Source organism: Orycteropus afer, unplaced genomic scaffold, assembly GCF_000298275.1.
Source record: "Orycteropus afer afer isolate SDZICR_OR568_19922 unplaced genomic scaffold, OryAfe1.0 scaffold00006, whole genome shotgun sequence".
In the NCBI taxonomy this organism is placed as follows: domain Eukaryota; kingdom Metazoa; phylum Chordata; class Mammalia; order Tubulidentata; family Orycteropodidae; genus Orycteropus; species Orycteropus afer.
Window position 1 is genome coordinate 12,115,156 of NW_006921593.1, and position 71,309 is coordinate 12,186,464.

General features: G+C 44.6%; 3 protein-coding genes across 3 annotated transcripts; all 3 read left to right on the forward strand.

Moving 5' to 3' along the window:
• The first annotated feature begins 6,474 nt into the window (after positions 1 to 6,474).
• Positions 6,475 to 10,521, forward strand: LOC103198609 (RB-associated KRAB zinc finger protein). Its single transcript, XM_042781127.1, has 4 exons — positions 6,475 to 6,489; positions 9,601 to 9,727; positions 9,997 to 10,092; positions 10,493 to 10,521. Exons 1-4 carry the CDS (start codon positions 6,475 to 6,477, stop codon positions 10,519 to 10,521), a joined length of 267 nt encoding a protein of 88 aa, XP_042637061.1.
• A 6,685-nt stretch (positions 10,522 to 17,206) lies between these two features.
• RBAK (RB associated KRAB zinc finger) lies at positions 17,207 to 18,589 on the forward strand. The gene is made up of 2 exons (XM_042781128.1): positions 17,207 to 17,862; positions 18,193 to 18,589. The coding sequence occupies exons 1-2, from the start codon at positions 17,207 to 17,209 to the stop codon at positions 18,587 to 18,589; spliced, it is 1,053 nt and encodes a 350-aa protein (XP_042637062.1).
• Positions 18,590 to 21,655: 3,066 nt separating this feature from the next.
• On the forward strand, positions 21,656 to 36,932 carry LOC103198615 (olfactory receptor 10AC1-like). The gene is made up of 3 exons (XM_007942796.1): positions 21,656 to 21,874; positions 22,223 to 22,346; positions 35,947 to 36,932. Exons 1-3 carry the CDS (start codon positions 21,656 to 21,658, stop codon positions 36,930 to 36,932), a joined length of 1,329 nt encoding a protein of 442 aa, XP_007940987.1.
• Positions 36,933 to 71,309: the final 34,377 nt, after the last annotated feature.

Consider the following 71,309-nt stretch of genomic DNA (forward strand, 5'->3'; position numbering starts at 1 on the left):
ATTGAATTTGTAAGTGACCCAAAAGGTCCTGGGGTAGCATGAACGGTCTGTGCTCATCCACTAAACTAAAAGTTGATGGTTCTCTGTGGGCTCGGGACCATAGTGGCAGGGAACATCAAGCTCAATTGGCATAACATACTACACAAAGCATTGTTCCACCTCCTACTTTGGCAAGTAACGACTGGGGTCTTAAAAGCTTGCAAGCAGCCATCTAGATGCAACGATGGGTCTCTCTTCGTGCAGAGCAAAGAAGAATGAAGAAAACCAAAGATTCATGGAAACAATTAGTCCTAACGACTGGTACACCATGTTATCCTCAGCCTATACAACTATGAGACCAGAAGAACTAGATGGTGCCCGGCTACCACTGTCAGCCACTTGGAGAGGGATCTATGTAGGAGATCCTGGATAGAGAGGGAGAACAATGTGGAACAAAACTCAAAATCATTTGGGAAAAAAAAAAGGGGGGGAGGGACCAGGTTTGCTGGTCTGATAGAGCCTGGTGGAACCACTGAGACTATGGCCCCTAGCTGCGCTTCAGGTCTGGAGTTGAACCCACTCCTGTGGCTTCCAGCCAAACAAAAGACAGGCATAGGAGGTGAACATTTACATTAGGTAGTGAGATACACTCCTTGGAAAGAACAATCATGGGAGAAAGAAGGGGTGTGTATGCACATGGAGACAGCTCAGGGGGCAGGGGTGCATGGAGGGATGGACACAGGGAAGAGGTAACTATCGGGAGGAAGTGGGAGGGGAGCTGTTGCATTGTGGGAAATTGTAGTCAATGTCATGAGACAAAACGTATGTGAACTGCTGTATGGAAAGTGAATTTGTTCTGTACACTTTCACCCAAATCTAAATAAAGAAAAAAAAAAAAGAATTATACAATTAAAAAAAAAAAACAACTTGATGTTTCTCACCCACCGACTGGCACCACGGAAGAAATGTCTTGCAATCTGTTTGTGAAGGTGACGGCCAAGAAAACCCCAGGGAGCAGTTCTCTGGGACACACGGGGTCGCCACGAGTCAGATTTGACTCACCAGCACAAGACGACAATGACAAACTCTGCTTAGGGCTGACCTAGGATGTGAATCGTCGCCATGTCTCTGAAGTCCCACATTCTCTCTCCTTCTCTTCCTTGCAGATCGCAGGCCTCAGGGGAGATGCGGATTTTCAGCAGCACGTCAACTCTGCTGACTGACAGACCTGAGGAAGGGAGAGAGAGTTACCTAGAAAAGCCCAAGCTCTTCTCCAAGGACTGGCTGGAGTGATCATGTCACACTCCTAGAAGCTGGAGGCCTTCTAGGACTCTTTGGAGGGGCAACGACAAACCAGGGTCTTTTCATTCTCCATTCCTTCCTAAGGCATCTCCGACATTTTCCAGTTGCTCAGTTCAAACCTCTGCCCTGAGGTGGAAGGAGGGTCTCCTTTTCTGATATATTTCATTACCACTGAAGGTGGCGCACAGGGCCTCAGGTGAGGAGGAAATGATGTTTAAAACAGAAAATTAGAGCCACTGGATTTTGATAGATAGCTTAATATATGCCATACTTTCTGTTGGCTTATTTTTAATTCTACTTTGACTATAGAATTATTAGTATATTTGTTATACTATATTTTAAATATATTTTAAACCATTTTTGTACTTTTGAAAACATAGTCTTTCTATAAAGTTTCATGATAAGTGTTATAGCTGTTACATATGTGTAAATACAACTTTTTTTCTATTTAAGATATTTTTCTTTTTATTAATCTACTGAAGTTATTTGGCTAGGTGGTAGTCCCCCAAGTCCTTGTAAACATAAATGTTTTATTTGATATTTGGTCTTCATGATTGATTTTGGGGGATTCAGTTTTAATTTTTTAACTTCCTTTGACATGTTTGGATGTTAATATTAAAGAGGATAGTGCAACACTTCTGTTGGGGAACATAACAAAGATGAAGGGTCTTTCATCTTCCAATCCTGTGAAACGCATCTTCTCATTGGTTCCGGTCGATTTTCAACTTCCTCCCAGGAACCTCAATGCATCCGCTAGTTAGCTGGGAATTCCCACTGGCTGTGTGGTCATTCAGAGTGCAAGTTTGTATCTGAGGCTCTGATTTGTTCTGCTGATAAACCTGAAAAATAGACAGCTGGCCAGGGGCTGTTCTTATCAAGGACTCCAGTGTCCAGACCACTGCTGTGGGCCATGGGTGAAGTACAGGTCTGCTATAACAGAAAGAATTTAGGGGAGGAGGTGCTCAAGAATGTATGTATGGTATGTGTACATACAGAGCCCATTGTACAAGTCAGGACTATTTCCTTGTATTAACATGGTGGGGTGCTGATGCTATTACACTGAATTTTAACTTTTGATCATGCATGTTGTTTATATATGGCTACCACCAACTGATGAAATGTGATAACATGTTTAAAATTTTATATCAGAAAGTGTACACTGGTAATTAATTTATATCTATCTATATATATAGATATATAGATATATACACACACACTCATCTTATTCCATGATATCTTAGTTACATGGAAGATGGTTCTAAGTCTATTACAAACGGCATCCTTGAAAAAAATGCAGCACTTTGTACTAACAATATTTGTTACCTGTGCAGCTTCTGAAAACCATTTTATACAGAGAGTTGGCAAACTGTCAGTTTCCAATAGACAAAATGTTTCCCACCACCTGATAAATGAACAAATGATAGTATGTATTATGTTCCCTTGCCCTAAATAAAAATCTTTAAAGACTAGACAATAACTGAGGTTTTTTTGTTATCATCTGCATTTTTCTATTAAAAAAAAAAAGTCTTCTCACCTTCAAGTTGTGGTGACAGGTCTGTGTTGCTTGCTTGTGTCACAGAATAAAAGATCTGGAAGTCTACAAAAGCATCAACAGTGAGATTTAGCTAGGAATAGCCAGCCTGGGCAGCACACTTGTGAAAATACGATGCACTCTGAATTGCTGGAGCAAGACAGTAGCCTTTACACATGAAAATTCACTGGGTCTACATGACTGGGGTCACATGAGTAAGCTTACAGTATGGTCAGCATAACTTCAAATTTGACAAAAATAGCTTGTTTTTCTAATCTGCAGACACCTCAAGGCAGGCATGGATCAGTGTTTTACAAGATTAGTTTTGAACAGGGCCTGGAGTAAGCAAAAAACGGTAGTGCAAAAAAGGGAGTAGGCAGCAGGCTCTCTGAAACTGATTGCTACCTTAACCATATTCCTGACTCCCCACCCTTGTTTATTATGGGCAGCTAAAATTTTACAGAAGTCCAGCTTCAGTAAGAAGCAGAAGCATAAAGTAAAATGGAGTCTACTCTGGATCCAGGTCGGCCAGTTTGGTTATGTCAAACACCTCAGGTTCTGGGATTCTTTTACACATTCCCCCCTTTTGATAAATGCTTAACTAGGAGGCACTGATAACATTCACTCACACAGGAGTAACTTTTCTTCCAAAAGTATTTTGTTGTTATTTGTTGTTGTTATGTGCCGTCGAGTCGGACCCGACTCATAGCGACCCCTCCTTGGGTTTCCGAGGCAGTATCACTATGGAAGTAGATTGCCCCATCTTCCTCCCGAGGAGTGGCTGGTGGGTTTGAACCAGTTGAGCTAAATGCCTCGGGTTTCGTAGTTTGCATACACACTTGCCATCAATTGATACAGTTACTGAATGGAATTACTGTTGTTTGACAATGTTTCTTAACTCTAAAAAAAAAAAAATCTGATTTTTCTAATCTAATTATTAATTGGTTTAATATTAATCTATTTTTCATGTAGAAAAAAAAGAATAAGATAGGAGACTGAAACAACCTTTTTGGTAAAGGGCCAATTAGTGCCTATTTTAGGCTTTGCCACTTCAACTCTGCAGTTGTAGAGTGAAAGCAGCCATAGCTAGTACATAAACAACTGAACGTGGACAGTGTCCCAATAAAATCTTATTTAAAGATACTGAAATTTGAATTTCATGTCTCATGAATAGTATTCTTGCCTTTACTTTTTCCGCTACTTAACAATTAAAAAAATAAAAAAATAAAAGCTCACAGACCATACAAAAACAGGCAGTGAGCAGATTTGGCCCAGGACTCACAATTTGGTGACCCCTGTATTAGAAGCTTCTCACTGAAGCCAGGAATTAGTTTAACTGTTCCCACTAATGGCACTACTATTTAACATCTTGTCAGGGAGATTGGTTAAGGCAACCAAAAAAGACAGAACTGAGAGGAATACGAATTCAAAGGAAAGATACTAAACTATCTCTGTTTCCAGACGGCATGACTGTATATCTAACAAATCCAAGAGAATCAATGGAAACACTCTACAAGCAAAAGGAGAACTTAGTGAATTATTAGGATAAAAGTTAGCACTCAGAAATCATTAGCCATATATACAGATATGTAGTAACCAGTTAAGAAATGTAGTGGAAGAGAAGACTTCATTACAATAACAACAAAAAGTAAAACAGCAGGAAACAAACTTAGAGTGCAAAATCTATACAATAAGGAAAACGTAAAACTTAAACCGATACAATAAGGAAAACTTAAAGAAGTATATAAAATTACGTTGAATCAAATGGGAACATATTATTGGATAAGAAGTATCAGTATAATAATTTTTTAAAAAATGCTTATTTTCTCTAAATTAACTTATAATTTTAACACGCTCCTATTACAAACCCTTGTAGATTTAATTATTTCCTGGATCTAGGCAAGTCACAACAACAGGCAAGTTAATTATAAAATTCCTATGGAAAAAAAGAATATTCAGCAAAACTCTGAAATAGTAGAGCAATTTGGATTTGCTAGCCCTATCAGATACTTCGTAACTAAAATAAAAGGGAAAAAAAATATAGAGATAGTCCCAACGCTCCTCGCAAGCAACGCCTCCTAACAGCCGCTTAAGGTAGAGACGTTTAAGACGGTCCCTAAAAATTGGCGCATTGACTGGAGGGAAACGGAGTCCAACTAGTAGTCGTGCGAGAGGCACGGAAGGCGGCCTTCCAGTATTCTCCTACGCATGTGCACTCAGGCCTGCGTGCGTGTTCGCGCATGCGCACTTCCGCCGCACTGCTCTCGCTTCCGGTCCCTCGGCAGGTCATCCCTCGCCCTCGTTTCCAGGCTTTGGCCTCCGGTGGGCGAGAGTTACGGTGCCTGCTGCTGTGTGGACTGTTCGGCGAGAGGGCAGCCAGGCGAGCGCAGTGCTGTGCGGGCAGGGCTTCGCGTGGGCCGAGCGGAGGCTCCAGGGGGACTCCCGAGCGCGAGCCCCAGAGCCGGCGGCGCTGTGGCCGGAGGGACCGAGCTGGGCAGTGGTGGCGGCGGCAGGGAAGGTGCTCGGCGGCTGTGTGCGCCTCCCTTGGCCCGGACCGAGCGCGCAGGCTCCGCGGACTCCCCAGGACCGGGCGGTCTGCATCTCTGGCGGCCCGGCCGAGGTCCCGGGGCGCTGAGTTCCGTGGGAGGCCAGTCTGGGCCCGCGAGAAACGTTCCGGCTGAAGTGAGCTTGTCCTGTACGCCCCGATCGGCTTCTCGGGAACAGGCTGTCCGCTGGGAGGGAGAAGGCAGGATCTCAGGAGTCCCGGATCCGAACCACTCACCCGAGGCGTGGGGCAGAGGCCGAGCAGCCCCCGAAGGGGTAGGTCGTGTGTCTGCGGGCCCCGAGCGAGCAGGCCTTTGGGGTGCATACCCCACGCGAGGGCATTACAGAGGGCGTGATAGCGGGGGGCGTCGGCCGCTTCCAGGTGCGAGGAGCGCGTTGCATTTGAGGGCGTGAGGCTGGCTGCACCGCAAAGGGCCTGCATGGGAAGGTTGTGAGGACGGGGTTTAGTGGGGGTGAAGGGGGCACCAGCCACAGCCAGGACATTGCATCCCCGCCCCTCCTCCCCGCAGCCTCTGCAGGTTCCCCACGGGTCTCAACGCCTGTCATCAGCTTTGGGGTTGCGAAGGTCACAGGGTTTGTAGGTGGGATTGCTAAGCCGATGTTCCATTCACTTTATCCCAGTTCTTAATAACATTCTCTCACGTGCACCAGCAACCTAGTCACATGACTGTGAAAAAAAAAATAGTCTCTTTATGCACATTTACCGCGTTTTTGAGAACGCATGTTCTCAATTCTCGTGGATTCTTTGGCTTTAAGAAATTCAAAGAGACAGTAAGAAAATAGGTGAGCTGTATGATCAGAGAAATCCTTTGCGCCTTGTGTTTACAGGAAGTGTTACTGTTCCCCAGTAGCATCTAACCCATCTGATTAGCACATGGTCAGGTTGAAGTTACACTGGTAGGGAGGTATTTGTCCTCGTCACCCTTTCAGCTCCTTGTCTGTTGTCAAACTTGTTACCTTACTGAGCGTTCTGGGGTGGTTCTTTTGCAAGGGATTCCTCCCTAGGCAGGCCGGCTCACTCCTGACTGCCTTTCCTGGCTTTTTCACTCCTAGAGCCATCGCTACAGTTCTCTACGCTTTTCCAACTGCAGCAAAAAATGAACAGCTCCCAGGTGAGTTTTCCCAGTGGTTCGTTTCCCACTTTGTTTTGTGGTGCATTTTCGGGGCTGATAAGGTTCCATACTTTAAAATGGGAAAGCAGAAATAGATTAAAAAAAAAACACGATTGTCTAAAATACGGTAAGAGTCGTAGATCAGCACTAAGAACATTCCAAGTTCACATGTGCCGGCATCGTGATACTTTTAGGCCTACTGAAGCTGAGCTCGAAATGAGAGTCCCGGTTTTGGTCGTGGTGGTGGTGGTGTTGTTAAGGTGCTGACAAGTCCATTCCGATTCATACTAACTGCACAAAGAACAAAACACCACCTGGTCCTGCGTCATCCTCCCAGTTGCTGTGCTGAGCCTGTCATTGTAGCCCTGTGTTAGTCCATCTCCCTGAGGGCCTTCCCCTTTTCGATGACCCTCTACTTTACCCACATGATGCTCTTTTCAAGGGAATGGTCCCTTCTGATAACATGACTGAAATATGTGACACAAATTCTGACCATTCTTACTCCTAAGGAACATTCTGGCTGTACATCTTCCAGAACAGATTTCTTTGTTTATCTGGCAGTCCGTGGTATTTTCAGTGTTCTTCGCCAACACCACAATTCAGATATGTCGGTTCTTCTTACCTCTTCCTTATTGATTGTATCAGCTTTCACATGCACGTGAGGCGATTGAAAATACTATGGGTTGGGTCAGGCGCGCCTTAGTCTTCAAAGTGACATCTTTGCTCTTAAACTCTTTCAAGAGGTCCTTTGCAGCAGGTTTACCCAGTGCAACACGTCTTCCGATGTCTCCACTACTGCTTCCATATCCATGGGATTGTGGATCGACCCAAGTGAAAAGAAATCGCTGACAACTTCAGTCTTTGTCAGACCACTTGTGAGGATTTTTGTCTTCTTTATGTTGAAATGTAATCTGTATTGAAGGCTGTGGTCTGTGATAGTCATCAGTAAGTGCTTCAAGTCTTCATTTTTGTTAAGCAAGGTTGTGTCATCTGTGCATCGTACCTTGTTAATGAGTCTTCCTCCAATCCTGCTGCCACAGTCTTCATATAATCTGGCTTCTCTAATTATCTGCTCGGCATACAGACTGAGTAAGTGTGATGAAAGGATACAATTCTAATGCACATCTTTCCTGATTTTAAACCATTTAGTATCCCCTTGTCGTGTTCGAACAACTGCCTCTTGGTTTATGTACAGGTTCCTTGTGAGCACAATGAAATGTTCTGGAATTCCCATTCTTGGCATGTTACCCATAATTTGTAATGATCCACACAGAACGCCTTTGCATAGTCAACAGAACAGACAGAAATCTTTCTGGTAGTTTTTGCTTTCACCCAAGATGCATCTGACGTCAGCAATAATATTCCTCACTCCACACCCTCTTCGTAATCTAGCTTAAGTTTCTGGCCACTCCCTATGAGTGTACTGCTGCAGCCATTTGTAATTATCTTTAGCAAAATTTTCCTTGCATGTCATAGTGTTCAATGATTTCTGCATTCTGTTGGATCACCTTTCTTTAGGATGAGAACAAACATGTGTCTTTTCCAGTCAGATGGCCAGGTAGCTGTCTTCCAAATTTCTGGGCATAAACAAGTAAGTGCCTCTAGTGCTGCATCCGTTTGTTGAAGCATCTCTGTGAGTGTTCCATCATTTCCTGGAGCCTCGTTTTTCACCAGTTCCTTCTGTGCAGCCTGGACTTCTTCCTTCGATACCATAGGCTCTTGACCGCTCCCTCCTGAAACAGGTGAATGTCAAGCAGTTCTTGGTGCAGTGACTCTGTGTGTCCCTTCCGTCATCTTTCGGTGCTTCCTGTATCAGTCAGTGTTTTGCCAATAGAATCCTTCAGTGTTGGAACTGGAGGCTTGAACTTTTCTTCAGCTCTTTCAGCTTGAGAAATGCCAAGCGTGTTCTTCCCTTTTGATTTTCTAACTCCAGGTCTTTACACATTTTGTTATGATTGTCTTCTTCAGCTGCTCTTTGAAGTCTTCTGCTCAGCTCTTTTATCTTGCCATTTCTTCAGTTTGCTTTAGCTACTCTCTATTCAAGGGTAAGTTTCAGAGTCTCTTCGGACATCCATTTTCTTTTTTTCCTTTCCTGTCTTTTTCATGCCTTTTGCTTTCTTCGTGTGTGATGTTCTTGATGTCATCCCACAGCCCATCTGATCTTCAGTCCCTGGTGTTCAGTGTATCAAATCTGTTCTTCAGATGGTCTCTAAATTCAGATAGAACATAATCAAGATTACCTTTTGGCTCTTGTGGACTTGTTTAATTTTCTTTGTCTGCATCTTAAATTTGTATATGAGCAGGTGATGGTCTGTTCCACAGTCGGCCCTGGGGCTTGTTGTGACTGATGATACTGAGCTTCTCCATCACCTCTTTCCACAGCTGTAGTTGACTTGATTCCTGTGTGTTCCATCTGGTGAGGTCCGTGTATGTATTGTTTAAAAAAGGTATTTGCAATGAGTAAGTCATTGGTCATGCAAAATTCCATCATGAGATCTCTGGTGTTTGTTTCTTTAGTGGTTAGGGGTTGTTCAGGTTAGGATTTTCTTCTTGAGTGAACTCTGGCAGGTGGTGTCTTTCAAAGACATGTAAGTTGTCAGATTTACTGACCTAAGGTTAGTTGTAATATTATCTGTTGTTTTGACATCAGTAGACTCTGTAGTGATGTCATCTTTTTCATTCCTGGTGTTGGTGATTTGTGTTTTTTTTCCTTGATCAGTTTGGCTTGAGGTTTTTCTTTAATTGGCTTTCTGAAAGAACAGGCTTTTGGCTTCATTTAGTTACTCCTTTTGTTTTCTGTTTAATTGTTTTCTACTTTTATCTTTACAATTTTTATGCTGTTTACCTTGGGTTTAATTTTTTCTGGTTTCTTATGGTGAAAACTGATGTCATTTATTTGAGACCATTTGAGGTTATTTTTTGGGGGGAGGTTGGTTTTTTGGATATATTACTTAAGAACTCTAAGGCAGTGTTTTTTCAGTATTGTGTGTTTTTCTCTCACAGTCTGTAACATAGACTAAGGCATACAGTGTTGATGGCTAACTTGACCAGTGAGTGTGGTAATGCATCTGTTTTCTGTGGCACTGAGTTCCAGTCACGGTGCTATTCCAGGAGCCAGTATCCTTCAAGGATGTGGCTGTGAACTTCACCCAGGAGGAGTGGCAGCACCTGGACTGTGATGAGAAGACAATGTACCGGGATGTGATGCTGGAGAACTACAGCCATCTCGTCACACTGGGTGAGCAGAGCTTTTGCTCTTGGTTCTGTGTGACACCTGTAATTCAGTGATTTGTCCTTGAATTTGAAGAAGTAGGTGATAAGACCATTTGGCTCCATGGGCCCAGTAGGTACAGTGTTTGTGTCTTTGTTTCCCCATTGAAAGGTTCTAATTTGTGATAAGGTGAAAATGGGCGCTTTTGTTTTGTAGGCTATGAAGCAGCATCTTCTTACGCTTCAGAGCCTGAAGCCTAGCCCTGGTCCATGTCCTTCTCTGTTTCTCGTTTACAGGGTTTGATGTTACCAAACCAGACGTGATCATCAAGTTGGAGCAGGGGGAGGAGCCATGGATAGCAGAAGGCGAATGTCCATGTCAGAGTTGTCCAGGTAAGTTACCAGACTTTGAAGGTTTTTTAATGATCATCTGAGACCTTTGGGAGTGAGTGAAAACATCCGCCTTAGATACCCTAAATCACAGCAGCGAACATTCAGATACCACTTTCCTCCAACACCCATACACAGGTTTGTCACCTCGTTCACATCTGGTTTCTGTTTAGCAGAATTTTCCGGGGTTTACGGTAGAAAGCACTCAGTCACTTCCTCTCTCTTGGGCATTGTCAGTAACTTCTGGCCCTGCTATCACAGCTTTGGTTTCTTCAGACATTAACACATGGGACATAAAAACTAGCTTCAGACTTTCATTTTGTGCTTTCTGTCTTCCATCTTCTTTCCTTCCTGGTTGTGGAACCCCTCGGACTTGTTTTCTGTTCCTCCGCTCTCTGCGCAGTCAATGGGGGAGCCCAGTCCTCTGCCTGAGCTCTTGTCCTCAGTCACAGCCTCATTGCAGGGTCCCCTTGTGTGTCATCGGGGAGTGCTAGTCACGATTCCTGAGATCCAGCCTTGTTGATTTGCGATCCAGCACTAAGAGGGCCTCCTCTTTTTCCCAAGTGCTCGTTCATATTCCAGGGAAGAGGAGGTGGGAAGGTGCCTGACCCCTAGTGGAGGTGCAATACGCTTATTTCATGAGTGGGTTTTGCTTCATTCTCTTACCTTCCTCAGGAATGTCCTTTAAGGACATAGTCTCCATTGTTTTTTTCTTTGTGTTTAATCCTTAAAAGGGCTCATCTAGTCTCAAATTTTAAGGATATTTTGGCGATTGTATTTGTGCTTTGACATCGAGAGTGGTATCTTAGCCCCTTCACTTGTCGTCTGATTAAGAATTCTTCCTCATGAAAAGGCAGGACCAGAGCAATAGTCTGCTTTCTTCTTTCTCACAATATTTGGTGACAAACTATGAACTTTCCCCAGCTGTGAATTCTACACATCATTCCTGTTGTTGTTGTTATGTGCTGTCGAGTCGGACCCGACTCATAGCGACCCTTCCTTGGGTTTCCGAGGCAGTATCACTACGGAAGTAGATTGCCCAACCTTCCTTCCAGGGAGTGGCTGGTGGATTTGAACCTCCAGCCTTCTGATTAGCAGTCAAGTGCCTTAGGCACTATGCTACCAGAGCTCCTACCTCGCTTTAATTGTTAGATTATACTGTTCTTCCCTCAATGGTTTCTGTTTTTGTCTTTAGTGAAATGCCTTCATAGTTTTCTGTATATTCCCAGTTCCTTCACACATTAATATAAATGACATTCTCTCCTGCCTCGGTTACAATGAATCCTCCCTGGAAATTGTAAAATCTTTTCATCTGAAGAGCCAACTGCTACCATTGCTCGCCTGGCGAGGTGAGCCTGTAGCTGTTGCCAGAAGAGCGGAGGGCAGCATCTTGCTGTGACCCCCTAACTTCACGAGCGGAGGCAGAATCGGATCAGCAGCCCACAGCCGGTCCCTGTGAAGTGGAAGCCAACAGCCAGGCACACCACCACCCTCTAAGCCTCTCACCGTTTCTGACACCAACTCCCCCTCCCACAGCACTTAGAACGTCTCTGCTGGGTTTGCTAATTCGTTGCAAATGCCACACATAACTCACAGTGACAACTCCCGTTTATGGGGTTTATTAGAGAAGTCACAGGTTACAGGTCAGGTTCAGGAAGGCTCATGATAAGATTCTTCCAACAGGACAGCTTCCCCTCAGTCATTCCATCAGGCCCTTGGCCTCTCAGCCTGGCCTCTTCCCTGCTTGAGCAAGTGTTACAAAGCTCTTTTAGCTGTGCTGATAGGCGCACCGCACTCTGCCAGCACCTTCTACCCCTAGGCACTCAGCTTTCTCGCTCTGTGGCCTGGCAAGCCTGCCACTCTGTCATGCTTCTTGGTCCCATTGCTGTCATCTCTCTGCCAAGGAGGTCCAGCACAGGGATCTTGGGTCCAAGGACATGCTTCATTCCACCTCCAGCTCTTCACTTTCGATGGCAGTGAGATCCCCCTTCTGCCTCTGGGAGAGCTCATTTTAAGCCTAGCAGGGAATGACAGAACTGACCAATCCCCACATTAGGGTTCTGTATATCTTATTCACATGGTTCCATCTCCACAAGGGAGCCATGTGCCTTATTTGCATTACTAACAAGCTATCTGATCCCCTTGGTAGACCACAAGCACCTCACATTTGCATAGTGTCACCCAGTCATCTGGTGAGAGTCACAGAAACCATGGCTAGAAGAGCCAGCCTAAGTCATTCCCTGCCCCGCAGCGTGTTCCCTGTGACATCTGAAAAGGAGTTTAAATTCTTCTCAAGTCCCAAACATGTCCCGTGTTGCTGTTATGGGTGAATTGTGTGACCCAGAACACGTGTGCTGGAGTCCTGACTTCTCTCCCCGGAAAGGTGATTGTGTGTGGGAGTAAAGTTCCCTTCATTAGGTTAATGAGGCTATCTGCATGCAGGGTAGGACCTGAACCTAATCACTGCTGGATTATAGGAAGCAGGATAGACACAGTGATAACACCAGTAGGGGAATGACAGGTGGCCACATGTAGGTTGTCAGAGAACAGCAGAGCTGGGGAAGCTGAGACAAGGCCTTCTCCCCAAGAGCAAGCAGAGAGTCTTCTGTGAGAGGCAGTACCCTGAATTTCGACTTCTAGCCTCCTGCGATGCTCTTTGGAGGTGAGAATGGCCAGACTTCGTCTCACCTACTTTGGTCATGTCAGAAGGGACCAGTCCCTGGAGAAGGATAGCATGCTTGGCAGAGTGGAGGGTCAGTAAAGAAGGGGAAGACCTTCAGCAAGGTGATTGCCACAGTGGCTGCAACAATGGGCTCGGGTATAGCCAGGACCGTGAGGCTGTCACAGGACCGGGCGGTGTTTCGTTCTGTTGTACCTACGGTCTCTTACGAGTTGGAGTCAACTTGACAGCACCTAACAACAACAACAAAATGTGAGGAAATAAATTGTATTCGCTAAAGCCGCCTCTTGTGGTATTTCTGTTACAGCTGCACTGGGAACAACTCAATTGCCTACCAAAATGAATTCCTTCTGTTCATTAAACTCCCTCTGGTTTAGGTTTCTAAACCTCTTCCATGCAAATGGTGGTTGTCCGTGTCTTTCCTGTGCCCTTCACTTGCCCAGATGATGCGTAGTTTGTAAATCTGAGCTGAGAGCCCAGCTCTTCCTTAACGTTTCCTTCATGACATTTTCACCACTCCAAGCTGTCCCTTCTCTTAATGCCCTTTCCTTTCTACTTAGTGATCGTTACCACAGAAGGCTGGCTGTGATTAGATAACCTTGTCTGCAGAGGCATTAACTAGTCACTTGAGCTTCTTTCTCTGTCTGAGTTACAGTCATCCAAATAGGGTGGGCCTTTGTTCTCTGTTTTGTTTTGCATGTAATAGGCATTCAGTAAGTTTTTCAGTGACTAACTGTGGAGCTGGGCAAAGGAGAGACCTTTGTCATTCATCCACAGGTTCTGATAAAATTAGCGACTGAGTGGAACCTGATAGTACCCTTGTGAGAAGGAAGTGGGGGCAGCGCCCGCTGTCGATTGCCATCTCTTGCCGTCTCAGCAAAGTATTACAGCTCTGTCTATCTCCTGGGTCAGGGAGGTTTAGTGCTGTGATCTTTGCGTTCTACTCACGGCTCTTCTTTCTTAATGGTAGTGGCATCCCCGTTTCTGCCTCTGGGAGGGCTCATCGTAAGCCTCGCAGACAGTAAAGCTGACTGGTCCCCACATGAGGGTTCCAAACACCTTGTTTATGCAGTCCCACCCCACAAGGGTGCCATGCACCTTAGTTACTAAGCTATCCAGTCCCCTTGGTGGGCCACAAGCACCTCACATTTGCATAATTCCACCCAGTCATCTGGTGGGTATCACAAAGACCAAGTCTAGAAGAGCCATATGAAATAATGCACTGCACCACAACCCCATTTGATTAAGATAAAGAACTACTACTTAATTTCTATTCAGAGAGACAAAGAAAATAAGGAAATAAAGGCACATTTTCCCGGAGTATAGGTTCGTTAGTATAGTGGTGAGTATCCCCGCCTGTCACGCGGGAGACCGGGGTTCGACTCCCTGACGGAGAGGCAGACCCCCTTAGGAGCTCTGGTAGCATAGTGCCTAAGGCACTTGACTGCTAACCAGAAGGCTGGCAGTTCAAACCCACCAGCCAGTCCTCAGAAGGAAGATGGGGCAATCTACTTCTGTAGTGATACTGCCTCGGAAACCCAAGGAGGGGTTGCTGAGTCGGGGCCGACTTGACGGTACATAACAACAACAACAACATAGGTTTTGGTGGGAAAGGAGAACATAGCTGCATGTACTAGTTTTAAACTTGCTTTAACATGTAATATTTATATTTCAGTGCATGTTGGGCAGCTTTTTGGTAAAGCTGTTTTGAAATTCAATGGAAAGATAGCATCAGAGAGCTGGAAAAAGATTTGATGAATATTTTTAAACTTCTGCCTGAAATCTAGATAAGTTTGGAGTAGAGCCAAGGCTGGAAATCAAATTGACTGAAACAACATGAGCACAGACATTGGTTGGGGGTGAGCAAGGCATTCACAGAGTTATCAGTACCCCAGTTTTCCTAGAACAGAAGGTATTTTTGGAAGATTAGTGCAGTGGGCGTTTGAGTACGTATTATGAATCAAACTACACAAAAACTAAATTCGCTGCCGTCGAGTCAGATCTGACTCATAAGGATCTCTCCTTGGGTTTCTGAGGTGGTATCACTACGGAAGTAGATTGCCCAATCTTCTTCCAAGGAGTGACTGGTGGGTTTGAACCACGAGCCTACTGGTTAGCAGTCAAAAGCTTTAGGCACTATACCACCAGAGTTCCTTGCATTATGAATATAGTTAACCAAAAATGTTCATGAATGGTAACTTTTTTGTTTTCCTTTTGGTATTTGGCTTAGCTAGGTTATAGATCTTTGAGCATAGGACCGCTACTGTTACATTGAGTGTGGATGACAACAGCTAACAATGGTTAGGAACATCCAAACAACTGTTAGGTAACTGAAAGTTACTATTCTAGGAGCAGGTGTTGGATTCTAATGGTTCTATGCCAGATGAAACCCAGGAATATAGGAATTAATTATATTCAGAATTAAATATCAGTATCAGGCCTGGAACATACTGGTTTTAGGGCACTTAAGTTGGCACAATGTATGAAAACTAATGGCCAAATTAATGAGCCCGTGATATGTCATTAATTGTTCTAATTTGTTTGCATGTTTAATTAATTTAATCCTTTCACAGCCCTAGTTAGGCACCACTATCCTCATTTCAGATGAACGAAATTGCATCACAGGTAAGTAACTTGCCCATAGTCCTCCAGGCAGTAAGAGGTCGGAATTAGGATTCATTTGAGGTAGCTATGCTCTCTCATTTATGCCCTTAACCACCATTCTCTGTTGTACGAATAGAAAAAGTAGAATTTGATGGTTACAAGTTTAGGTACTGTTAAGTGATAAGAGTATCAGAACAAGAGATCTGGTCTTTTTGTAAAGATACCTTGTATTTCCTTTAGATACTCATATACTAAGGAGCTCTGGGGGAGCTCTAGTAGCACAGTGGCTAAGGCACTTGACTGCTAATCAGAAGGCTGGTAGTTCAAACCCACCAGCCACTCCTTGGAAGGAAGATGGGGCAATTTACTTCTGTAGTGATACTGCCTCGGAAACCAAAGGAGGGGTCGCTATGAGTCAGGTCTGACTCGACGGCACATAACAAAAACAACAATAAGGTGCTCTGGTGGTGTAGTGCTTGAGACATTTTTTGACTGCTAGCAAGAAGGCTGGCATTTTAAACCCACCAGCCACTCTGGTAGGAACACTGAGCTAGACTTTTTTCTATCTTATATTTCCTTTAGATACTCATATACTTAGATCTCTTCTCCCAGGTGAATGTGAATCAGGGCTAGAAACTTTGACCCATGGTTACAGGACTATTTCTCTAAACATGTAGAAGCTGGAGCTTTCAGAGTGTTTGTTTAGATTTATGTGCAGAATGGAAAAGAAGTAAAGCTTTTGGAAGGATCTAAACTGGTGATGATGTTACTCTAGTAACCTTGGTATGTGGTGATAATCTTGCAAGTTCCTATAAAGAAATTGTAATCTACTTGTTCAGATTTAACTTATACTGGAGTATTTCCTTTGAACATCCATCCAATAATTGTTCTCGCTCTCCCACTGACCACGTTTACTATGAATCCCCCCATCTGCCTGAATCTGGCACTCTTTCATTGACTTTGTCCTCTGCTCATTTCGTGGATTTATTTTATGTTTTCTATCTAAGTTTTGAATAAAGTATTTGTAAAGTAACAGAGGTACTTGTGTTCATTGTGAATTTACTCTCCCTTTCTACCACTGAGTCCTAGCCCACCCTCATCCCTTTTCCCCACCTCTGCATGTGTGTGTGTGTATGTTATATTACAAATCAAGGAAAGGAAACGTGATGATTTTTACTTGTGGGGATTGACCCTAATACTAGAATGAGCCCTACAAACAGGGCATGTTGAGTACTACTCCCATTCTGTATTTTGTGTGTTCACAAAGATTCACTAGGTTTGTTTAATTTTATTCCTTTTCTAGAAGAAGTTTGGAAAGTTGATGACGTGATAGAAAAAATCCAAGGAAATGAAGACAGACAATCAAGGCAAACGGTATCCTTGGATAATAGATCCTTGATTGAAGAGCGTGAGAATACATTTCATAAAACTTATAATGTGGAAACAAATCTTCTTCCTTCAAGCATAGCATCTCATAGTTGTGTTTCATGTGGAAAGAGTTTAGAATCTCTATCAGAATTAATTATTAGTGATGGAAGCTATGCAAGAAAGAAACCTGAGGAGTGTAATGAATGTGGGAAAACACATGGAGAGAAACCCTATGAATTTAGTAAAAGTGGAGAAGCCTATTCTCAAAATACAGAAAGTATTCTTCAGAAAATTAATATTTTGGAGAAACCCTTTGAATATAATGAATGTATGGAAGCCTTAAAAAATGAAGCTGTTTTCATTACTCATAAGAGCACATATATAGGGGAGAAGCCCTATGATTGGAATGATTCTGGTCCAGACTTCATCCAGATGTCAAATTTCAATGTATATCATAGATCACGAATGGAAATGAAGCCCTATGAATGCAGTGAATGTGGAAAATCCTTCTGTAAAAAGTCAAAATTCATTATACATCAGAGAGCTCACACAGGAGAGAAACCTTATGCATGTAATGTATGTGGGAAATCCTTTAGCCAAAAGGGAACCCTTACTGTACATCGGAGATCACACTTAGAGGAGAAGCCCTATAAATGTAATGAATGTGGGAAAACTTTTTGTCAGAAGTTACACCTCACTCAACATCAGAGAACTCATTCAGGGGAGAAGCCCTATGAATGTAATGAATGTGGGAAAACCTTTTGCCAAAAGACACATCTCACTCTACACCAGAGAAATCATTCTGGAGAAAGACCCTATCCATGTAACGAGTGTGGGAAATCCTTCTCACGCAAGTCAGCGCTCAGTGATCATCAGAGAACTCACACAGGAGAGAAACTTTATAAATGTAATGAGTGTGGAAAGTCATACTACCGGAAATCCACCCTTATTACACACCAGAGGACACACACAGGGGAGAAGCCCTATCAGTGTAGTGAATGTGGAAAATTCTTTTCTCGGGTGTCATACCTAACTATACATTATAGAAGTCATTTGGAAGAGAAGCCCTATGAATGTAATGAATGTGGCAAAACCTTCAACTTAAATTCAGCCTTTATTAGGCATCGGAAAGTACACACAGAAGACAAATTCCACGAATGTCATGAATGTGGGAAGTTGGCTCAGTTCTCAAACCTCAGTAATCACACAACTCACTTAGGAGAGAAACTCTATGAATGTAATGAATGTGGGAAAACCTTCCTTGAAAACTCAGCCTTTAATGGACATCAGTTACTCCCAAAAGGGGAGAAATCCTATGCATGTAATATATGTGGAAAGTTATTCTCTGATTTGTCATACTACACTGAACATTATAGAAGTCATTCGGAGGAAAAACCCTATGGTTGTAGGGAATGCGGGAAAACTTTCTCCCATAATTCATCTCTCTTTAGACATCAAAGAGTACACACAGGGGAGAAACCTTATGAGTGTTACGAATGTGGAAAATTCTTCTCTCAGAAGTCATATCTCACTATCCATCATAGAATTCATTCAGGAGAGAAACCTTATGAATGTAGTAAGTGTGGGAAAGTCTTCTCTCGAATGTCAAACCTCACTGTGCACTATAGAAGCCATTCAGGGGAGAAACCTTATGAGTGCAATGAATGTGGGAAAGTCTTTTCTCAGAAATCGTACCTCACTGTACATTACAGAACTCATTCAGGAGAGAAACCCTATGAATGTAGTGAGTGTGGGAAAAAATTCCACCACAGGTCAGCCTTCAACAGCCATCAGAGAATCCATAACAGAGGGAAGAGGAACGGACTTGATGTGGAGAACCTCCTCTGAAGCCCGGATCTCATGACAGCAAATTCTTAGAATGTAATGAACATGGGAAATCAACTAGGAAGTCCAGTGTCAGTGTCCATCTGAGAAGTTCTGCAGGCAAGAGACTCCTGCCAGTCTCGTGAATGAGGAAAAACGTTTAGGCATCAGATTCATTTTAACCTGAATTTTTACAGAGAAATATCCCCAATAAAACAAGAAAAGCATTCAGCATTTCTGTAACTCATTGCACACTAGACCATTTATATAAGTATTAAATTTTATAAATGTTTATTTTGGATTCTAATTGTACTACATATCAGGGAATCATGCCAAGACAACATCTGTCATGTAATGAATGTGGAGAAATATATTCTCTTGGAAATTGTTACACTAAAAGCCATATTTTACAGGTAAAATCAAATGCTTATAGGAAAAACAGAAATGAGTTGATTCTGATTGATAGTGCCCTATAGGACAGAGTAGAATTGCCTACAGGGTTTCCAAGGCTGTCAGTCTTTATGGAAGCAGACTGCCATCTCTTTCTCCCATGGAGCAACTTGGTGGGTTTGAACCATCAATCTTTTGGTTAGCAGCCAAATGCTTAAAACACTGCATCACCAGAGCTCCTTGCATATAGGAAAGATATTAGAAAATAGCAACTGTGAATAAACATTATATAAAAAGTTTTAAAAGTCAGGAGTTGAGAACAGTAGCTACCATTAAATACATACATGGCAATTCTTGACATTTTCCAAATACAATCAAAATTCTATGCAAGTTTGGATTTTAATAATTTGTTTTTTAAAAAACAATACGTTATTTGAGTATTCAGAATGCATAATGCATACTTTTCTACTCTTTAGAGGCATATAAAATGGGTTTTTAGTGAATGCCTCCTCATAGAGAAGCCAGTGATTTTTGTAAAATTACAGCTGTACCTGAGTAAAAATGTTTAAAAGTACTATTTTCATAAACTGCATAGGTAATTTGGAATTGTTAAGTCTATTTGAATAAGAGAGAACAATTGTACTACTCTTCAATAAAAGTGACCTATATAAAATATCCCAACTCTCATACGACTTGTTTTTTAATCCCTAAGTCTGTGCAGCATGTCAGTACTGTGAAATTTGGAATTTGTACCGGTACTTCTTTGTGATGTGAGAGTGTGTCATTGTGCACTGCGTTTTATTTCCAGCATTTTGGAAGAAAGTAAAACTTTCTTACAGACATTTCGGGTTAATTACTTAATTGTCCTTTCTCATTCCTTGCTGGAAGAATTTGTGTATCTACCATTTCCTCGGGAAATTTCCGTGGGTGGTGCTAATTTTTACGTGTTCAACTACTAGTTGGAATGTTGGTGGTTCAGACCCACTCAGATGTCCCAGGCCTGTTTTTTAAATTTGCGTTTAAAAGGTCACAGCCTTGAAAACATATGGAGGAGCCGAACTCTGCACACTTGGAGTTGCCATGAGTTGGATTTAACAGGAGGACAACGGACAACGTCAGTGGCCAAGGATGTTGAGCATGTTTTCATGACCTTTTGGCCATTTGAATGGCCTCCGATGAACCGTCCAAATTCTTAGCCTACTTTTTCATTGTGGTGTTTTGTCTTTTTGTTAAGGTTTTGGACATTTAGTCCATATATATGGCTCCAAAAATTTTCTTCCAATCTGTGGGTTGTCTTTGCACTTTGTTGATAAAGTCCTTTGAGAAACAAAAGCTATTTACTTTTTATGAAGTCTCATTTACCTATTTTGTCTTTGCTTGAGTTTTTGTTGTCATATATGATCATCTTTTGTTGAACACTAGGTCCCACTGCCTCTTTCCTTAACTTTTGGGTTTTACTTCCACATATGTTCTTGATTTAAGTGGATTCTTGGTTCAGACCCAGGTCTCTTGATTCCACAGCCTAAGTCATCAACCATTACATTATTCCACCTTGCTGCCTATGGTACTGTGTATCACGGTTTGCTTGCTTTCAGTTAACTATCTGAGATTCAGTATTTCTGCGTCCACCAAACACCTCCATAGCATTTCATGGTGCCATTGTTTCTGGATTTTCTAATAGGTGTATGATTTCCAGTAGCTCTATTTTGCAGCAGAATTCTCCCAGACACTTGTTCCGGGCTGAGGGTTTGAGGGTTCCAGTGTAGGGCAGCAAAGGTTTGGCCCAGGTGCTGGCTCAATGCTGGGGGCTTCGATGCAAGGACCAAGATCAAAGAAGCAAGACCATGTTGGGTCTCCAAGACTTGCTCAACAAGTTGTTCTGTGCGCCCGAGTCTGACTCAATTGATAGCGACCCCTCCTTGGGTTTCCGAGGCAGTATCACTGCTGAAGTAGATTGCCCCATATTCCGAGGAGTGGCTGATGGGTTTGAACTGCCAGCCTTCTGGTTAGCAGTCAAGTGCCTTAGGCACTAGCTACCAGAGCTCCACGTAGAGGAATGGTTGTTGCTGTGGGGGAGTGGTTACCGATTTGGGCTCTTATAAAAACAGCTCACTGCCATGCACTCGGTTCAGACTCATAGCGACTCCCACTGGGTTTCCGAGGCGGTACAGTGCCCCATCTTCCTTCTGGGGAGTGGCTGTGGAGTCAGTCTTTTGGTTAGTTAGCATTTGGGCTCTAGGGAAGCGCTAAACGAAGACAAGGTGTGGCTCTGACTCAGGGGGCGTGGTCTTTCAGTGGGGCTGCAACTGGTGGGCTAAAGGATGGGGGCGTGGCTGTGTCTCTAGGGGCGTGGTCATCGACGCGAGGGGTGGGCGTGGCTGTGGCTGGAGAAGCCGGCGGTTTCGATTTACCGGTATATTGGGAGGCGGAAGCCGAAGACCAGGCTGTGGGCTGACTCGAGAGGCACCCGGAAGACAAGGTGAAGATGCGCCTAGGCCTGGGCATGAAGCACGGCTGGGGCCTGGCCCCAAGACTGGGCGGAGCAGAAAGGGATAAGGGCGTGCAGGTGGTCTGGGGGCATCGGCTGGTCTCGGGGGTGGAGGCGGGGAATGAGTGCACCGGGTTCAGGGAGATGGGGGCCCAGCGGAGGTGTGGTCTGACCCCCGGCCCCTGCCAGCCCGCTGCCCTGCTTGCCTGGCCATGTGGCCGTCGCTGCTGCTGCTGCTGCTGCTGCTGCCTGTCACCCGGGTACCCACCGCCAGCGCTGCGCCCGGCCCGGACGCTAGGACCCAGGAAGACCTCCAGAGCCTGCTCCAAGGTCTCAACCGCCATCTTCTAAGGCGGCGGGGCTGGGGGGGGGGTGGAGGTGGACGAGGGTCAGACGGAGGCCTGGGGAACAAACAGGAGCCAAAGGGACAGGTAGGAAGAGGGAGACAGGTGGGGGCAGAGAGGAGGGCAGAAAGGCGCGGGGGAGCCGCGGGGCGGACACTGGGTGGGCCGGGGTCGGCGTAAGGGGAGGTGGAACGGAACAGGGACAGCGACCTAGATGAGGACCGGGACAGAGTGGGAGGCAGGGTGGGTGGGTTGGGCCCCGAGGGTCAGATGATGGAGGGGGGAGGCCAGGGACAGCCTACTCTCTGGCCCTGGACTTCAGGGCCTGCCCCGGAACACCACAGTGGAGGTCAGGGCTCCTGGCTGGGTACCAGCACCCACCCTAGCTGGAAGTCCCCCTCCCGGAATCTAACCTGTGCCTGTACCTCTCGCCAGATGCCCAAACTGGAGGAGACCGAGGAGGGCCGTGGGCGGCCTCAAACCAGAGGCCCCGCTCTGGCTGTGCCCTCGGGTCGTGACGTGGCTGCCACCGCGGTGCAGCCCTGGGTCCCAGGAGGACGCCCGTGGCCCAGACGGAAGCGTCAACGGCTGCAGGCCGCCAGCAGGGGGCACTGGTGTTTTCTCCACCCCACTCCCAAACTCTCCAGGCTCCTCGCCAGCCCCCGAGGCTGCAGGTTGGAGATGAGGCTGGGGACAGGCCTGTACCCAGAGCAGTCCCAACCTAGCCCAGTTTAGAAATAAAGGTCTTTATTACATAGAGCAGGGTTGTTTCCTTTCGGCACCAGTCCCAGATTTCTGATTTAGAGCCACCCTCAAATACTGTTAGCAAACACGAGATGGGTTTGGAAATGAGCTTTTGCTGCCAATTTGATATTGCTTAAATTCGATTTAAAACTGCAAGGCAAACGTGATTATACATGAAGCTCGTTCTGCAGTAAAGTCACTTCTGTGACAGCTACCCTTGTTTGAATCACAAGAAGTGTCCGACTTCCTTCTACACGTGCTTTGCCCGTCAAAGCTCAAACAAGAAACGGATGTCTATTTCCAAGTAAATAGGCAGCAAATACACTTTTCCAGTGCAAAGTACATTTTTAGCACTGTTTTCCAGAACTTGATGCAAGTGCAAAATGAATTTTCATCTTTCAAAATCCACTTAACCATGCAGTTGGGAAGCTCTCATATAACCTTTGATTGAAGGTGATTAATCTGCAATTTAATGACATACTTAATGGCAAGTATTGAGAGAAGAATCTAACAGAATTCTTTAAATGTCTTCCAAAGTGGAAAATGCTCAAGATACTATGCTGTTAGTTTATGTTAAAGGTGGTGGAATAATTTAGAAAAGGATATTGCTAATGGGAGCTCTGGTAGCATAGTGGCTAAGACACTTGCCTGCTAACCAGACGGCTGGTGGTTCAAACCCACCAGCCACTCCTCGGAAGGAAGGTTGGGCAATCCTACTTCCATAGTGATACTGCCTCGGAAACCCAAGGAGGGGTCGCTATGAGTCGGGGCCGACTCGACGGCACATAACAACAACGACAACATTGATAATGGTTACACAGTATGAAGAATTAATGTTACTGAATTTTATAAGTGGAAAGTGTTGGATTGGAGGATGTTTTGGTGTGTATATTTTCAATACTAGGAGCTCTGGTAGCATAGTGGCTAAGACACTTGCCTGCTAACCAGACGGCTGGCAGTTCAAACCCACCAGCCACTCCTCGGAAGGAAGGTTGGGCAATCCTACTTCTGTAGTGATACTGCCTCGGAAACCCAAGGAGGGGTCGCTATGAGTTGGGTTTGACTCGACGGCACACAACAACAGCAACAATTTTCAATACAGTTTTCAAAAGACAAAGTCATATGTTCATTGATAACCAATATCACACAATACCGAGTTGTGTGAAAAGATATTTTCAGAGATGAAATAGTAAAATCTCATTACAGAGTAGCCTTAAAAGATGAACATTCACAATAAATTTTGATAATAAGGGAGCACTATCTTTGAATTCCAGTTGAGTGTAATGTTACCCTCTCCACAATGGGATGCCAGTTTTCTCATTAGTTGACATGTATTACCAAAAAATTGTGATTTTTGTAATTATTATACTTATAATTTCAATAAAATGTCTGTGAGTTTTCTCTTTCGTTATGTAAATATCTACATAATGTCCTCCATTTTGCCTCCCAGATTGCAAAGTGTGACATGTTACCTACCTGGTCCTTTAAAAAAAAATCATTCCTGATCTCGGCTCTAAACACTGCTTTGCAGCACCACACAGATTTTTTAATATGTTGTGTTTTTGTTTTCATTGAGTTCAAAATACTTCCTGATTTCCCTTTTAATTTCTTCTTATTGTTTTTTTAATTGTGATTTGGGTGAAAATTTACAGAGTAAATTCACTTTCCTTACAGCAGCTCACATACACTTTCTTTCATGACATTGACCACAATTTACCACAATGCAACAGCTCCCCTCCCACTTCCTCCCCATAGTTACCTCTTCCCTGTGTCCTTCCCTCCATACCCTCCTGCCCCCTGAGCTGTCTCCCTGTGCCAGACACAGCCCTTCTTTCTCCCATGATTGTTCTCTCCAAGGAATATATCTACCTCAGGTAAATGTTCAATGCATATGCCTTTCTTTTGTTTGGTTGGAAGCCACAGGTGCGTCCCTTTTAATTTCTTTTTGACCCATGGTTTATTTAAATGTATTACTTAATTTGGCTATTTTTCAAAACATCTGTTATTGATTTACAAATTCAATTATACTCAGAGTACATACCTTGTATAATTTGAATACCTTTAAATTTATCGAGATTTTTTTTTTCATGATTAATTGAGTGATTTATCTTGGTAAATTTTCTGTGTGCACTTAAAAAGAATATTTTCAGTAAACATCAGGTCAAGCTTTTGATAGTGTTTTTCAAATCTTCAATATCTTTGCTGATTTTCTGTCTGCTTGTTCTGCCAAATATTTTATTGAAAGGCACTGAAGTCTCCAACCATGATTGTGAACTTCTCTATTTTTCCTTAAAGATCAGTTTTTGCTTTATGTATTCTGAAACTCTGTTATTAGGCACATACATGTTTAGGGTTGTCATGTCTTTGTGATTAATTGAACCCATTATTATTAAGAAATTATCCTCTCAAACTTGCTTTTGAATGTAGAGTAGCTAAAGCAAATGGAAGAAATTATGAAGTAAAAGAGCTAAACAAAATATTTCAAAGGGCAGCTTGAGAACACAAAGTAGTAATGAAATGTACAGAGACCTGGAGATGGAAAATCAAAGGGGAAGAACATGCTCAGCATTTCTCAAGCTGAAAGAACTGAAGAAGGAAATTCAAGCCTCAAGTTGCAGTATTGAAGCATTCTATGGGCAAAATATTGAATAATGCAGGAAGCATCAAAAGAAGATGGAAGGAGTACACAGAGTCTCTGTACCAAAAAGAATTGGTCAGTGTTCAACCATTTAATGAGGTAGCATATGATCAAGAACCAATGGTATTAAAGGAAGAGATCCAAGCTGCACTGAGGGCATTGGAGAAAAACAAGTTTCCAGGATTACCAGATACCAGTTAAGATGTTTCAGCAAACAGCTGCTACACTGAAAGTGCTCACTCATCTGTGCCAGAAATTTGAAAGACATCTTCTTAGCAAACTGACTGGAAAAATCTGTATTTGTGCTCATTCCAAAGAACAGTAGTCCAGCAAAATGTGGAAATTATCAAACAGTATCATTAATATCACACGTAAATAAAATTTTGCTGAAGAGAATTAAAAAACAATCGTAGCAGTACGTTGACAGGGAACTGCCAGATATTCAAGCCAAATTCAGCAGAGGAAGTGGAACAAAGGATATCATTGCTGATGTCAGAATAATCTTGGCTGAAAGCAAAGAATACCATGAAGATGCTTTCCTGTGTTTTAATGAGTGTGCAAAGGCATTAGACTGTGTGGATCATAACAAATATGGAATACATGACAAAGAATGAGAATTCCAGAACACTTAACTGTGCTCATGAGGAATAAGTATATAGATTAAGAGGCAGTCATTCAAACAGAACAAGGGGATACTATGTGGTTTAAAATCAGGAAAGATGTTGTGTCAGATTTGTATCCTTTCACTATACTTAATCAGTCTGTATGCTGAGTGAATAATCCAAGAAGCTGGTCTAGATGAAAAAGAACATGACATCAGGATTAGAAGAACACTCATTAACAACCTGTGATATGCAGGTGACAGCATATTGCTTGCTGAAGCTCAATTGGCACAACATACTACACAAAAACATTGTTCTGTGTCCTACGTTGGTGAGTAGTGACTGAGGTCTTAAAAGTTTGCAAGTGGCCATCTAGATGCAACAATTGTTCTCTTCTTGTCAGGAGGAAAGAAGAGTGGAGAAATCAAAGATGCATGGAAACAATTAGTCCAAGGGACTAGTGGACCATGGGAACTTCAGCCTACGTGATCCTGAGACCAGAAGAACCAGATGGTGTCTTGGCTACCACTGCCAACCACCCAGAAAGGGATCAAAATTGGAGATCCTGAATAGAGTGGGAGAAAAAATGTGGAACAAAACTCAAAATCATTAAAAGGAGCATGTTTACTGATCTGATAAGAGACTGGTGAAACCCCCAAGGCTGTGGCCCCTGGTTCCCCTTCAGCCCTAGAATTGCACTCACTCGCATAGCTTCACATCCAGCCAAACAATAGACAGACCTATGAGGTGAGCAATTACACCAGGTAGGTACACTCCTTAGAGCAATCAACCATGGGCGATCAGAAGGCCAGCATTTGCACAGGGAGACAGCTCAAGGAACATGAATGACAGGAAAGAAGGACACAGGAGAAAGGTAACCACAGAGAGGAATTGGGAAAAAAGCTGTTACATTGTGGAGATTGAAACAAAATGTGCATGAACTGTTGAATGAAAAATAACTGTGCTCTGTCAACTTTCATCCACATCACACACACACACACACACACACACAAAATGTTGCCTGCTGGAAGCAAAGAGGACTTAAAGCACTTACTGATGAAGAGCAAAGACTACATACAGCCTTCAGTATGGGTCACACTACTAAATGAAGAAAACAAAATCCTCACAACTGGACCAATAAGCACCATCCTGAGGAATGGAGAAAATTCAAAATTGTCAAGGACTTCATTTTACTTGGATCCACAATCAATGCCCATGGATGCAGCAGTCAAGAAATCAAACCGTATGAGGCATTGGGCACATCTGGTGCAAAAGACTTCTTTAAACATTAAAAAGCAAAAACGTCACTTTGAGGACTAAGACGTGCCTGACCCAAGCCATGGTATTTTCAGTCACTTCATATGCATGAAAAAAAAATGGACAATAACCAAGGAAGACCAAAGCACAATGGATGCATTTGAACTGTGGCACTGGTGTAGATTATTGAACATACCGAGGACTGCCAGAAGGATGAACAAATCTATCCTGGAAGAAGTACAGCCCGAATGCTCCTTAGAGGTGAGGATGGTACTTTGTCTCATGTACTTTGGACATTTTATCATGGACCAGTCCCTGGAGAAGGACACAATGCTTGGGAAAGTAGAGAGTCATCAAAAAATAGGAAGACCCGCAGTGAGATGTATTGACACAGTGCTTACAGCAATATGATCGTGCATAGCAACAGTTGTGAGGCTGGCACAGGCCGTGGGCAGTGTTTTGTCCTGTTGGACACAGGGTTGCTGTAAGTTGGAGCCAACTGCATGGTATCTAACAACATTCTTTACTCTGAAATACACTTTTTTCTGATAAAATAGCCACTCTTGCTTTCTTTTTATTTGTGCTAGCATGATGTATCTTTTTTATTCTTTCTCTTTCCACTTACTTGTGTCTGCTTGAGGTGCATGGCCTTTTCATGGGGGTATTTAGGTCATTCACATTTAATGTGATTTTTGATGTTGTTGGGCTTAAATCTATCACTTTTTGAGCTGTCTTCTATTTTCCCCATCTATTCTTTTCCCCCTTTTTTATACTTTTTGCCTTCTTTTGAGGTAATTGAGTATTTTTATAATACTATTTGTTCAGTTGTTACCTTATTAGCTATAATTATTCTGTTTTTACCGTTTACTTTAAGGTTTATAGTATAAATATTTCATTTATCACAAACTCCCTTCATATGATATTATACAAATTCACATATAGTATAATGACCTTACAGTCGGTTCACTTGTCTTTCTCTCCCCTAGGCACGTTATTGAACATCTTTGTGCCTTAGTGGTGATAATAGCACCTATACAATAGGATTATTGTGAGGAGTGAATGGGCTAATATTTCCCTATTGTTTAGAACAATGTCTGGTAGATAGTAAACACTATGTAAGTGTTTGTTAAATAAACTAAAGAATGTTGATATGATTTCCAAGATAATTTCCAAGATAAATGAAAGAAGAATTACTGATATTTTGTAAATTGAAACTAGCAACACATACATATGTAATATCTCTAAAGAAAAATAAGGACTTGATAAAATTTGTTGCCTCTGGGTGAGTTTGGAGACAGTTCTTGGGAGATACAACATTTTGTCCTTTTTGAATTCTGAATCATGTATTTCATATTTTTAAAAATAAATGAAATTACACTGGGAATAGATAAGAACAAAGCAGCATGAAATGTATATAATATTACATGGAAACAGCAGGATACAAAAATCACATATTTCACAATGATATAATTTTCCCTGCAAATGGACAATGAGAACACAAAACGTCTGTGTTGGTGAGTTTTGTTGTTTAGCACTTTTGAGTGGTTTCCAATGATGATGATGATTGGTGATTATGATGAAGGAAGACGAAGACAAAGGTGAAGAACCCTGCTCCCCGTCAATCCATCTGAAATTGTTCGTTTCCACCAAATCCTTGGTTCAAACTTCAGGGAAATGTGGAGACAGCAGTAACTTTCTCTAGAGAGTTGGCTATCAACTGCTTTGGGCTGCACCCTCCCCCTGGGCTCAAGTTTGCCCCAGCTCTTACAGCAGACTATTTGTTTCCCACCTCAGGGAGGTGGCCACCTATCCCCTTGGCCCAGAAGTTTCCGACTCTCCCAGGATATCCCAATCCAGATCTCCCAGCCTGTGCTCTTCTGAGACCACCAAGTTCCTTTGGAACCACCACAGGGAGAGAAGATCACTAACAAGGCTCTGGGGCTTCAGATCAAGCCTTATCTTTTAAGTGGGTCCTGGGAAACCTATTAAGTAACTCTTCTTTTGTTGAGAGTCCCTGGGAGCAGAAGTTGGGGAATCAGGGGAAGGAAGGAGGAAAGGCGTGGCAGAGCCCTTCCACTCCTCCTTTTCCTACAAAATCCTCTATAATCTGCCTGCTACCTCATTTTTCTTTACAGAGGAGTTGACCTTTGCTCTCAGTCTTGAAGAATGAGTATATTTCCAGGTAGGGAAAAGACAGTCTGATTTTGGAGACATGTGTAAGGTCAGGGAGAAATGAGTGGTCATGGCATATCATGTTGTGTGAGCTGTGAGTGACTAGTGAGGCAGAGGATGTTGAAGGGGAGAACAGAAGGCATGGTGTGTCCATATAGGAATCCAAGTCAGCTTATCCTCAACGGAGACTTGATCTCTCCCTGTTTCCAAAGTCATTGCCGGGACTTAAATTCCATGATAGCAAGGTGGGAAGTGGGCTTTGCCAACCGGGGAGCTCAGCGGTAGAGAGGGCTCGTGTTCAGAGTCTGGTGGCCCTGAGCTTGGATCTTGCCAACGGGTGAATTTTAAGTATGCTGGCCTTTCAACAGGGAGGCCATGGAGGAGGCCATGGAAGATGGCTTCTTGTGAGGTGAGTGCCAGGGACTGATTTCAAAGCCCTTGCTGGAATCCACCAACCGAAATTCCTGTCAGAAGTAGAGAAGAAACCCTGGGAGGAGGGAGTCCGGCGTCCAGGAGGCTGGTGGGACGCTTGAGTTTGATGGAATGAGCATGGCTTTCTCAAATCATGTGTATGGGGGGTTCATCTGTCCTCTCTTTCCTCTTGCCGCTGCTGCTACGGCTGCTTCTCCTCCAGCCCCTCTTCCATTCCCTCTCTCTGTCTCTCTCTCTCGCCTCCCAGAGTCTGGTCACTCACTTGAGCTGGAGTTGCTCTCCCAGAGGTGCACGGCTTTAGTCTTGCTCTGTCTGCTTCTGTCTCGAGCGGGCTCACCTCTGCCTGTTTCTGGTTCTGTGCTTCATCTTGGCTCTGCACGCCTTAACACGTGTGCCTCCGAGTCAGCTTCTTCTCGTCCCTTTACTCTCTTTCCCTTGTTTGTGTGGGGAAAACAAACAGATAAGAGACACGGAGAAGAGAGTGCCCCCTACAAAAGAGGAGAGACTTTAAGAGCAGTCAGAGGTGGGACAAATCCTAGCTCAGGGGGAGCTCTGTGGCCTGTAACAAACCCATCTCTCCAAGCTTCCATTTCCTCATCAGTAAATTGCTAACAGTGTCCACTTCATAGTGGTCTTGCAAAGATTAACAGACACTGCCTGAGAGTGCTTAGATGTCTGTCTGCACATTGTAAGGGCTCAGGAGATGGCAGGCCTAGGAATAGCCACAGTGGCAGTTGTTCCGATTCTGTTCTCTCCGTCGGTGTTTAGAGGGATTATGGGGAGCTCTGGTGGCAGAGTGCCTAATGCATTTGACTGCTAACCAGAAGGTTGGCGGTTCAAACCCGCCAGCCGTGCCGCGGAAGGAAAATGGGGCAACCTTTTTCCGTAAAGTACTGCCTCAGAAACTCAATGCGGGTTGCTGTGAGTTGGAATCAATTCAATGGCGGTGAGTTTGAGTTTATGGGGATATTGGCAGCGAAGGTGTTATGGATTGAACCGTGTCCCCCAAAATTTGTGTGTTGTAAATCCTATCTATGTGGTTATAACCCCGTTTGGGAATGAGTTGTCTTTGTTTTGTTAACAAGGCAGGAATAGTGTAGGGTGTGTCTTGAGTCCATTTCTTATGAAATAAAAAAGGAGGAGATTAAGGAACCGGAGTTGGGGGAAGAGAGATGCTGAACCACACAGAGATTTCAGGAGCAGACGCTCAAAGAGACAGGGACCTTCCTCCAGAGCCGACAGAGAGAGAGAGCTCAGAGCCTGCTCCTTGAATCCGGACTTCTGGCCTCCTAGAGAGGAGATAAGCCTCTTTGTTAAAGCCGTCCATTTATGGAATTTCTGTTACAGCAACATTAGGTGACCAAGACAAAGGGTGGTTTAGAGGAAGCATCAGTCTCTCTGGGCATTTGTCCGTTTGTCCGGGAGTGCCTTGAGGAAGAGCTGGAAGTGGGGAATGAGGCTGGCATCTCACAGGCATGCTGGTCCTTTAGCGTCCTGGCTAATAAAGGAAATACAGGTGTCCACATGCTCTGACCCCGAGCCGTGCGTTCCTTCCCGCCTCCTGTACCCCTGATTATGGAATCTCTGCAGATACATCTGCCGCTCTGCACTCCCAGCTGTGGTACACTGGCATGAGTTCGTGGGGAGCGGGAAGCAAGGTGCAAGACGAAGCCTACGTTGACATTTGATAGTTTTTGTTCAATCATGCTTCCTGTATGCACGGACCGCTATGCCTGATGGGTTCTGTGCATTGTTTCTGTTAATGTTAAAACAATCCTGTGGGGTGGAGCCTGCCACTGATGCTTGAAAAGGGTTAAACACACACACCCCAGCTTTCACGGCTAGTAAGTGAAAGAGCTGAGATGTAAACCCAGGTGTGTGGGAACCCCAAACCCCTGTTTGTTCCCCTGCACCTTATGGGCTCCAAGAGTAACAAAGGAATATGGGGAGTTCTGGTGGCGTAGTGCCTAATGCATTTGACTGCTACCCAGAAGGTTGGTGGTTCAAACCCACCAGCCACCCTCAGAGGAAAATTCTATCTTGGTGTGCCCTCAGGGGCTACCGATCCGGATCCCTCACCACGGGGATAGCTGAGGAACCAGAGACCCAGACAGGGGATGTCACATGGTGACTTCATGCAGCATATCAGAGGCCCAGACAATACTGGAGACAGAACCTAATGCCAGCCCCCAGAGCGTCCCTGATGCCAGAGGCTATGCTGCAGTTGAATGATGAGGTGGAATGTGTTGTAACCGGAGCACACATGTGAAGGTGAACGCTCACACAAACCCATTGGTCTAGCCAGAAGGACTCACCTGGAGAGAGCTGTTTTGATATGTACTTTGGCCCTTGGAAGATCAACTATATTATGCCCAGGGGCAGTCCTGGTTCAGCCGGAGAATCCCACCCAGAAACCCAGCAGGTGTCCTCAGCCAAAGCGCCTCAGGGGCAGCCACGTGTCATGGAGGCTTTGATGTAGCTCAAAGGCTCAACAGGTTTCAGTGGAGTTTTCCAGACTAAGATGGACTAGGAAGAGAGGCCTGGCAATCTAGTTCTGAAAATCAGCCTGTGAGAACTCTGTGGGTCACGGCGGTCCAATTCACTATGCCTCACGGGGCTGGGGCAGGACCGGGCAGCGTTCTGCCCTACTATGCGTGTTGTCACCGTAAGTCGAGGCTGACTCAATGACCAGTGACATAACAACAATGTTATGCCTCACCTAACATCTCCCTTGCTACATTATTTTAATTCTGTTTATTCTAAATTAAACCAATGACTTCAAACTTCTCTACGGGCTTTTGAAACACCACTATATCTATATCTATATATCTATCTCTCTATATATATATAGATATGTCTATATCTATATCTACCTATCTATCTATCTATCTATCATCTATCTATCTATATATATATATATTTAACACAACTTTACCTGGGAATAAAAGCATAAACACAAACACAATTTGGGTTAGAAACATAAAATATCAAAAGTGGAAGAAACCTTAAAGGGCACTTAGTCCAACGTTCTCATTTTACAGGTGAGCAAACTTAGACCCTGATGTCTTGTGAGCAGCTCACCACCATACAGCAGATGCTTGAAGAGGGCTTTCCTGATTTACAAGGCAGTGCTTGGTGGTCTGTGCTCTACAGAAATGACCTCAATGCATTCCCAGCCTCCAGTGAGGAAAAGAACCATTGGCTAAATATCACGAAACCATGTAGTGAGGATGGAAGATGAGCATCCTCCTATCATGTAGTTTGATGGCATCGATGGACATCAGCCATGGTAGGGATGTAAGTGCCTTGAACCAGTGACTCGACCTAGGCGAGGAAGGCTCTTAGGGAAAGTGAGCTGGAGTTAGGTTTCAAAGGAGGAATGTCTTAAGGATTAGAATACATGAAGAGGTGGAGAAGGAGATGAATGTATCTGTTAGGTGGATGAGTTAAGGAAAAGGGGAGGGCAATTGCGCTTTGCTGGTTGGTTGGGGAGATGAATCTGATTCTTGGTAGTTTTGAGGAAGACCACTGACCCCAAAGATGATTGATGGCATGTACCCCATACAAGATCAATGGAAGCATTGACGGTAAATACAAAGAGTCACTTTAAAGCAGAAACCAACAGAAGTTAGGACAACTGGTTGTAGTTCAGAAAGAAAAGGAGTGAGGTCTCTGGCTGTCTAAGGTGACAGAGATACTGAGAAGAGGCACAAATTTGGGAGAAATCAGGATTAATTAACCATTCTTTTACATACAAAAATTTCACAAACAACAGAGACAAATCTGACTCCAATCTTAGATTCCAGGAAACTGAGTTTAGTGGAGTTGCCATAACAACTGTGGAAGTAGAGGCCGACAACTGAACACAACTGGAGGACAAGAGCCTTCCCCCAGGATGCCGCATTTGAGTTCAGCCTGGGAGGATGTAGTAGAACTTTCCCAGGTAGATAATATGGGGATTCTGGGAAATGGGACAGCATGTGCAAAGCTGTAATGTATGCAGGAAGGAGAGGTCAGTCACCGCAGCTGGAGTGTGTGGGGCGTCATGGGGACGAGTCTGGGAAAGTGGAAGGAAGTCATATTGTGAGTCCGGGACCTTGAATTCCACACTAAGAAGCTTGGACTTAATTCTATACATAAAGATGGAATATTTAGCTCCTTAAGAAGCAAAGCGTAGAATTACGATATAACCCAGCAATTCAACTCCTGGGTATATACCTAAGAGAATTGAAAGTAAAGATCCAAACAAATACTTGTTCATGAGCGTTCTTGGCAGCACCATTTACAGTAGCCAACAGGTGGAAACAACCCAACTTTCCATTGACAGAATGGGTAAACTGTGGCATATCCACACAGTACAACATTGTTGTTGCCGTTGTTATGTGCCATCAAGTCAGACCCGACTCCTAGCGACCCCTCCTTGAGGCAGTATCACTATGGAAGTAGATTGCCCCATCTTCCTTCCGAGGAGTGGCTGGTGGGTTTGAACCGCCAGCCTTCTGGTTAGCAGTCAAGTGCCTTAGGCACTACGCTACCAGAGCTCCTAGTGCAACATTATTCAGCCATTAACAGAAATGAAGTCCTGATACATGCTATGACACAGATGAACCTTGAAAGCATTAAGTGAGTGAAGCTAGACGCAAAAGGGTTCCATTTGTATGAAATATTGAGACAGGAGACTGCACAGAGATGGAAATGGGTCAGAGGTCACCGAGGGCAATGGAGATGGGGTTCTGGGAAGTTGTGGCTGAGTTGTACTGAGTTTCTGTTCATGGTGATGGAAAGTTTTGGAAATAAATAGTGGTGATGGGGGAAAAAAAGGAATATTTAAGCAAAGAACCGAGAGCTGTAGTCTAGAAAGGTCATTCTAGTTGGTGGCATGGAAAAGTGATTGGCAGGAGGCAGGAGAGCCACTTCGGATCTGTTGGCATCACTCATGGATGAGAACACAAGAGCCAGTGCCAGTCATGAGAGAAAGGACGAGAACTCCTGGGGGCATGAGGGCTATGTGATAGGACATGGTGCCCAGAATTCTGGAGAGCACGTGAGAAGCCATGAATCTACAATGATTTCCTGATTCCCAGACAGGTGGTGGGAGGTGTGGGGGTGGGGATAATGAACTTCGTCGGGGACAGATGAAATCAGAAGTGTTGGTGATGTGTTGCTGGAAATGCCAAGGAGGCAGTCAGACGCATGGGTCCTCAGGTAAGAGAAAAGGAGCCATGATGTACAACACTGAAGGGCTCAGCTGCTGATGGGAAGGTTGGCAGTCGCTCTGTGGGAGAAAGACTGGTGACCTGCTCCTGTGAGGATTACAGTTGAGGAAACCCATGGGGCAGCTCTACTCTGTCACATGGGGTCGAGATGAGTGGGAATAGACTTGGCAGCACCTGACAACAAGCAAAGAGGAAGAGTTGGGTGTTGAGACAGATTTAGGAACTGTCTCAGCGTTGTAAGCCATGGGCGTGGGTGCCATCACTCATGAAGGCAACTGTCCGTCATAGGGTAGAAAAAGCAAAGGCCAGGGCAGGTGAGAAGAAGAATGCCAGTGGTCTTGCAGCATAGAGGTCCCCTCGGAGTCCAAGTGTAAGACGGGCTTCTGAGAACAAAAGCTTCTAATACCACCAAACCCCTTCACCCTAGAGATTTTGTCTGCAGGAAGCACCATGTCTACCCCTGAGTAGCAGCTCGCTGAATAAAGACGTTGTCTTGAAGAAATTGGAATCCTTCCCCACACTAGCTGTTCAGCCACTCAACAGCTCAGAGCCAGAATGTCTGGGTCCTTAGGTATGGATGATACGGGACTTAGAATGCCAGAGAGAAGTGGCTTGTGCGCAGACAGGGCAAGGGTGAGGACACCTGGGTGCCTGCAAGCACCTGGGGCCCGGAGGACAGAGGTAGAGTGAGCAGTGGGTCAGGATACCTGAATTCCTGGAAGACACTGGACTGTGGAAATGAGGGATGGAAAGTACTGGTCTGGGGATAGTGGGGAATGGGAGTGTGGGGAGCAAGGGACGGCACAAAGAAAGCTGGACGTAGGGTTCCTGGGCCCCAGAGAGGTCAGAGACTTACACAGTGAAACCTGTGAGAGCCGGAACTGGACAGGCTTGCCTTGTTTTTCCACATCTCGCAAGGTTTCCACCTTCAACAGGAGCAATCTGACCATGTCTTTATGACTCATTTTAGTGGGAAATATTTTTTTCCTTCTCTGACACATTTCTGCCTTACAGAGGTTTTGGCTTTCGCAGGTTTTACTGTCCTTTCAGGAGGGGTATGTCACCGCGACGCTCCTCTCCACCCCCATCCATCCCCAGGTGCCAACCTGAGCCACTGGCCCGAGTCAAACTGGACTAGCCCGCAGGAGTTCGTCATCCTGGGCTTCTCGGGGTGGCCCCGGGGGCTCCAGGGGCTCCTGTTCGCCCTCCTTCTGCCTCTCTATCTGGCCACGCTCGCGGGAAACCTGCTCATCCTGGGCCTGGCTGTTGTGGACCCCGCCCTGCAAACGCCCATGTACTTCTTCCTGGGCGCGCTGTCTGCTGTCGAGGTGGCCTACACCCTGGTGCTGACCCCCCGCATGCTGGCTGGCTTCCTCTTGCCTCCTGGGGGCCAGGCCGTGGCTGCCTCCACCTGTGCTGCCCAGATGGGCCTCTTCGTGGCTCTGGGGGGCTCGGAGTGCCTGCTGCTGGCTGCCATGGCGCTGGACCGTTACCTGGCCATCTGCCAGCCCCTCTACTACCCTCAGCTCATGACCTCAGGGCTCTGCTGGGGCCTGTTGGCCTCCTGCTGTGTCGGCGGCTCTGTCCTGGCCTTAGGCCTCACCATGGCCATATTCCGGCTGCCCTTCTGTCACGGTGGCCTGGTCAACCACGTCTTCTGTGATCTCCCGGCAGTATTGGTGCTGGCCTGTGGGAACCGGGACCTGCAGGAATATGTGCTCCTGGCCGCATGCCTGCTGCTGCTGGTGCTGCCCCTGGCCCTGATCCTGCTCTCCTACACCAGGGTGCTGGTGGTCATCCTGGGCGTTGGGGGCGCCGCGGGCCGCCGGAAGGCCTTCAACACCGTGGTGTCCCATCTCACGGTGGCTGTGCTCCACTATGGCTGCGCCACGGCCATGTATGCCAGGCCCCTCCACAGCCGCTCGCTGGAGGAGGACAAGCTAGTCTCGCTCATCTACATCAACCTCACGCCACTGCTCTACCCAGCCATCTACACATTGCGGAACCGGGACATGCAGGGTGCCCTGCAGCGTGTGGCCAGCCAGAGGACACCAGGCACAGTCCACCAAGCTGATCTCACCTGATGCTGCATACCAGATGATGCCTGTCCACAAATTTGTCCCACTGACAGAAATCTCACCATTACAGGGCCACTGATGGCTCCCCAAGGCCAAGTGGGCATAAATGTCAACATGGCACTCAGTGGTTGCTAGCTGTCATCATATCGACTCCAACTCACGGCCACCTTCTTCACAACAGAAGGAAATACTGCCTGGTTCTGTGTCATCCTCATGATCAGCAGAATATTCAAGTCTATTACCCCAATCCATCTCACAGAGGGTCCCTCGCCGCCATTGGCCCTCTGTTTCACCAAACACGATGTCCTCCTGATGACGTGTCCAGAGCAATGCTCTGTTGTGATCCATAATGTCTTCATTGGCTACTTTTGGGGAGTAGCTCTCCAAGCCCTTCTTCCCAGCGTGTCTTAGTTTAGAAGATCCATGAAGCCTGTCCACCATGGGTGACCCCACTGGTATTTGAAAGACTGGTGGCATAGCTTCCAGTATCACAGCAACACGTGAGCCACCACAGCATGACACACTGACAGACGGGGTGGAGGACATACAAGGACCTCCAAAATCTGGCTCCCACCGAGTTCTCGGGCTCCTGCTGACATTTTGAACTGGATGATTCTGTGTTGTTGGGGACTGTGGTGGTTATGTTTGTGTGTCTACTTGGCTGGGCCTGGTTGAGTGCCTGGGCAGCTGGATGTAGTATTCCCCATGATGAGATTGGCAATCAACTCCATGGTGGAATCTACTGGGAGCAGCTGAGTAGCTGCCTTTGGGTACATGGTCTGCTTCCTGTATATAAGCAGCAGCTTTAGGAATGGTCTCTAGCCTATGGCATGTTTGGACCCTGCATGTAGCCGTGTCGTTGTTCAGCAGCCTGCCATGCTCTGCTGACCTTGGGACTTACAATGGACTTGAATTAATGACCTGCCGTGTGATTTGGTAATATCAGGAGTGTGCCTTTTTACTTGTCAACCTTGGGCTTGGCAGCCTCAGCAGCCAGCAGCTCTCTGAGTGAAGAAACACCTCTAGCTCCAGTGGGCCAGGAGCTGGAGGCAGAGCTGAAGCCCAAGGCTGCGGGGCTTTCACCCAGTCCCTAGAGCCTCCACTTTGAACTTGGACTTAAAGCCTCCAAACTGTAAGAGAATAAACTCCCGTTTGTTAAGGCCATCCCATTTGTGGTATATTCTTGTCAGAGCGGCACCAGGGAACCAGGACAGGGATTGTCCTGTACTTGGCAGGATGTTGAGCAGCACCCCTGGTGCCTACCCACTAAATGCCACTGGCAGTCCTTCCCAGCCCAGTTTTGACAATCAAAAATGTCCTCAGAAGACATAGAGAGGCACATGGGAAGTATAGACAACAAAGACGAACCCTCTTGCACACACAGTACTGCATTGTCAGTAAAGGCAAACATGGGTATACTGGTGGATAGATGGGTGGATAGGCTGAACTATTAGGTTTGTCTGTGCAGGGGGGAGTGTACCCAAGACCATGTACAGTGTTGGCAGACAACGGTCCTACAAATGTATGTGTATGTTCTGTAAGAATTACCAGGTGTATAGCAGAGCTAACAAGAGACAAGGTTGTAGTCACTTCTTGGTCATAGCCAGCTACCCAGAGGGACTGAATAGTTGAACCTGTGGGCTCAGAACCATAGTTGCAGGGGACATCAAGCTCAGTTGGCATAACATACTACACAAAACATTGTTCTACCTCCTACTTTGGCAAGTAGTGACTGGGATCTTAAAAGCCTGCAAGCAGCCATCTGGATGCAACGATGGGTCTCTCCTCATCCAGAGCAAAGAAGAATGAAGAAAACCAAAGATTCATGGAAACAGTTAGTCCAAGTGACTGGTACACCATGCAATCTGCAGCCTATATGACTATGAGACCAGAAGAACTAGATGGTGCTCGGCTACCAATGTCAACCATTTGGAAGGGGATCTATGTAGGAGATCCTGGATAGAGGGAGAACAATGTGGAACAAAACTCAAAATCATTTGGAAACAAAAACAAAAAGGGGTGGGGGGACCAGGTTCGCTGGTCTGATAGAGCCTGGTGGAACTACTGAGACTATGGCCCCTAGCTGCCCTTCAGGTCTGGAATTGAACCCATACCTGTCACTTCCAGCCAAACAAAAGACAGGCATATGAGTTAAACATTTACCTGAGTTAGATACACTCCTTGGAGACAAACAATCATGGGAGAAAGAAGGACAGTGTATGCACAGGGAGACAGCTCAGGGGGCAGGAGTGCATGATGGGATAGACACAGGGAAGAGGTAACTATTGGGAGGAAGTGGGAGGAGAGCTGTTGCATTGTGGTGAATTGTGGTCAATGTCATGAGACAGAGTCTATGTGAACTGCTGTATAGAAAGTGAATTTGCCCTGTAAACTTTCACCCAAATCACAATTAAAAAAAAAAAGTTATTGATTAAAAAATAGGTCACTGTGACTGTGGATTTGTCGATCACTTCTTTCAAATTTGCCTTTTGTTTTTTCAGGCTATTTTTTTTTGTGGTGCATTCAACTTTAAAATTTTACATTTCTTTTGTGAATTGGTTTATAACCCCTATGACATGATCCTGTTTATCCCTAATAAAGTTGTTCTAGATTGACAGAGTATTTTTCTCTTATCAGTTTAGCAATCACATTATAAAGTCTTCTGACTTCTATTCTGTGGGTAAAAGCCTGCTTTGGCTAAATGTATTTCTTTTTAGGATATCTGTCTGTCCTCTGTTGTTTTTAAGATCTTTGTTTTTAGTATTCTGATATGTACCTTTTGTCATTGTTGTTGTTATGTGCCATCGAGTCAGCCCGACTCATAGTGACCCCTCCTTGGATTGCCAAGGCAGTATCACTACGGAAGTAGATTGCCCAACCTTCCTTCCTAGGAGTGGCTGGCGGTTTGTACCTAGGTGTAAATTTATTTGTCCAGCTATATATTGTGCGGCCATAACCTGTTAAGTCCCTGGGTGGTGCAAATGGTTGAGTGCTCAGCTATTAACCAAAGGGCTAGTGATTGAATCTGCCCAGGGGAGCCTCAGAAGAAAAGGGATGTATTTCCAAAAGATCCCAGCCCCTGAGAACTCTATGGAGCACAGTTCTCCTGGAGCACACATGGGATCATCATGGGCTGGGACTGATAGCACCTGGTGAACGTGATAACACATGTCTGTTGTCAAATCTGAGCGCTGATGTCTTTATTTATTTATTTTGCTTTTCTTCAGTTTTCTCTATCTTGTGTTTCTGCAACTCCTATTAACCCCGTTTGTTCTGCTCATTTTAATCTGTATGTCACTCACCCATTCTTTCGGATTTTTCATCTTTCTCTACGCTGAATTCTATGGAATTTGCTGACCTCCGTCTTCCTGTTTACCAATTTGTCTTCAGCTGAAGTATAATCTACCATTTGACGTGTTCATTGTGTATTTTAATGTTAATTGAGTTTTAAATTTTAATGACTATATTTTTCATTTCTGGACCGTCTGTTTTAAAAAAAACACTTATCTTTCTTTGTGTCTTGCTTTCATCAATTTTACAGATATGTATTTTATGTATTTTCAGATTCTTCTAGCACCTAAAGTTGGGGTTCTTATTTTGCCAAAATATCTGTTGATTTTAATTGTGGATTGTATTCTCACAGGTTTTGTATTTTGGATTATGAATTAATTCTGAGCTTATATGTCAGAATCCCAAGAAATATGAGTTAAGGGTGTCTCACTCCAAAATTATTTTGTGTTTGTTCTTATAAACTGTTTCAAAGATCAGGACCAATATTTATGTTAATTGTTTAACTAGGAACACATGAACAGGGTATATTCAAAATTCAAAAGCATGGTCTTAGGGGACATCAAACTCAACTGGCATAACATAGTACACAAATCATTGTTCTACATCCTACTTTGGTGAGTAGCGACTGGGGTCTTAAATGCTTGTGAGTGGCCACTGCAGATGCAACTACTGGTCTTTCCTCATCCACAGTAAAGAAGAATGAAGAAAATCAAAGACACATGGAAAACAATTAGTCCAGGGAATTAGTGGGCCATGTGAACCTCAGACTACATGACCCTGAGACCAGAAGTACTAGATGGTGCCCAGCTACCTCTGCCAACTGCTTGGAAATGGATCAAAATTGGAGATCCTGGATAGGGTGGTAGAAAAATGTGGAACAAAACTCAAAATCATAAAAAAAGACCAGCCTTACTTACTTTACAGAGAAACCCCCAAGAGTATGGCTCCTAGTCACCTTTGGGCCTGGAATTGGACTCACTCCATTGCTTAATCTTCAGTCCAACAACAGACCCAGGAAGTGAACAATTACACCAGGAAGGTACACTCCTTAGAATAATCAACCGCAGGAGATCAAAGGAGCAGCATTTGCACAAGGAGAAAGCTCAGAAGGCAGGAATGCATGGGAAAGAAGGGCACAGGAGAAAGGTAACCCAGGGAGGAAACGGGAAGAGAGCTGTTGCATTGTGGAGATTACAATCAGTGTCATGAAGCAAAATGTACATGAATGGAAAACAAATTTGCTCTGTAAACTTTCACCCAAATCACAATAAAAGCTAAAAAAAACTAACTCATGTGAGATACAGGTTAGTGCTTAAGAATCATCAACTTCTTTTCCTTCTCCAAGTTCAAGGAGAAATCAATGAGCAAAGGTGATTTTTCTTTAGTAAACCTTTTCCCTATAGATGCGTAATTTTGAAAGTTATGAACACAGTAGTTATTTCAATACCAACTTCGTGCCTTGGGTGGGCCCACGACTTTGTTTTCCTCTTATGTTTCTAATATTATATTGTTTTCCTCTTATATTGCCCAAGCCTCTGGGTAAAAAAGAACAAACTCAGAGCGAAGCTACAGCATCAACACACAAACTTCATCTCTCACTTTCCATTCTCTCCTACATAGCTAGCACCTGGAAACTTCTCTTGTTTTCTCACAAGCTGAATTATACATTTGAAAGAACCAAAAAACAAAACAAAACAAAAAAAAAACCTCACTGCCGTGGAGTCAGATCCAACTCATAGCAACCCCTCCTTGGGTTTCCAAGGCAGTATCCCTATGGAAGTAGATTGCCCAATCTTCCTTCTGAGGAGTGGCTGGTGGGTTTGAACTGCCAGCCTTCTGGTTAGCAGTCAAATGTCTTAGGCGCTACACTACCATTTGAAAGAACATCAATCTTTTATTGTCCATTTTATATGCTAGTTGACAGTGGATGATTTTCACAGTATTTCCATAACAGGGAGTTTTAACCTTACAAATTTAATATAAATCTAAATAAAACTTAGAAGCTAACTGATTGAGAGATATCAGAAGATGTCATAAAAGCGAGAAATGGTATGTGGCACTGTATTTGGACTTCTTGTTTAATAATAAATTCATATTTTTCCAGTTGTAATATGTATTTCAAAGACAAAAGTGTGTAATTTAATGTACAACACCGTGGAAGATGTCATTCTGTATTATGGTATATGTGTCCAAAAATTCACAGTTATGTTCAGTTAATACAGTTCCAAAGATAAAAATTATTTTTATGTAGCATACTTGGGAATCTAACTCCTATATGTCTCTGGGATTTTTCTGATGCTTATCAAATCTATTGTCTTAATGATTTAACTTGATTACATATTAAAAAGCTTAATATTTACATTGAATATAGATATCCTTTATAATTGAATATATTCTATAAAAATACATCATTGTGAAGCATCATTATCCTTTTGTTATGGATTGAATTGTATCTCTCAAAAATATATGTTGAAGTCCTAACCCCTAGTACCCATGAACACAACCTTGTTTAGAAGTAGATCTTTGAAGATTTTAGTGAACATGAGGTCACACCAAAGTAGGAGGGGTCCTTCCTAATCCAGTCTGAGTCCTGACAAAATAGGAGAACATATACAGAGAGAGACACTGGGTAAGACAGCCCGTGAAGGGATGTACTTGGGGCTACCAGAAGCTGGAGAGACAAAGAGTAATCTTCCCCTAGAGTGGACAGGAGGACATGGCCCTGTCAACAGCATGAATCTGCATTCCTAGCCTCCAAATCCGTAAGACTATACGTTTCTGTTTGTGCTAGTTTGTTACAGCATGCCTAGGAAACCACTGCACCAGTTTTAAGAGAACACGTTTTATGTTTTTCCTAGTTCACTGAATTGGTAGAATTTCACCTGGTTATGAATTTCTGCATACAGTGGCGTTAGACTTCCTGCAGAGAGTTCTACATCTGGAATACCCACAGTTTTTCATTTCTAGACGTACTGTGACCTGTTGACGAAGTCTTTTCTCACTTCATCCATAGAGTTTATCCCTAGTGTGAATTCTGTGGTGTCTAATGAGATTTGCCTTTTGGGAGAAGGTTTCCCACAGTCAGAGCATTCATAGGGTCTCTTTCCCATATGAGTTCTCTGGTGAATAATAAGGCATGAGTTCCAGGAGAAAAATTTCCCACACGCACCACACTCATAGGGCTTCTCACCAGTATGAGTCCTCAGATGTAGAATGAGGTGTGACTTCTGGAAGAAGGCTTTCCCACATTCCCTGCATGAATAGGGCTTCTCTCCTGGGTGGATTCTATAACGTACAGTGAGGCATGACTTCCGGGAGAAAGCCTTCCTACACTCTCTGCATTCATTCATAAGATTTCTCTCCTGCGTGAGACCCGTGATGTTCTACGAGACGCGAGCTGTGGGAGTAGGTTTTCTCTCATTCTGAACATTTATAAGGTTTCTCTCCAGCATCAACTGTCTTGTGTACAGAGAGGCTTGTCTTCCGGGAGAAAGTTCTACCACAATTACTGTTTCCACTGGGTTTCTCTCCTGTGTGATTTCTCCAAGGTTCACTGATGCAAATCCTATCCCTGAAGCCATTCCCATGTTCACGGCATGTATAGGACTTCCTACCTCTATGGACTCGATGATGTACAATGAGTTCTGATCTGCGGGAAAAGGCTTTCCCAGGGTTTCTTACTGCTCTCAGTTCCCTGATGTGTATTAAGAGTTTGGTCATGGCTGGAAGCTCTTCTGCATTGACTGCAATCTCATAGGTGCACCCCAGAATGTGGATGTTCTAGCTGAGAACAGAGAAACAAGTCCCCTTGTCTATCACACTCAAATTTCTTTCTTGCAAGGTATCTGTTAGGACTCAGGACATTTACATTATCTTCCAAACTCTTTCCAGATGAATCAGTCACAGACTTGTCTTGAAGGAACAGTGTTTGTCTTCGGACAGAATATGCTTCCAAGTGCATTACCCTCATGGTGCCCTCTTTGGTCAACATTTTCTTGTCTAAGAATACAACTTGCTTCAAAAGTTTGCCTTCATGTTCCTGTTGTCTATCTTCTTGGTCATCAATTTGCTGAACCTTTTCTTAAAAAAAAAAAAAAAAAAACTGTTAATCTTCCTAGTACCGTGTAACAGAATTAAAGTTTTTCAGTAATGTTTGGAGAGAGGGTTAACTTTCTGGTTTTAAGTCTAACAGTCCAGATTAAATAATAATGATGGTGATCCTACTAGAAACCCTTGTTGGTCCCGCAGCTTTTGAAAAGAAAAAATGAGATTCTGGAAGTTGGGATAAAGACCAGGCTTACTGGTCTGAAAGAGACTGGTGGAACTCCTGAGATTATGTTGTTGTTGTTGTTATTTGCTGTCGAGTTGGACCTGACTCAAAGCAATCCCTCCTTGGGTTTCCGAGGCAGTATCACTATGGAAGTAGATTGCCCAACCTTCCTTCTGAGGAGTGCTGATGGGTTTGAACCACCAGCCTTCTGGTTAGCAGTCAAGTGCCTTAGGCACTATGCTACCAGAGCTCCTCCTGAGACTATGGCCCTTAGATATCCCTCAGTGATATCTGAATTCACTCCCATGGCTCAACTTTCAGCCAAAGGATAGACAGCACTATAAGATGAACAATAAAACTCGGGAGGTATGCACTCCTTAAAACAATCAACTATGCAAGATCCAAAGGGCAGCATTTGGCCAAGGATTGAGCTCAGAAGGCAGGAAAGGACAGGAGAGAAGGGCCAACTGAAACAGTAAGCACAGGGAAGGAGTGGGCAGGGTGCTGTCACGTGGTTGTTGTTGTTATGTGCCGTCGAGTCGGCTCCGACTCATAGCGTGGTAGACATTGCAATGAAAGTCACAAAACAAAATGTGTATGAATTGTTGAATGGAAAACCAATTTTCTCTGTCAATTTTCACCCAAATTACAACAAAAAGTTTTAAAAAAACAAATTGGGATAAATATTGACAATGAATAGAAGAAGTAGCTTTGCTACAAACAAATTTTACAAAGTAAATTGGGGAGAGTGTGAAAACAGACACATGCACAGGTGAGCAAGAGAGAAGCTGGAAGTAGATTCAGGGCTAAGGGCATTGTGCCGGTGAACCAGCTTGGGATGGTGCCGGTGGCAACCCTGACTTATAGTATTTGCCAGTTCCCATGGTCAAAATACCACATCATGGCTGATTTCAAGCTACCAAGATGACATAAAAGAAAGAAGAGAAAATGAAGGATACCTAAAAGGAACGTACCAAAAAAACAAAACACCACCAAAAACTACCAAACCCACTGCCTTCAAGTCCGTTCTGACTCAGAGTGACCCCCAGTGGGTTTCCAAGGCTGTAAATCTTTACGCATGCAGATGGCCTCATCTTCCTCCTGCACAGCAGCTGGTGGATTTGAACCATCAGCCCTCTATTAGCAGCCAAATGCCTTACCCACTATGCCAGCAAAGCTCCTTAAAAGGATTATGGAGTGTCATAAAACAACACAGTAGATTTTTAAAGTATGGCAAATTTATGAATTCCTGAAAGCAAGAGTAAGCCTGTTTTCTAATCATGGGGAAAACGTAAGATGAATAATTATAGAAAAGGCTAAGCTAGCAAGGTCTTAGATGAGGATGGCAAAGTAGAATAAAAGGAATATGGCTTTCCCTAAAAGCCAGGGAAAGGGAAGCAAGATGTGGTGATGTGTGATGTGTGGACATGGCAGGAATAATTTGGGCCAAATTTGGACTTTGGGCCAATGTCCATACCTGCTTACAAAAATACAAGAGTTGCTTGAAACAAACAAACAAACAGAAGTCCCAAGGTTCTATTTTGTGACTACCTGGAACCTAATTTCCACTCTCACCTGGAAAGCTCCACTCAAGGATCTCATCCACCTCCATCCATGGTCTCCCCCCTACTCCATTCTGGAGATCACAGCTGGTATGGTGACTGGACGCCCTGTTTGTAGAAACAGTTACAGGATTCGTGCTGAGCCATGCGGGCTTCCGTTCGTCTACAGAAGTAGAAAGTTCAGCTCACCAAGATTGACATCTTGGCCAAAGAGAAACGATTTCATTACTTGGGAGATAAATTTACAAATGAACTATCCAGGTGAGAACAAGACTCTTTGACCACTGAAACTCAAGGCCAGACACTACCAGGACTCAAAAGATTTCATAGTTATACATAATTGAGAAAATAACAGAAGTCAGACGTAGTAGGTAAGCTCTTGGCTGGTAACCAAAAGGTGAACTGTTCCAACCACCTGCCACTCCGCGGGAGAAAGATGTGGCAGTTGGAAAAGCTATGGGGCAGTTCTCCGCTGTCCTGTGGGGTCACTATGAGTCAGAACCCCCCTGACCATATGGGTTTGGGATTTAGGTTTCCTCGTAGTCCTTCTCCTCACCCGCAAAGAGGCCTAAATGGAGTTTAAAGACCTGGATGAGCAGAGAAACCCCAGGTCACAGGACGATCACAAATCCACTGTCAGGAAGAAGTGGTGACCTTTCGAGAGGGAAACTCACCTGGGCTGAGGCTGTCACCGTGGTCCTGTGTTCTCTGCTTGGGATGGAGGGTGGCTCCCATGAGGCTGCAGGAGGGGCGAGAAGCTGTGCGCGCCCAGAATGGCTCACTCGGCCCTAGATCCATCTGCCTACACCGCCCACCACTCAAACAGGACACGGAGTCCGCACGCCGCAGATGTCACACGAATCCCGCAGCAACCACGCCCTCCCAGGCAAAGAATCGCGAACGCGCAGCGAGCCACCCAGACCCGCGCCCTGCGCTGGCCGCCCCCTCCGGTGCCATCCCCGGCTTGGCAGCACGTGGGCGCAGGCCCCAGCTGCGCTGTCCACGCTGCTTGGAGCAGAGGACACGCCTCTCGCGATCCGCAGCACAAGGGTTCCAGAACAAGACAGACCCAGTCTGCGGCTCTAGTAGCTGTGGTACCAGACTGGGGCCACGAGGTGGGGCCGAAGAGCAGAGCCGACTCTGCAACCGCAAAACAGCGACTGGGGGCTGGAGTGCTGCAGAACTACAACTCCCAGAAGCCTCCGCAGGGCGGCGCTTCCGGGGGCAGCGAGGCCCTTCCGGCTGCGGCGGAGGAGGGCGTGGGTGGCCGTGCAGAGGATCGTGGGCTGGCTGGGAGACCCTAGTCACTGCGGTTCCGCTGAAGGAGACAGGGTGGCAGTGAGCGCACCGTCTGCCACCTACTTCCTGGGCGCCGCAATCACCTTGACTTCTTCCTACCTGGACGTGCGATCTGTTCCGAGCTCGGCTCGGTCCTGGGTGTGGATTCTGTCTGCGAAACCAGCCCCAAACCCGAAAAAAGTCCAACCTGGGCCTGACTCGTTTCTGGAGTACACCACCCTGTTGTCGTTGTTATGTGCCGTGGACTACCCTAGGGACTCCGTATCAGTAACTTTTTATTTTAAAACGACCTAGCCTTCAGGCCTTCTGGCAACATCGACTAGGTGGTGTTATGTTCAATTCGCCCCAGCTGCTGCGCATAAAAGACATGGCAGTCTGCCTCTGTAAAGACTATAGCCCTGGAAACCCTATATGGCGGTCCTACTTTGTCCTTTAGGGTCGCTATGAGTCGGAATGGACCCTACAGCACACAACATACCCATTTAGCAAACGAGGAGTAGAATCAGCCTTTCTCAATATTTTTTTTTTTACCCTGAAGTCCCCTTTAAATAATTACCAGGAGTCAGGGAGCCCGTGCATAAAAATCAGGTCTGCAATTCATGGTAGGACAATATGTTTATTAAATTACAGATTTGATAATAACAACTGCCAGTATTTTTGTGTAGATTCTGTGCATTTTGGCCAACTTATTAACTCTTTGTCTATAGTTTTCCTCTTCATGTTTGCCATAGAGTTTAAATACTCAAAATTCACAGATGTTAATGAGAGTAAAAGAGATTTAAGTACTTAAAGGTTCACATGATACTTTCTGTGTTTGTAGCATTTATGCACCTGAAGTTATTAAAGCCTAAAACTTAAGGATATCTTGTATTACATAACCATGTATGTATGTTGAAATTCTAGTTTTAGGATACTAATGAGTAGCAGAATGGGAGCTCTGGTAGCATAGTGGCTAAGACACTTGCCTGCTAACCAGACGGCTGGCGGTTCAAACCCACCAGCCACTCCTCGGAAGGAAGGTTGGGCAATCCTACTTCCGTAGTGATACTGCCTTGGAAACCCAAGGAGGGGTCGCTATGAGTCGGGGCCGACTCGACGGCACATAACAACAACAACAACAATGAGTAGCAGTATATTGATAGAGAACTTCCAGAGGTTATTGATAGAGAACTTCCAGAGGTTCAAGCTGGATTCAGAAGAGGACGTGGAACAAGGGATATCATAGCTGTTGTCAGATGGATCTTGGCTCAAGGCAAAGAATACCAGAAAGATGTTTACTTGTGTTTTATTGACTATGCAAAGGCATTTGATTGTGTGGATCATGACAAATTATGGATAACATTGAGAAGAATGGGAATCCCAGAGCACTTGATTGTACTCATGAGGAACCTGTACCTTGACCAGGAGGCTGTCGTTCGAACAGAACAAGGGGACACTACATGGTTTAAAATCAAGAAGGGAGTGCGTCAGGGTTGTATTCTGTCTCCACACTTATTCAATCTATATGCTGAGCAAATAATCCGAGAAGCTGGACTATATGAAGAAAAACGTGGTATCAGGATTGGAGGAAGAATCATTAACAACCTGAGATATGCAGACGATACAACTTTGCTTGCTGAAAGTGAGGATGACTTAAGGCACCTACTGATGAAGGTTGAAGAATACAGTCTGCAGTATGGATTACATCTCAACATAAAGAAAACAAAAATCCTCACAACTGGACCAATGAGCAGCATCACAATAAATGGAGAGAAGATTGAGGTTGTCAAGTAATTCACATTGCTTGGTTCTACAATCGATGCCAACGGAAGCAGCAGTCAGGACATTAGACGACGTGTAGCATTGGGGAAGTCAACTGCGAAGGAACTGTTTCAAGTGCTGAGGATCAAGGATATCCCCTTGAGGACTAAGGTGCGCCTGACACAAGCCATGATATTTCCAATCGCCTGGTATGCATGTGAGAGCTGGACAATGAATAAGGAAGACCAAAGAAGAGTTGATGCTTTTGAGTTGTGGTGCTGGCGGAGAATGCTGAAAGTACCATGGACTGCTAAAAGAACTAACAGATCTGTCCTGGAGGAAGTGCAGCCAGAATGCTCCTTGGAAGCAAGAATGGCCAGACTTCGTCTCACCTATTTTGGTCATGTTGTAAGAAGGGACCATTCCCTGGAGAAGGATGTCATGCTTGGTAGGGTGGAGGGTCGACGAAAGAGGGGGAGGCCTTCAGGGAGATGGATTGATACAGTGGCTGCGATGATGGGCTCGAGTATAGCAGGGATTGTGGAGCTGGCACGGGATTGGGCAGTGTTTCGTTCTGCTGTGCATGGGGTCGCTATGAGTCGGAAACGACGGCACTTAACCACAACAACAACAATGAGTTGCCTGTAGAGTTTGAACAACTGAGTGTGAGATTGGTCTAAAATAAAGATGTTTTATGATATGTATTTTGTGTGTGTTTAAAGGAAGGACTGCAATAAATACCATGGTTAAAAAAATTCTTGAAGAGATCATCTTATTTATATCTATGTTCAAATAGTAAGTTTCCTACCATTGAGTTTATTTTGCATTATTGAATAAAGCCAATGAGAAATTTTAAATACAATGTTAGGTTACCTCATGCTCTTTTTGAAACATGGAACTTTTGTAACATGGGACTGCGTTTCCTTTTTTTTCTGCTTCCTGTGTTGGGTTTGGACATCAGAGACTTGAGTCCTTTGCAGATTCAGCTATATAGATTTATACCTTGTGGTTTGTTCTAGAGAGAAAGATGCTTTCGCTGGGTATAAAATTCCATGGGAATCAGATCAATTGTATCTGTGGAAAGACACGATGGCAAAGTTCAATATCATCAGTTAGGACAAGGCCAGGGACCAACTGCAGAACAGACTATCTATTGCTCACATGGAAATTTGAGCTGAAGTTGAAGAAAATGAAAACAAGTCCGTGAGAGCCAAAGTTTGACCTTGAGTATATCCTACCTGAGTTTAGTTAGAGACCATCTCAACAATAGATTTCACACACTGAACACTAATGACCAAAGTCCACACAAGTTGTGGGAACATGAAAAACATCATACGTGAAGAAACTAAAAGGTCATTAAAAAGAAAAAAAGGCCAAAACGGATGTCAGAAGAGACTCTGAAACTTGCTCCTGAATGTAGAGTAGCTAAAATGAATTAAAGAAATGGTATAAAAGAGCTGAACAGATTTCAAAGGGCAGCATGAGAAGACAAAGTTTTATAATGAAATGTGCAAAGACCTGGAGTTAGAAAGTCAAACAGAAAGAACATGCTTGGCACTTCTCAAGCAGAAAGAACTAAAGAAAAATCCAAACCTTGAGTTGCAATACTGAAGGATTCTAAGGGCAAGATATTGAATGACACAGGAAATACTAAGGGAAGATGGAAGGAATACACAGTCACTGTACAAAGAAGTATTGGCTGGTATACAACTTATTTCAAGAGATAGCACATGATCAAGAACCAATGGTATTGAAAGAAGTCCAAGCTGCACTGAAGGCATTGGTGATAAACAAGGCCGCAAGACTTGACTACCAATTGAGATGTTTCGGTACATGGATACAATGCTGGGCATGCTCATGTGTCTATGCCAAAAAATTTAGAAGACAACTACCTGGCTAACTGACTGAAAGAGATCCATATTTGTGCCCATTCCAGAGAAAGGTGATTCAAAAGAATGTGGCAGTTTCCAAACAATATCATTAATAACACACACAAGTGAAGTTTTGCTGAAGATAATTCAAAAGCAGTCACAGCAACACATGACAGGGAACTGCCAGAAATTCAAGCCATATTCAGAAGAGGATGTGGGATGAGTGATATGATTGCTGATATCAGATGGATGTTGGCTGCAAGTGAGAATACCAGAAAGATGTTAACCCGTGTTTTATTGACTGTGGAAAGGCATTTGACTGTTAGGATCATAACAAGTTATGGATAACATTGTGAAGAATGGCAGCTTGATACTATATAACTCAGGGTTCCACTGCTAGAGTAACAGACTGACACAGTGACTGCGACAGACAATGGGTTCAAGCAAAGCAAACACCATTGACAATGGCACAGGACTGGGTTCTACATTTTCCCCCCTTTTGATCAGGATTCTTCTAATTATGAACTTTCAATTTAATAACATTTTAACTTCATTGGATGTTTGTATGATTACTTTCTGCTTTGGAACATGGAATTTTTTTCCTGTTTACAGTATTCAGTTTCCTTTTTAAAAGGTATAGTTTAATGAAAAAAATAGTGTGAAAAAAAGACATTTTTAACAGGTGATACATGGATTAGGCAAAAATTGTAGTGGAACTGCTTTCATGTAGGAGGTTTGGGAAATGCTGGCCCTTTTCAGCTCCGCTGTTTTGTGATTCTGAGTAGGAGGGTGTGGGCTTAGCTGTGGCATCTTGATAAGATGGAGCAGGTCAGGGAACTTTGCTGTGATCGGACTTGCTATGTGACTTGGACATGTCACTTACCAGCTCTGGACCACTCTCAGTCCTCTCTTGCCAACCCTGTCACGGTGTCTTCCTCCCAGATCCCTTCACCTTCTGAGTGCGGTTGGAGTAGTTGCAGTGAATCTCAGTGCACAAACACCCGTGTGCAGAAAATACAACTTTTCTAATTCTCAATTTATTATGACTTTTTAAATTTGAGCTCTCAATGCCCAGCCAGGTCAGAATCTAAATCCCAGGCAAGTCAGTGCCCCCCACATTCTGCTTCCCTCCGTGGGACATGTCTAAATTACACACGCTTTGAGTAGTACTAAGGTGGAGAAAAGGAGCTCTGATGGCATAGTGGATAAGGCATTTGTCTGCTAACCAGAAGGTCAGCAGTTCAAACCCACCAGCCACTCAGCGGAAGGAAGATGGGGCAGGCAATCTTTCTGGGGTCACTATGAGTCAAAATTGACTTGATGGCAGTGAGTGTGGTAAGGTGGTGAAGGAGAACATGTGGTACTTAAGTCACCTGCCCACAAAGCAACCTGATAACCCATCCATTGTCCCATGTGCCTTCAACCAGCAGTCAATGACACAAGTCATCTCAGCTTGTGCACCCCTGGTGCCTTCATGTCAAGTGGCTCTCTGTGGCCACTTTCATGATACCATCATTCCTGTCTGCCTGGGTGTGTTACCACGCAGCCATCTCCCCAGCCTTTGGACCCACCATCATCACCACTGTCATTGTTTTCCCTCCATCTCTTCCTTTCTCCAGCCCAGAAGGTTCCTTGTACTCATCTCTGGAGAAAAATCACTAGATATTTCCCCTCCATATGTGCACCTGTTGTTGTCATGTGGCATCAAGTTGGATCCGAATCATAGCAACCCCTCCTTGGGTTTCCGAGGTGGTATTGTGAGGCCTGAGAGATCTTTTAACCAGAAGCCTTTAGTATGGAGATTAACACGTCCCATGCTGAGTCCTAATGCCTCCAGGTAGATCTTTAACCAGAAGCCTTTAGTATGGAGATTAACACGTCCCATGCTGAGTCCTAATGCATCTAGTACAGAGATTAACACGTCCCATGCCTCAGAGCCTTTATCAGAGATCTGCATGGCTCCAAAAAACCTCTCGCCCACCTTTGAAGGCTCCGACAGTTCTTACCTCCCTGGATTTCGCACGGAGTTTGCACATATCAAAGAGATCCGCCCAGCCCCGAAAAATCTCTCACTCACCTTTGAAACCGGGGGATTCCAACCTGCCCCCCAACTTCTCAAACCCCTGTCCTAAAAACCAATTATCTACTCCACCCTATATTTTTTTTCTATAAATATGTGATAATGAAAGAGCATGAGGTTTTTCGCTCAAGCCATTGACTTGGTGAGAGCAGGGACCCTAACTCGAGCTAGCAAATAAACTTTCCTTTTGCTTTTGCATTGTGTGTTAGCAAATTCCTCATGCCAAACAAGTTCTTCATAACCTGGGCACAACATTATCACTATGGAAGTAGATTGTCCAACCTTGCTTCCGAGGAGTGGCTCTTCCTTTGGGGGACTTAGGAGCCCTGGTGGTGCAATCAGTTAAGTGTTCAGCGGGTAACTGAAAGTTTGGTGGTTCAAATTCACCCAGCGGCTTGATGTGAGAAAGAAAGCAGCTCTGTGGCCATCTGCTCCATGATGGTTATGGCCTAGGAAACCATATGGAGCAGTCCTACTTGACACACGGGGTCGCTATGAGTCAGAATCAACTCGCTGGCACCCAACAACAACATAGGACCCTTAGCACAGTTCCCCCCAGTGGGCTTACGCTTTAGAAGCACAAAGCCAGAAAGTCCTACTATGAATATTTTCAAAGCTGGGAAGAGGAAAGGAGAAAGGTGTGGAGGGAAAACAAAGATAAGAAATCAGTATCCTAAAATGTTATTCTACCACGCTGGTGCCCTGAGCTAGAATTAGTTTGCCCTTTGAACAAAGATCTGAGGTTTCAGCCATATTTACAAGGACTGAAGGCAACTTGGAAGGAAGGAGGCAGCTCCCTCTTCCCCTCACTGACAGGCAGAGATGCACCAAGTGTCTTTAAGGCTCTTCAATCTTTAATTTAACACCTGGACAAGTAACTACTGGAAGAGTGTCTCAGTTCCCACATGACCCCCATTGAATTCTTGCAAGAACACTGAGCAAAAGTGTGAAAATGGCGGCTTGGAGGCGTCTGACCTCCTCATTTTACAAGGGGAGAAGAGAACCCTCATCAGCCCCAACAGAACAAGTCTGACTGCTACCAGGTGGAGGACAGATGTGCCTCCACCCTTCAGTGTCTTTCCCGTCTGACAGAAGCTGTCCTTCCCACGGCAACACCTACTCCTCTGCTGGATCCAATAATTCATTGCAATGGGCACATAGAATTCACAGACCATACTCACAATTATGGGCTTGAATGGGGAACTGACAGGGAATTCAGAATCAGGAATGACTCAGATAGAATTCTTCAATTAGTGCAGCTTCTTGGCAGTGCCCGTGGGCCAACCTCTTTACGGTCCTTGGCCCACGGGCACAGCCTCTGCCCTGCTAGGGCCAGTGATACAAAGCTCTGTACTTACACTCAAACTCCCTGCTGTCGAGTCAGATCCGACTCATAGCGACCCCTCCTTGGGTTTTTGAGGCAGTATCTCTCTGGAAGTAGATTGCCTCCTAGGAATGGCTGGTGGGTTTGAACTGTCAGCCTTCTGGTTAGCAATCAAGTGCCTTAGGCACTACGCTACAGTACTACTGCATTCAATTCCAAGAGCCTTGTTTTTTCCAATGCCTTCGGTGCAGCTTGGACTTTTTCCTTCAATACCATTGGTTCATAACATTGGATCATGTGAAAAAAAACAAACCAAATCCACTGCTGTCAAGTCAGATCCAACCCCTGGTGACCCCTCCTTGGGTTTCTGAGGCAGTATCACTATGGAAATAGATTGCCCAGTCTTCCTTCTGAGGAGTGGCTGGTGGGTTTGAACCGACAGCCTTCTGGTTAGCAGTCAAATGCCTTAGGCACTATGCCACCAGAGCTCCTACTATCTCCTGAAATGGTTGAATGTCAACCAATTCTTTTTGGTACACTGACTCTATGTATTCCTTACATCTTCTTTGGATGCTTCCTGTGTCATTCAATATTTTGCCCCTAGAATCTCTTCATGTTGTAATTCGTGGCTTCAATTTTTTACTCAGTTTTTCCTCCTGAGAAATGCCCATTGAGTTCTTCCCTTTTGGTTTTCTAACTCCAGTCTTTGCACATTTCATCATACTACTTCACTTTGTTTTCTCAAGCTGTTCTTGGAAATCTTCTATTCAGCTCTTTTATGACATCATTTCCTCTGTTCACTTTAGCTACTCTGTGTTTGAGAGCAAACGTCAGTGTCTTTTCTGACATTCTTAACCATTGTGCCACCAAGGCTCCTTCCTCCTTCCTTGTCGTTTGGCTACTGTTTCAGCCTCCTAACTGGGTTTATGTTTCTCCTCTTACCTCTCTCCAGTTGATTTGCCACACTGCCATCAGAGTGATCATTGAAAAGCATAAGGAAATCAATTCCCGCCCTGTTGCCAACTTCCCAGCAAGTCCTCATCACACTTAGAACAAAACCCAAATTCCTTATTAAAAACAAAACAAAACAAAAAACCAAACTCCCTGCCGTTGAGCTGCATCCTTTGCCCTTTTGAAACCCTTGGCTTGAAATGTTTTTCTTCCAGTTGGCCACCATGGCTCCCTCTCTCACTTCATTCATTTTCTGCTCAAATGTCCCCTCAGGAGAGGCATCCCCTCACCACAATCCATGCCCATCATGAGCTATCCTTTTTCTTGCTTTATTTTTTTTCAGAGTATTTTGCCCTGAACGGTTACGGCCTGAGCATTTTCGTTAGTTACTTCCTTTGTTAGCTAGTTCTAAAAATTTTTAGTCAACTAAAAATAAGCTTAAAGAGAACAGGGGCCCATTCCACCGTTGTATCCCCAATTTCTAGAACTGTGCCTGGTGCAGAGGAAGCCCTCAGAACACGTTTGTCGAATGAATGAATGCCTCCCAAACGCAACAGAAGAAATAAGTGGATATCCACTAGATATCCATAGCTCCCTGCCTCCACACCCTTCCCACCTCTGGGGAGACAATACCGCCTCATGGCGGCAGTAGCCTCATTTCTTTTTCTCCTCCCGTCTAATGGAGGAGTCAAAACTCGGTGGGCCGCGAGCCGGCCTTAACGGGCGGATAGGCGTCCCTCTCTATGGTCCCCTTCCTCAGCCCCTCCGCCCCAGCAGCCAGCGTCGCTCTATGGTTCTTCCTGTCAGTAGTCGGGAGGGGGCGCTGTGCGCAGGCGCGAGGTGACGCCGCGGCAGGGCCGGAAGGAACGCGGCAGCGGCGGCAGCGGCGACGGAGCTGTCGGCGGCTGGCTCGGTGTGAATAAAAGCTGCAGCTGCAGAGGCCGCCGAACCCGTCTCACAAGCTGGGGACTTAAGTGACGAGTAAGTGTGGGCAGTGGGGCGCGCTGGGCTCCTCGGCGGGCTCCGTGTGGAGAAGGGAGGCCCGGCCATGGGGGTGGGGGCGGGAAGCCTTGGCTGTGAGGGGCCGCGACGGGAACGGACCCGAGGCCCGGGCGGCGTTCTAAGGGCCACCACAGCCTGGGTGCTGCGCTGGGCGCCGCCGAGCCCCGGGCAGCCCGAGAGCGGGAGCCGTCGCTGAGGCAGAAGCTACAAAGGGCGCCGGCGGGCAAACACCCTTCTGCACCGCGCCCGCCACTTCGCCAAGTTTCGCAGTCGGCTCCCTCGGCCACGGGCGCGAGGGTGCAGGGGCTCAAGGACCGCGCTGCGCTTGGCGTCCTTACCCTTCGCTCTCCCGAGAGCGCCCGAAGTCGCGGCAGGAGGCGGTGTTGGAGGAACGCCCGTCGCCCGGGGCGAGCGCAGGGGGCCGGACGGTGACTTTGAACTCCAGACCCTCGAGGCCGCAGGCTGTGCCCGGCTGGCCGGCCTCGGCCTGGGCGAGCCGCTCGCGGAGGGCTTGACTTTTGGCGGAAGTTGGCGGCTCTTTCACTGTACCTGTGTACGGACCCTGTTAGCGCGGGGACCGTGGCCGCCGTACCGGGTTGAACCTTTACCTGAACTTCGGGCAACTTGGGTCCTTCCGCGCGCAGAATGCTTCCTGGGTGCCGGCGGCGTTTCTGGGGCCAGGCATTCAGATGTCAATCGGCCGCTGCTGCGTCTCGGTGAAAGCCATGGGAGAGTGGCCTGGCGACCTGGATGCCCAGAGAAGACGATTGACCTGCTTGGAGAGGAAGATGCGGTGAGAGGCCTGAAGGAAGACAGCTCCGTTTGTTAGTTTTATAAATAAATTGTCGTGATGTGTGTGTGTGGGGGGGGTAGTAAATTTGAGCAAAGGGCTGAAGAGCCTGAGGAGCCCCAATTTTTAACTCTCAGAAAAAGGAAACCAAATCAAAACTAAGCCCAGTGACTTTGGAATTATGGGGACGCCATGTGACTTTGGAATTATGGGGACGCCATGTGACGGCGTGGAACTGCTACGTAGGGTATTCTTGGCTTTAATCTAAACAGAGGAGCCCTGGTGATGCAGCAATTAAGCGCTCGCCTGCAAATTCACCAGCTGCTTCCCTAATAAAAGATGTGGCAGTCTACTTCCGTAGTGATTAAAGCCTTTGGAAACGCTGTGGAGCAGTTCCACACTGAAGGAGATCACCAGGCCTTTTCTGAGGTGCCACCGGGTGAGTTGAAAGTGCCTACGCTGAGCTTAATCATTGAGGAAAACAATTTGTGTTGTGCTACCAAAGACAAAGGAGCTCTGGTAGTGTAGTGCCTAAGGCACTTGACTGGTAACCAGAAGGCTGGCAGTTCAAACCCACCAGCCACTCCTTGGAAGGAAGATGGGGCAATTTACGTCTGTAGTGATACTGCGTGGGAAACCCAAGGAGGGGTCGCTATGAGTCGGGTGCGACTGGAGGGCACATAATAACACCACCACCACCACTACCAAAGACAAACCCACTGTAGACAAGTCAAGCCTGTAGGTCAGAGTAGAACTGCACCCTAGGATTTCTAAGGCTGTAAATGTTTCCGGGACCAAACTGCCACCTCGTCCTCCGAAGGAGTGGCTGGCAGGTTTGAACCACCAGTCTTTTGGTTAGCAGCCGAGCACTTAACCACTGCATCCCCAGGGCTCCCTCCATAAAGATTACAGTGGAGAAAACCTACTGCAGCAGTTGTACTCTGTCACAGGGGGTCACTATGAGTTGGAATTGACTTGAGGGCACATAACAGCATCAGCCACTAATCAATTAAGATTGATAGCCCCTGTGAAAAAATCTGCTAGAGGAAGTTGAGCTATGAGGCAGGGGGACTGGAGGTTTATGAGGTAAGGTAGATGGGCGAGCCTGTGTTGATGAACTGTATTATGGGCCTTGATTTAATGAGTACAGGCATACCTCAGAGATATTGCAGCTTTAGTTCTAAATGCAATGCAGTGCACTGCCGTCGAGTCAGATCTGACTCATAGAGATCCCTCCTTGGGTTTCCAAGGCAGTATCTCTAGGGAAGTAGATTGCCCAGTCTTCCTTTGGAGGAGTGGGTGATGGGTTTGAACCGCCAGCCTCTTGGTTAGCAGTCAAATGCCTTGGGCACTATGACACCAGAGCTCCATGGGTTTAGTTCCAGACCACCACAATAAAATGAATATGGCAGTAAAGAGAGTCACATGAATTTTTCAGTTTTCCAATACATATAAACATTATGTTTACGTTGTGCTATAGTCTGTTAAGTTTGCGGTAACATCATGAAAAAGTTTGAAGTATTGTGAGAATTATCAAAATGTGGCAGAGACATGAAGTAAGCACATACTGTGGGAAGAATGGTGCTGATATAGACTTGCTCAACGCAGGGCTGCCACAAGCCTTCAGTTTGTAAGAAACAGTTTTGTAAATGTAAGTGTCTGCAAAGCACAATAAAGTGAAGTACAATAAAATGAAGAGCAATAAAATAAGATATTCCTGTATTTACTATGTTGTTGTTGTTGTTATGTACTGTCAAGTTGGATCTGACTCATAGTGACCCCCTCTTTGCGTTTCCGAGGCAGTATCACTACGGAAGTAGATTGCCCCATCTTCCTTCCAAGGAGTGGCTGGTGGGTTTGAACCGCCAGCCTTCTGGTTAGCAGTCAAGTGCCTTAGGCACTGCACCACCAGAGCTCCTGTATTTACTATACTCTGGGTTATTTTTAGAGACATAATTAATTCTCACACTTGACAATGTTATTTCAAGTTTCATTTTTATTAACAATAATAGAGCAAAGCGTATTGTGCTAACTATATTATGTGCCCAGACATTGTTCTAAGTATTTTCCTTATATTAACTCTTTAATTCTCTTAGTGAAGTAGGTGTAGTTATTATCCTTATTTTTTTAAGAGGAAGAAGCTGAGGCAGTGAGAAATAACTTAGAGGTCCCTGGGTGGCACAGTCGGTTTGTGCTTGACCACTCACCTGTAAGGGAGCTCTGGTGGTGTAGTGCCTAAGACGTTTGACTGCTAACCAGAAGGCTAGGGGTTCAAACCCACCAGCCACTCCTCGGAAGACAGATTGGGCAATCTACTTCCATGGAGATACCACCTCAGAAACCCAAGGAGGGGTCGCTGGAAGTCAGATCCAACTTGACGGCACTGAGTTTAGTTTTGTGTTTGGTACTCACCTGTAAATGGGTGGTTTGAACCCATCCAGCAGTGCTGCAGAAGAAAGGTCTGGTGATCTGTCTCCATAAACGTTACAGCCAAGGAAGCCCTACGGAGCAGTTCTCCTCTGATATATGGGCTGCTGTGAGTCAGAACCTGCTTGATGGCAGCCCACCTAGTCACAGTTCGTAGGGACACAGCCAGGACTTGAGCTCAGTTTGTTTCTCAAGTTTGTGCTCCTAGTTATCTTACTGTAACTATGAATGCTATTTAGTCAGAAAGTATTTCTAGAGCATCTACTTTGTGCCAGGCCATGGTACAATATCCCGAGCCCATGAAAGTGACTAAGATGCAAGGTCCTAACTTCTTGGAACTTAAGTTTTAGCAGAGAAGACAGATATTAGATGTAGTTTCTTACGTAACTGTGAGGGATGTTGTGTGAATGACTACTGGGTCAGGTAAGGCTTTTTTCTGAGCAAGTAGCATTTAAGGTTAAGAACTGAAGTGTGAATAGAGTTGGTTTAGCAGAGAGGCAGTGAAGAAGAGAAAGAAGCCAGGGCAGAGAACCTGAAGGAAAGACAGGATCATGGCATGTTTGAGAAACTGGCTGTTATCACTGCAGAATGGTGAGTGGGGAAGAAGGTATGAGGTAGGAGCTGTGTCAGCATGGGTCAGATGATAAGGTGTGGTAAGCTGTGGAAAAGATACTGATTCTATGGTGATGAGATTTGTGTTTTTTTCTTTTTCCTTTTGTGGTTTGAGTGAAAGTGTACAGAGCAAATTAGTTTTTCCACTCAGCAGTTCATACACTTTTTTTTTTCGTGACATTGATTGCAATCCCCACAGTGTAACAGCTCTCTTCCCATTCCTTCTTGGGTTACCTTTTCCTTGTGTCTTCCTATCCATTCCTGCCCAGTGAGTTGTCTCCCTGTGCAAGTGCCCTCCTGATCTCCCATGGTTGATTGTTCTAAGGAGTGCATCACCTGCCTGTTGTAATTGTTAACCTCCTAGGCCTGTCTGTTTGGCTGAAGGATAAGCCACGGGAGTGAGTTCAGTTCCAGGCCCAGAGAGTGACTAGGGGCCATAGTCTTGGTATTTCACCAGTCTCTATAAGACTAGTAAGCCTGGTCTTTTTTACGATTGTGAGTTTTGTTCCACATTTTTCTCCCACTCTATCTAGGATCTCCAATTTTATCCGTTTCTGAGTGGTTGGCAGTGGTAGCTGGGCAGTGGTTCTGGTCTCGGGGTCACGTAGGCTGAGGTTCCTGTAGTCCACTAGTCCTTTGGTCTAATGAGTTCCACGCCTCTTTGATTTTTTTCATTCTTTTTTTGCTCTGGACGAGTAGAGACCAATAGTTGCATCTTAGATGGCCACTCACAAGCTTTTAAAACCCCAGTCGCTGCTCAGTGAAGTAGGATGTAGAACAGTGTTTTTGTGTAGTATGCTATGCCAGTTGAGCTTGATGTCCCCTGGGGCCTGCAGGCCTAATGACTCATTCCCTCAAGGTGTTTAGTTGTGGCTGAGAAGTTACCGTAACTTTTGCCCCCTGTTCGTTCTAGATGGACATTTTTACAGCACATACAAATACATATATAGAAATATTATCTGCCAGACCTATGCATGGTCATGGGTATATTCCCATCTGGCTACCTGATCACCTTGCCTGCCTGCCGATGTATCCACCTGTAGATTAATGTTTGTTACTACTGATAATGCAGTTTGGTGTATGTAATAGTATTTATCTTTGTTGTCTGTACCTCTTGTATACCTTTCTGTGTCTTCCCTTTCCTTATTGATATTGTGCCAGTCACTCACTTTGGGTATATTACCTTTTCTTTCACCCTAATCAGTAAGCATCTCTTACCTAGCTAGCAATTTTCCCTCCCCTCCCTTCCCCAGTAACCAACAAAGAACATTTCTTCTGTGTATAAACCTTCCCTTGACTTTTTATGATAGCGGACTCATACAGTATTTGTTCTTCTGTGATTGACTTATTTTACTCAATATGATGTCTTTCATGATCAAATGGTATTTCTATTTCCAACTTTTTGAGGAAGTACATACCATTTTCCACAGTGGTTTTACCATTTTACAGTCCCACCAGTAGTGGGAACATTCATATTCCAATTATTCCGCACCCTCACCAACATTTGTTGTTTTCTGTCTTGTTGAGATTTTTATTTTTTGAAAAAAATAAATCTCACTGCTATATAAAATGGAGCTCTGCTGGCATAGTGTTGTTAATGTGTTTGGCTGCTAACCAAAGGGTTGGTGGTTCGAATCCACCAGCTGCTCTGCAGGAGAAAGATGAGAGCTTGTAAAAATTGACAGCCTTGGAATCCATATGGGGCAGTTCTACTCTGTCCTGTAGGGGTGCTGTGAGCCGGAATCAACTCAATGATAGTAGGTTTGCTTTGTTTCACTATATGAAATCACGGTAGGGGGTGGAGCCTGTTGGCTGTACTTGGGGGTAAAGGGCAGGGTGCCATAAGTTCACAGAGGATACACTTGTAAGAAAAGGTCATTGGGAACATTGATTCCCCTTCCCCCATGGATGAGGTAGTACCTTTACTTATCTGTCCTAGTTTCTTACATTTCAGCTTTTTAACCCACCAACTGAAGATTTTGAATATGATTTTTGGTCTGGAGCTTTTCCAGTGAAGAAAGACACTGGTAACAGGATGTTTAGAACCCTTTAAACTCTGCTTAAATTACATACTAATGGTATCCATAATTATGGATGATATTTTACCTTAGTTCTTTTGTTTTGTGTATGTATGAAAATTCTTACTCTGAACTCATCTGTCTTGTTCTTTCTTAATAGTATCACCATCCTCCAGTCACTTGGATCCCAACATCCACGTCACTTTTGACTCTCTTCTTCCTTTTGCCCTGTTGGCCAGTTCTATGCAAAAACCCCATTGAGTCTAACTCTGCAATCAGTATCTTACCTCTTCTTCATCCCCCTTGTTAATGTTAAAGGAGCTCTGATTCACAGTGGTTAAATCAGCTGGCAGCTTACCAGACAGTTGGCAGTTCAAACCCACCAGCCATTCTACAGAAGAAAGAAGACATAGTCTGCTTTGGAAACCCTTTGGGGCTGTTCTACTCTGTCCTGTGTGTTCACTATGAGTTAGAGTCAACTCACTGGTAATGGGTTTGGTTTTGGTTCTTAATGTTAAAGAACCTTGGTGCTGCAATGGTTAAGTGATTGGCTGCTAACTGAAGGGTTGGTGGTATGAACCTACCAGCTGCTTCAGGGGAGAAAGATGAAGATGTGGCAGTCTGCTTACATAAAGGTTTACAGCTTGAAAACCCTTTGGGGTAGTTCTACTCTACGTTAAATAAAGGTCACTATGAGTTGGAATTAACTTGATGGCAATGGGTTTGGTTTGAGTTTTTGGTGTTAATGTTATCTCTAGTTCAGGTTTCACGGGCTTTTGTTTTGGGGGGTTTTCTGCCACCAGGTGTCTTCTGCCACCAGGTGTCTTCTATAGCCTGTCTTACACTTTGCAGCTAGGTTGCTTTTTCTAAAGTACAATCTCTGCATTGCTTCCCATTGGCTAGAAAAGAAAGTTTGAGCGGTCTCAGTTACCTGTTGATGCAAGAAAATACCTCGACTTAGTGGCTTAAAAGGACGCCTTTAGTTTGTTCACAGTTTCAAGTCAGGAAATAGGGAAGGGCTCAGTTGCACAGTTTTTTTCTCAGGCATACAGATGCCTGAGATGAGGTGGTTGAGGCTGATGGCTTCCTCACTTTTCACTTCATTTTTCAGAGACTTCTGGAAGGCTGGGCTCCGCCAGCCCTTTCCTTCTTGTAGTCTCAGGACCTTTCCCTTAACACCTTCAAGGGCCTGAGTGGAAACTGCAGTCCTCTGAAATGCTGAGCTTCAAACTGTCTCATATTTTTTTTTTTTTTTTTTTTAAATTGTGATTTGGGTGAAAGTTTACAGAGCAAATTCACTTTCCATACAGCAGTTCACATACACTTTGTCTCATGACATTGACCACAATTTACCACAATGCAACAGCTCCCCTTCCACTTCCTCCCGACAGTTACCTCTTACCTGTGTCCGTCCCTCCATGCCCTCCTTGCCCCCTGATACGTCTCCCTGTGCATAAACAGCCCTTCTTTCTCCTATGATTGTTCTCCCTAGGGAATATATCTACCTCAGCCAAATGTTCAACTCATATGCCTGTCTTTTGTTGGGCTTGAAGCCATACCAGTTCCAGACCTGAAGGGCAGCTAGGGGCCATAGTCTCAGTGGTTCCACCAGGCTATCAGACCGGCAAACCTGGTCCCCCTTTTTTTTTCCAAATGATTTTGAGTTTTGTTCCCCATTGTTCTCCCTCTCTATCCAGGATCTCCTACATAGATTCCCTTCTGAATGGTTGACAGTGGTAGCTGGGCACTGTCTAGTTCTTCTGGTCTCAGAGGCATGTAGGCTGAGGATAGCATGATGTACTAGTCACTTGGACTAATTGTTTCCATGAATCTTTGGTTTTCCTTATTCTTCTTTGCTCTGGACGAGGAAGTCCCATTGTTGCATCTAGAGGGCTGCTTGCAAGCTTTTAAGATCCCAGTCGCTACTTGCCAGTGTAGGAGGTGGAACAATGTTTTGTGTAGTATGTTATGCCAATTGAGCTTGATGTCCCCTGCGACTATGGGCCCATGAACTGGCTCATATCGTGTGGTCACAGCACTTCCAGGCCATCCCAGGTTTGAGGGGTGGAGCAATAGACCACACCTGTCGATGGGAAAAGTGGCTAAGAGTTGGCAGCCATCTTTCATCTGCCACAAGTTCCTTAGTAAACATTCAAGGCCTTTCTAATAGTTTTGACTCACTCGTCTCACCTTGACTCATCTTGACATTTGCCAAACTAGACTCCGCATGTGCCTCCTGATTGATCCCTGTGTTTTGGTTCAGGCTTTTCCTGTCTTGTGGAGTGTCCTCATCTGTGCAAATCCTATCCCTCCTTTAAAGCTTAGTTTAAATCTTGCCATCTCTGCCAAAGCCTTCTCTGCCTGTCCACCCCCAGCTGGCAAGAGTCTCTTTCTGAACTCTCGTAATACTTTGCTGCACTAATGACTTCATACTTTGTAGTGTAGTTAATTGTGTGTGTAGTTTTTTCTTACTGATGGGACTCCAACTTCCATGAGGCAAGATCCATGTTGGATTTTCTTTAATATGTTCTCCGTGATGTACCATATAACACTTGGCAGGCCCACCATAAATGTTTGCTGGATTATTTTGTTGTTGTTAGGTGCTATTGAGTAGGCTCTGATTCATAGTGACCCTTAGTATTACAGAACGAGACGCTCCCTGGCCTGCGCCATCCTCACAGTTGTTGCTGTATTTGAGCCCATTGTTGCAGCCGCTGTGTTAATCTGTCTTCTTGAGGGTCTTCCCATCTTTCACTGACTCTGCCTTACCAAGCATGATACCCTTCTCCAGGGACTGACCCCTTCTGACAACCAAAGTAGGCAAGATGAAGTCTGGCCATTCTCGCTTCTAATGAGCATCCCAGTTTTACTTTTTCCAAGACAGATTTGTTCGTTCTTCTGGCAGGCCATGGTATTTTCAATATTCTTCACCAACACACAATTCAGTGCATCAGTTCTTCTGCCTGCCTTATTCACCGTCCAGTTCTCACATGCATAAGAAGCTATTGAAAATATTATGGTTAGGGTCATTGCGCCTTAGTCTTTGTGGTAACATCTTTGCTCCTTAGCACTTTAAAGAGGTTTTTTTCAGTAGATTTGCCTAGTGCAAATACATTGTCTGATTTCTTGAGTGTTCTTCCATTGGTGTTGATTGTGGATCCAAGTAAAATGAAATCCCTGGCAACTTCATTCTTTTCTCCAGTTATCATGATGTTGTTTGCTGGTCCAGTTGTGGGGATTTTTGTTTTATGTTGAGGTGTAATCCATATTGAAAACTGCAGTCTTTGGTCTTCATCAGTAAGTGCTTCAAGTCTCTTTCACTTTTAGCAAGCAAGGTTGTGTCGTCAGAGTATTGCAGGTGGTTAATGAATCTTTCTCCAATCTTCATGCTGCATTCTTCTTCATATAGTCCAGCTTCTCAGATTATTTGCTTTGCACACAGATTAACTAAGTATGGTGAAAGGGTACAGCCCTGACACACACCTTTCCTGATTTTAAACCATGCAGTGTCCCCATGTTCTGTTTGAATGACTGCCTCTTGGTCTGTACATGGTTTCCTCATGAGCACAATTAAGTCCTCTGGAATTCCCATTCTTTGCAGTGTGTTATCCATAATTTGTTATGATCCACACAGTCAAATGCCTTTGCATGGTCAATAAAACATAGGTAAAAATCTTTCTGGTATTTTTTGCTTTCAGCCAATATCCATCTGACATCAACAATGATATCCCTCATTCCATGCCTTCTTCTGAATGCAGCTTAGAATTTCTGTCAGTTCCTTGGCAATATACTGTCATAACCATTTCTGAATTACATTCAGCAAAGTTTTACTTGCATGTGATATTAATGATACTGTTCAATAATTTCTACATTCTGTTGGATCTGTTTTCTTTGGAATAGACACACGTATGGATCTCTACCAGTTGATCGGCCAGGTAGCTGCTCATGGCATCCATTTGTTGAAGCATCTCAGTTGGTATCCCATCAATTCCTGGAGCTTCTTTTTCTCCAGTTCCTTCAGTGCACCTTGGACTTCTTCAGTATCATCAGTTCTTGATCATATGCTACTTCCTGAAGTGGTTGAACATCGACCAGTTCTTTTTGGTGCAGTGACTCTATTCCTTCCCTCTTCTTTTGATGCCTCCTACATTGCTCAGTGCTTTGCCCATGGAACCCTTCAATGTTGCAACTTGAGGTTTGAATTTTTTCTTCAGTTCTTTCAGTTTGAGGAGTGCCAAGTGTGTTTTCTTCCCCTCTGAGTTTCTAATTCCAGGTCTTTGCATATTTCATTTTGGTCTTTTCTTCCTTTCTTATATTTTAAAGATGGTTTGTTCTTTTCATGTGTGATGTTCTTGATGTCGTCCCACAACTCGTCTGGTCTTCGGTCATCGATGTTCAATGCAGCAGACCTGTTCTTCGGGGAGACATAACCAAGGTCATATTTTGGCTTTTGTAGACTGGTTTTAATTTTCCTCAGCTTCAGCTTCAACGTCTTGTTGCTAGGTGTTGTCGAGCTGGCTCCAACTCGTACTGACCCTGTGCACAACATAGCTGCCCAGTCTCACGCTGTCGTCACAGTCCTTGCTACACTTGAGCCCGTTGTTGCAGCCGTGGTGTCAGTCCGTCTTGTTGAGTCCTCCCTTCTTTCACCGACCCTCCACTTTACCAAGCATAATATCCTTCTCCAGGGACGGGTCCCTCCTGACAACACGACCAAAGCAGGTGAGATGAAGTCTGGCAATTCTTGCTTCCAGCTGGCACTCCGGCAGCCCTTCTTCCAGGACAGATTTGTTCATGCACCTGGCAGTCCATGGTATTTTCAGTATTCTTTGCCAACATCATAATTTCAAAGGCATTAGTTCTTCTTTGGTCTTCCTTATTCATTGTCTAGCTCTCGCGTGCACATGAGGCATTTGAAAATAGCATGGCTTGGGTTAGAATGGTGGTGAAGATGCAATTTTGAAAACTGGAAAATCGAGTCAGAACCATGGATGATTACCTTCCTCCTTTTTTTCCTTACTTCGTTTTCCAAATTTTTTATAATGGGTGATACTTTGTATATTGTAGAGTACAATATACATAAAGAAAGTTTTCACCCCAAAGAGCTAAATAAAACCCTGCCAGTGTCTAAACTATATAAACAGTCATTTGGTATGTGGTATTCTTTTGTGTCTGAATTCCTTCACTGAAGCCATTAAGTTTTAAGATCTACCCATGTTGCCTATGGCTGTAAGTGATTCATTTTTATTGCTGTCCCTGTTTTAATTGTATGAACACAACACAGTGCATTTGTCCATTCCATCATTGCTCTGCGTATTCTCAGTTTGGGGCTATTAAAGTTAGTGCCATTGAGAACATTCTTGTACCTGTGGAAGGCCCATAGATGCCACACATTTTATAAAATACATTCCTAGCCACAACATCGTTGGGTTGTAGGATATGTGTATCTTCCACTCTAGTAGGTGAAGTACTCGGTTTTGCACAGTTCATGGTACCAGTCTACACTACTGCCAGCAGTATAGGAAAGTCCCCATTGCTCCATACCCTTGAGAACACTTGGTATTCGTTTCTTGAATCTTAGCACTGCCGTGGAGGTGTACTATCTCATGTTCCCCCAGCTCCAGGGGGAAGGCTTCCTCGGTCTGTTGGCTATGGAGGAAGCGTCTGCTTCCTGGTTCCTTGGAGTATCTCACGGTGTCTTGGCCAGGTCTCTCTGCTTTCTTGTTTAATCCCTTTTCTGTCTCAAAAGAGATTGACTTGAGGTGCACCCTGCACTAATACTGCCTCACTAACATAGCAAGGACAGCCCGTTTCCAAATGGGATTATAACCTTGCATGGCAGTTAGGATTTATAGCACATATTTTTTGGTGATGTAACTGTGTGTGTATAGCAAGGATCACAGAACTGGCGCGGGACTGGGCGGTGTTTTGTTCTGCTGTGCATTAGGTAGCTATGAGTTGGAGACGACTTGACAGCATCTAACAATTGTGTATAACATTAATGATACTGTTGTTTGATAAATTCCATATTATCACCTTTCTTAGGAATGGGCACAGATGTGGGTCTCTTTCTATCGGTTGGCCAGGTAGCTGTCTTCCAGATTTCTTGGCATAAATGAGGGAGGGCCTCCAGCGCTGGCATCTCTTTATTGAAATACCTCAGTGGATATTCTGTCAATTCCTGGAAGCTTGTTTTTCTCCAATGCCTTCAGTACAGCTTGGACTTCTTTCTTTCTTCAGTATCTTCAGTTCTTCATCTTACACTACCTCCTGAAATGGTTGAACATTGACCGATTCATTTGGGTATAGTGACTTTGTATTCCTTCCATCTTTTCTTGATGCTTCCTGCATTGTTCAGTATTTGTCTGTAGAATCCTTCAATTTTACAACTTGAGGCAAGAGCTCAAGTGGTGCTCTGGTGGTGCAGTGGGTAAGGCCTCTAGCTGCTAACCAGAAGGTCGGTGTTTGAAAGCCACCAACTGCTCCATAGGAGGAGGATGAAGCAATCTACTTCTGTAAATATTTACGGTCTTGGAAACCCAGTGGGAGGTTGCGTAAGTCAGAATTGACTCGATGGCAGTGGGTTTGGTTCAGTGGATTTAAGATTCCTCTTCCATTTCTTTCTTTTCCTTGTACTTTTTTGTTCGACCAGAGCCATTTGACTAGTAGTTTCCCAGAATTTAGATAGTCTCTTGACCTTTTTCTAATATCACCCACCAAAGAATCTTTTTAGATTTTTTTCCTAATCATCTGCTGTACATCCAGGCCTCCCCCTCCCCTGCCTTTCCTACTTAAAACTTCTCATCATCAGACTGTGTCCTGCAAGGGAGCCTCAGCTGATCACTTTCCAGATCTCCTGGATCCTAGGCTGCTACATCTCTTTCAGACCTCACAGTGGACTCGGGACATCTGCCCATGATTCAGTTGGGCACAGCCCTTTCCTGCTGTTAGCAGCTTTCTCAGCTCGGCCTGTCGTGTTTTCTGGTGACTGTCTGCTGGTGATTTGAGGACCATCCTGTCTTCAGGCTCACGGAACACTCAGTGCTTTCTTAGGGACAGACACTGATACTTCGAGATCTCGCAGCTCCCAGGAGGTGAGACTTCCGCCATCAAACCCCCAGAGCCCCCGGCAGCTCTGGGTTCTCACCTGCTTGTACCTCGGGGTATGTGGAGATGCCTCACTAGCTAGTTTTGTTGTGTCTGTTGTGCACGGTTTTTTTTTTTTCTGTACAAATCTGGGGAGGTTCCAGAACCCTGCTTCTTCTGCTGTTGTCACTGCCTGCCTTCCTAGAATTTCACTGTGGTTTTAATTTGCATTTCTCTGACGTCTCATACGTTGAACTGTTTTCACACACTTGTTGGCCTTTTGCCTTTCCTTAAGGTACTCAACATTACAGGTTCAAATCTTTTCCCCCATTTTTCCCTTGGGTTGTCCATTTGTAGGAGGAATTCTTTATATTTTCTAGATAGGAGCCCTTGTTAGTTAAATTTATTGCAAATTTCTTTCAGTCAGTGGCTTGCTTTTTCACTATTCATAATTTCTCCTGATAAATAGAAGTTCTTAATTTTAATATAATACAGTGTACCAACCTTTTTTTATTTTCAGTAGTTAGTACTTTTTAATGTCTTAAGTTATCCCCAAGCCCTGAAGTTTGAAGGTATTTTCTTACGTTATCTTCTGGAAACTTTATTATTTCCCCTTTCTAGCTACATCAACAATTCCCCTGAGATTGGTTTGGGTACGGCATGGTGAAGAGGTCTGGCTCTAGCCCCGCTCCCAGGATGGCTCCAGTACAGGGTCACGTAGTAAAAAGAGCCTCCTTTCCCACAGCTTGCAGCGCTCCTTTGTCATAAATCCATCCCATCTATGAATGAATCTGTTTCTGGACTCTATTCCAGTGGTCTGTTTTGCCAATATCACATTGTCTTAATTACTGTAACTCTTAATATCTGATAGTGCAAATCCTCTCTTGTTTTTCTTTATGATTACCTTGGTCTTGGCATTTTCCTCTAAATTCTAGAGTTACCTAAAATAGCCATTTAAAAATCTGCTGATCAAGGTTGTATTCAATCTGTAGATCAATTTGGGAAGGATCAGTAATTGAAAAAAATTCAGTCTTCTAATCATTGAACATCTCCATTTATTTAGTATTTAATTTCTGTCAACAGTGTTTTATAATTTTGTGTTGAGGTCTCATATGTAGTTTCCTGCATTTATTCCTTGAAATTTGATGGTTTTCAATGCTGCTCTAAATAATATCCTTTGGAATTACAGTTTTTAAAATATTACTGACATTTTTTTTAAAAAATGTCATTTTCTAATTGCTTCTTACTGGCATAGTGTTGTAGATTGGATTATGCCACCCCAGAATTTGTCTTAACTCCAGATCCCTGTGATTGTGCCCTTGTTTGGAAGTTGGGTTCTCAAAGATGTCATTGGTTAACATGAGGCCATACTGGAGTAGAGTGGATCCTAATCCCATTTAACCAATCAGAGCAGCTTCCTTTAAAAGAAGAGAAGAGAAACGGAGGGAAGGCCGTGCATGGTGTTAGCTGAGCTTCAAGCCGGGAAACACCTGGCACTTCCAGAGCTGAGAGAAGCCAGAAAAAAATCTTCCCCTGTGTCCTTCTGAGAGAACCTGGCCTCTCCAGCCAACACCTGAGTTTGAACTGCTGGCCTGAAGAACTGTGAGACGTTTCTGTTTAAAGTATCCACAAGCTACTTTGTTATAGCAGCCCAGGAAAACTAATACACAGAGTTCATTTCTATATATTACTAGCTTTGTATCTGTTCCAGAACCAAACCCACCATCACTGAGTCGATTCTGACTCATAGCAACCCTGTAGGAAAGAGTAGAACTGCCCCATAGGGTTTCTAAGGCTGTCAATCTTTACAGAAACAGACTGGCACATTTTTCTCCCATGGAGTGGCTGGTGGGTTTGAACTACTGACCTTCTGGCTAGAAGCTGAATACTTTAGCCATTGCACCACCAGATCTCCTTGTATCTAGAGACCTTGTTAATTCACTTACTCATTCCAGTGGTTCTCTATACAGTTACCTGCACACTCACACATGCTCACATCATTTCTTTGGGAAGGATCAGAGTAAGGCTGGTCCCTATGAGGTGGAGGTTAAAGATGTCCC

What these genes read in the sequence shown, in the direction of transcription:
- RBAK (XM_042781128.1), top strand. Translation starts at nt 17,207, where the DNA reads ATGGAAATGAAGCCCTATGAATGCAGTGAATGTGGAAAATCCTTCTGT. An exon ending in TTAAATTCAGCCTTTATTAG is followed by an intron (nt 17,863 to 18,192) that starts GCATCGGAAAGT and finishes ATCTCTCTTTAG; the next exon opens with ACATCAAAGAGTACACACAG.
- LOC103198609 (XM_042781127.1), top strand. An exon ending in CAGCCATCTCGTCACACTGG is followed by an intron (nt 9,728 to 9,996) that starts GTGAGCAGAGCT and finishes TCTCGTTTACAG; the next exon opens with GGTTTGATGTTACCAAACCA. An exon ending in TCCATGTCAGAGTTGTCCAG is followed by an intron (nt 10,093 to 10,492) that starts GTAAGTTACCAG and finishes CTCTCTGCGCAG; the next exon opens with TCAATGGGGGAGCCCAGTCC.
- LOC103198615 (XM_007942796.1), top strand. Translation starts at nt 21,656, where the DNA reads ATGTGGCCGTCGCTGCTGCTGCTGCTGCTGCTGCTGCCTGTCACCCGG. An exon ending in AACAGGAGCCAAAGGGACAG is followed by an intron (nt 21,875 to 22,222) that starts GTAGGAAGAGGG and finishes ACCTCTCGCCAG; the next exon opens with ATGCCCAAACTGGAGGAGAC. An exon ending in GCCCTGGGTCCCAGGAGGAC is followed by an intron (nt 22,347 to 35,946) that starts GCCCGTGGCCCA and finishes ATCCATCCCCAG; the next exon opens with GTGCCAACCTGAGCCACTGG.